The sequence below is a fragment of the Carcharodon carcharias genome, chromosome 14, assembly GCF_017639515.1.
Source record: "Carcharodon carcharias isolate sCarCar2 chromosome 14, sCarCar2.pri, whole genome shotgun sequence".
NCBI lineage: Eukaryota > Metazoa > Chordata > Chondrichthyes > Lamniformes > Lamnidae > Carcharodon > Carcharodon carcharias.
Window position 1 is genome coordinate 66,055,767 of NC_054480.1, and position 72,089 is coordinate 66,127,855.

Sequence of the window (72,089 nt, forward strand, 5' to 3'; positions counted from 1 at the left end):
TGACTTAGTGATGTTAATGTATTAAAGATCTTCACTCGCCAGGCTACTGTGATACTTAAATATTCTATAAAATAACAAATTCATTTCATATTAGTGCATTGATGGTCATAGTTTAGCTGTGGTTCAAGGGTTCTTTCAATAAAGAATTAATAAATTATTAAATCTAGAGTATGAATTTTAAAGTTCATAGTAACTAAATTATTTCAGCAGCATGTATTTAGTATAGTTGTACATTCCAGTGTAAAGGATCCCAATGCAAGACAAAATATATTTTCAAAAATAAATTATATTTGTATTAAAATAATGCCTTTGGTTGTGGCTTTATTGTATTTTTTTTGTAAATAGTCACCAAAGTGCAGTGTCAGATCTAGTGTAGACCTGTTTCTGCTCTGGGCAGTTTCTGTTAAATCAACTTAGCACAGAACAATTCTTGTTTTCCACACCAACCCTCTTTGTGCAAATGATGTGCAAGAGATATAAAAATTGGATTAATTTCACCTATGTTTTATGGCATGAAGTACATTGCTGTTTTAGCACAAGATGTTTTGTAATTATAGCTCAAAGCTATTCAATCCATTTTTTATATGCTGCTGCTAGCTCTAACTATTTTATAATGATTGGGGGTGAGGGGGTGACTTTCTTTTTGTGATAATCCTCAATGTCGTCTTGTTACTATTTGCCAACCAATACAATGCAATCCAATTTTTACCATTCAAGTTTTCAGGATTCTGAAAGATTTTATTAAACTTCCCCCTCTTTAATCTTCTGTGTTCTGCACAGGAGTAGGGGTGGGGTGGAGAAATCATTTATTTTTTGCTTTCTTAACTGTAACCTCATTAATTTCTTTCCATGCCCCTAATGTTTTTGTGTATCTTTTAGGTGTATGAAGTGTTTGAGTATTTTCTATTAAATTCTTGCCTCCTAACCTGTGTTCCTGGGGCTGGATGGGTTATGAACATCATCCTCAGCTCCATTATCATACAAAGCAGGAAGGGGCCATTTGGCCCTTTGTGCCTGTGTCAGCTCTTTGAAAGAGCTGACTAATTAGTTACAGTCCTCTACTCTTTCCTCATAGCACTGCAAACTTTTTCTTTATATAACCAATACTGTTTTGAAAGTACTAATCTGTCTCCGTCACATTTTTGTTCAGAGTGGATTAGTGCTGAACGTGGATCTTTTTTGGTTATATTACAGCTCTGGCACAACCTTTGGCTCATCAGTTGCTGTTGATAAATCTGCTTCCCTAACATTGTTTTCCTTTGGAGTAAGAAGGTAGAATTTCTGCACTGCATTATTTGCTATATCTCTACTCTAACCCAAAATATCAACATTTACATTTGTGTGTCTCATTCGATCAGAGATTACAAATTGATTGAATAGAAATGTTTTAAAATTGAGCATGGGACAAGATTTAATAATTGTGATGCCAGGGAAACCAAATTCAGCATAACAGCTGGAACAAAATTCTCTGATTTTACCTTGACTTTTCTGCATTGTTGAGTCAATCAGCCAAATTTAAATTAAATATTCATGTATCAAATAACTACTTGGAACTTTTTTCATCTATTTTTGCCACCTTTTATACATCAAAGCACCATACAGGCGTTGAATAGTATATAAATCTATTTGTACAAAATATAGAGACAATGATTTGTGGAAACGGAAAACTCCAAGTAGACTGACAACTGCTAAGTAGACATACAGAAAATACTGGATACAGGGTATTTAGTCACAGAAAAGACCAAACAAAAAAGTTAACACATAGGAGCAGATCAGCACACTGCTATGAGGCATTTTCAATGTGTACCTTAGTTCAACTCTGTTTCCACTTACCTTTTCTAAAGTGTTTTAATAAGCTCGCAGACAAACTTAATTCCTTATATTTAATAAAAAGAATTGAAAATGTTAATGACCAAGTTATTCAATGTCTAATGTAATTTGCAAAGTATTTAATTGAGACCTTTTGTATAAATCATTAAAGTCTACTACATTTGAGACTTAATAAAACTCATTAACATGCCTGTTAAACATAGTTTCCAATATTATCGTTTTTCCTTAAAATACATAAATTGACGTGACAAGACCTAGCTTGACTTTGGTTTAAAAAGTTTGGGAAAAGCTAAAGGCAGGTAGAAGAACATCTATGTGTTTAAAAGTCAATTGCTAGGGAAACCCAAAATATGTCTGAGTATAGAAAGAAATAAATTGTCCACTCAGGATGTCCCAAACTTTTGAAAGTTTTAGGGAAACACAACAGTGAATTTGCCAACAGTGAGGTCCCACAAACAATGACATAAATGACCATCATCTATTGTTGGTTGAGGGACAAAAGTTAGCCAGGAGAATTCCCCTGGTGTTCAGTGCAGCTGTTAATTGCAATTTTGCTGAATGTTTGCATTTTTGTTTGATGCAGCAGTGAATTTCCAGAAACAAAAAGATCATAGCTGCTGTTAATGTCACATTCCGTGCTGACACTAGAAGCGGGCATTGTATATGGAGTCTGATCTTAAACAGAAAAATGCATCCAGGTGGCAAGAAACTAGCAGCACAGAAAATGTAGTTAGCACATAAAGTGGAATAATAGGGGGAAAAAAATATTTGGGAGAGCAAATCTGTCAATATTCTTTAAAGGAACAGTAAGTTTGGGAAGATAAAATTAAAAATAAAAATGAATCAAATAATTTAAACAATGAACAGGAAAGTAGAACGCAGCTCTACCCTCCTGTGACTTGCACTTTTAAATTTAAATGGTCATTAAAATAACAGCAGCAACACATTACTGTGTATTACATCAAATGCAACCATGTATGAAAATTTGATCTTATTTCCAATTAGGATGGTGGCTATTTGAATGGCCTGTATACTGAGTGTAGTTATACAACTAGTTTTGCATTTATGAAAAGTGTGGGTGCACTTCAAACCAAAAGTGACTTATGAAAGCAGGAAAGACAAAATTTGTGTGACCCTCTCTAGGAAGCTAACTCAGTACTTTGAATTCACATCAGTTAGAGCATAATTGCAACTCAGTGCAAAGCAATGTTTAAAAAACACGCAGGTGGTTTGTTTTTCCTTGTGGGAAGTTTGAAAAGCACATTGGTAATCATTTTGAACTTTGTGCACTTCTGGAATGAAAAGTTAGCCACTTGGTATATGAAACACCACACATTCATTTAAACATGTATAGGAGATACATTGTAATTGATCTGAAATGGCCAGTTAACTATTCCTCTTGTCTGCTGCCTGAGTAATACACTCTACAAACACTGTCAGAGAAAAGTAGTTGTACTATAACTTAGTTTTAACATATTTTGAAGCAAATGACTACTGGCCATGGATGGTTTAAAAAGTGCTGTGTTTTTTTAAATAGTTTACATAATTGCAATGTGTCACTTCTAAGGACTGGGTTAAAAGTGAGATACCTGCCTCTGATACATTTACTGAATCTAGTCTAACTCAAATACAAGAAAGGAGGCATTGTAAAAGGGCCAAAGAAACAAATTGGGTGCAATTCTGCAGTTAATCCAAATGCAATTCACTAGACCCTATATCAAGGCATTGATTCACAGTCTTGATATATTTCAAAACTCATCCCACTGACCCTCCTTAATAAATTTCACTAATTGATCAATCAGGCTATTGGAACAATGGTGACAAGGGATTAAAAATCGAAGATCACTTTTTAAATCTACAACTCATTAGAAACTTGATTGGAATAGATATCTGGGACTGTGTTACAAGAGGGTAAGACAGCCAAGGATTTAATGTTGGTATAAACTGCATGATACTATCCAACTTTACTGTTAAGTTTTTATGATTGCAGACAGTACATTGTTACTGCCATTAAGGGAGAATTTTCTTTTGTGGCTTTGTGCAAGCTTAAATGAAATGCAAGATTAGAATTACAAACTAATGGGATTTTATTAGAAGATGTATAGTGTTTCACTAGGAAGTAACAAACCCTGGCTTGTGACAGATTTTTTAGTTCAGTGCAGTGGCAGCTAGATCTCTAGCAACTCAACTACACTGACTTCAGGGTGCATTTGGACCACTTGCGCGAGTTAGTCTGATAATACAGTACAGTAGAAAAACACTAACTTTTAAATTTATTATTGTACAGCCTTCTTTCAGGATACATTTAATTAGCTTTTACTGCAAAATCATGGCTAATCTAGGGCTTTGTAGTATCAGGTCCTGAATGATCTTGGCAAGCTGAGTGAGTCCAGAACTTGGGGTCACTGTTTTAAAATTAGGGAGTTGCCCTTATAACACAGATGAGGAGAAATTTTTCTCTCAGGGTTGAGCAACTTTGGAACTGTCTGCCTCAGAAGGTGTATATTTTTAAGGCAGAGGTAGATAGATTCTTGCTAGGCAAGGGATCAAAGGCTATCGGGGGCAGATGGGAATGTGGAACCTGAAACACAAACAGATCAGCCATGATCTCATTAAATGTCAGAGTGGTTCGAAGGGCTGCATGGCCTCCTGCTGCTCCTACTTCGTATGTTTATAATGATAGAGTTGGCTGAAAATATTCTCCCGGAAGTTTAACAGCGATTTATTAAGCAGAGGCCCAAGTTTTGAATATATTCAGTAAAGGAAGTCAATTTCAGAACCACACAATCTATTGCTTATTGATTAGCAATCTTCCACACAATGGAGCTCTATATCCAAGGTTCCCAATGCAGTGACCTCCAGGTTGCTGATTTATCAAGGATAGGTACTGCTCAGGGGGGGTCAAGCACTTCTGTTCCAGAAAAAGTAAGTAACTTCCCAAATTGCTGCATGCAAATGAATGACCCAATTCACTACTAAAACATACGGACCAATTGCTGGTCTGCATTGATTTAACTGCTTTCAGTCAGTGCAGCAGGTTGGAAACTACAAGTTAGTCACAGTGTCATGGGATGGGGAGCAGTTAAAAATAAGCCAGCTCTTCTCTCTACTTCTGATTACTACCTCATGGATTCTGTTAAAAAGGATCATCTGTGGAGGATGGAATCAGGCTTGGTTCTGATGCCATCTATTATTAAATAGCTTTGTGACAGTCACTGAATTATAACTGTTTAGCTGAGTAAGTCACCAACATAATTGAATTTTACAGAAGCACTGGACACATGTCCACCACCACACCCCCCCACCCCCAGCTGCTGAAAGATCAGGGGATGAGCCTATGTCTGTGGGGCTGGGAACTCCAGAGCTGACTCTTCAGCCATTGGGCCATTAATTGGCTCAGGACAAAACTTCCATCCCCATCGGGCGGGGGGGATGTCCCACCTCCTGGAGCTAGCAGCCAATCAAAACAGCCAGCAGCCCTGAGTTTCAGCAATGCTACCGGGAACAGTGGCCACCAATTGGATTGCAATCAGTCCACAACAAATAGCATCACTGGAACAAGGTGAGTGGGGGGCTTGCCACCACAGCCATTAATTGGCTACATAAGGGCCTCAATTGGTCCAAGTGTGAGAGCTGTCCAATACCTTCCCTGCCACTCATAAAATTCCAGCAGAAGTGGCTAGGTGACAGGCCTGCACCGCCTCACCCGCCATGCCACCCAACTTTATACCCCACTTAACAGCCTGTTCTCAGGATGGAGGGGCCAGGTGCTAAAATTCTGGCTAGTATCTTTCAGACATGCAGGGTGAACATCAAATGGGAGAAAAAAAAGTGCAGAGAATGATTAGGATCATGCACTTCTTACACCGCAAGCAACACTGGCACAGGACTGAGAGCAGCTTGCCTGTCCCCCACTTAATTCCTGACAAACAGGAAGGGCTGAAGAAAGTCCAGTTATACCAGTCCTGAATCCTATCTGTCAAGAATAATTTTAATTCTTAACTGTCTTGAGCCCTACTTGTACATTAAAAATTGCAAAAAAATGGGCACCACTGCAGTTTAATGATACATCAGCAATAAAAGGAAACTAGAATACAGATAGAAATAGTTAACATAGAAATATTTACAAGTTATTTTTCATCATTCAATTGACTGGCCTCTCACTATAAACACTGGTATATTGTAATATCTCCAATATAAAAATGCCATATGTTGCATGATGCAAAGAAAACATCCTCTTCCTTATACTCTGTTGATAGAAAGTTCAGGTTCAGCAGTCAAATACGTGGTGTCCAAGTGAAGCAGGTCTTTTTTACAGTTACTGTTAGCCCTTCCATTGTGAAGGTTTTCCACTTTCTTTCTGCCTCGACAGCTGCAAATATTTAAACATGCATGAGGCTGTCTTCACTTAGCAGGTTGTAACTTATATTTGTCAGGGTCAACTGAAACAAGCTCCAAAAGCACATGTCTACCTTCCACTCAATTTCTCTTGAAGGCCAACATCTCATTTTGGGATATAGCTCCACAGGCCAGCAGGTTTTCATTACTTCGCTCAAGGGGCAACTTTACATGTGAGCCTAACTACTGAGTGTTGACAGGCTATTCAGCAATGACGGTAATAACAGAGTCCAACCCTATCCTTATCCAATGTCTAAAGCTGACACTATGGCCTATTATGGCCCCAGCTGTGATTAGCTACTTCCATGCAGATGGAAGATGAAACCTGGTGCCATCTGGTCAATATAGCTCAGTACCAGTACTTGTCTTTACTTCCTTCCTCTGGAAATAACAGTCTCAAATGTAGCAGTATCCTAACATATTGCACTCTCTGTCCCCACTGCCCAACCAGCCAAATTACACTCTACAAAAGTTATACTCAAGTAGTTTTGCTCACTGTGAAGAGCAAAGAATGTACAGCAACTACTGAGAATTAGAAGCAAAGTTTAGACAGTAGGCACATCAATAAATTGACTGTGACCTCCAAATCATTGAAAGAGATTGAATACATGTTACTGAACAGCTCCTAAGACTAATATTTCTATCAGGAATTTACCCAGTATTGCAACCTTAATCTGTTTGGTTTTGAAAGAACATAGAAATCATGCTACACCTACAACAGCCTGGCGTGCACTGCCAAATGTGTTCTTTGAATCAACCGAGATTAAGATTAGAACCACATTATAGGGTGAATCACCAGTAAATCTTCCTGTTAGGGTGCACTGCGCACTGTTTTACATCACCTACATTATGTCATAACTCTCCTGAAACCAGGAAAGGTGCAACTATTTTCTGTAACACTATTCAGAGATGCTGCATACAATACACAGGAAAGTTGAGTTTGTTTGACTAAAATTTGGTTCCTTTTAAAGTTCTCGCAGATATGAAACTATACGTTTTAATAAAAACTGAAATTTGCCCAGAGAAGCCCCCTCCATCCCTCATGTAGCATCAAGTTGTGTCTAATTCACTCTAAAAAATCTTTAATAAGATGTTCTTTAAGACTAGGTTGATTTAAAACATCTATCCCTGCTTCTTGGACTTGCTGGAGTTTGGCTTCGGACTGACGTTTGTCTTTAGCTATTTTCCAGGAGAGTCTGATGTTGGAATGAAGTAAAGGCACTAATAGTGGATGATTTTCCTGGTTGTCTATTGTTTGTAAGGCCTGTTCACAGTAGGCCTGGGCCTCTTCCAAGCGATCCAGTTCTTGGTAACAAAGAGAAATAGAAGCTTGAGTGAAAAGTAAGTGCTCAGTATCCCAGGAGCACAGCTTCTGCTGCAAATGAAGAGCATTGACCAGCATCTCCATAGCATCCTCACACATACCCCCACGCAATAATCCCTGACCTGCTTTTAAATCTCGGAGATAAAAGAACTCCAGGAATACTTTGGACCTGCGAATGTCCATGATTGAGTGGATGTGCTGGAGATACTGTTCAAAAGCCCGGCTGCGTTTGGCTATGGTTTCGTGTGTGAAGTTTTTCCGGATTATCTTCTTTGGAAACACCACATTGCCCATCTCCTCTTTGAAATACTTGTGGAGTTTTTCATTCAATTTTGCAAAATCTGTGTAACGCCGAACAATAAGTGCCTTGTTATCATCGAAGCTGCCCGACTTTATTACATGTATGGTGTAGGCCTGTGGGAAAGGGAGGAAAGCTGTTAACTGTATTCTTAAAAGGCACTTGCTGCAATCTTTAACAATATATAAACTATGTTTGCAATACATGAGGTAGTTTTGCAATGCATAAGATACGTTTGCAATGTGTAAGGTACATTTGCAATACCTGTCCTCAGCACACAGGCACTATGATCACTCCTCAACCCTATTGGTAGCACTCTTGCCTCTGAGTTTAAAGTTGTGAGTTCAAGTCCACTCCACAGACTTGCACACAAAATCTATGCTGATATTGCAATGCAGTACTGAGTATCATGTGTGTATAGTTTTGCAGGTGAGGCGTAAAGCCAAGACCTCTTAGAACCATAGAAATGCTACAGCACAGAAAGAGGCCATTCAGCCCATTGTGTCTGCACTGGTCAAAAAAGAAAAAATGAAAGAACTAGCTGCCCATTTTAATCCCACCTTCCAGCACATGGGGCAGAATTTTCTGCCTGACGTGCGGAGGGTAGGCCCTGCACATCAGCGCGTAAAATGACGCGCTGTGACGTCAGGCAGGTGTCCCATCACTGCGCCCCATCACGATATTTCACTGGGCGGGCACGCAATGAAGTTTGACGTGTGCCCGCCATTAATTGACGGGCTAGTTAAGGCCCTTAAATTGTCAATCGACAGTGATTTTCAGCCGCCTATGCGATCTTTGGGCCGGCACATGGGTACAACAGGCAGACGGGTAAGAGACTTTTTAATGAAATTCATTCACGGGTGGGATAACAGGGCTCAGTGGGGTCGTCAATCTGATCTGTGAGTCTTTATCGCAGAAAGTTTTTAAAAATTGCCTGTGTGATTTGTAGCAGTTCAGGACGAATTCCAGCAACTTTCTGCGTATTTTGAACCTTCAGGTCAGCACTCTGCAGTCAGTAATCTTTATTGGGCCTGCAGCTTTCCGGAGGCCTCCCTTTGGCTTGGGTATGGGTTCTGACATGTTCACTGGAGGCACCTCCTCTGAGGAGGAAGAGATGGCTAGAAAAAGGAGGAGGCCAGGTGTACATAATCAGCCTCCAGGGGAGCCACCTTTGGGAGTACAGGCGCATGCACAAGGGACGCAGGGCCGAGAGGTAGTCCAAGGTGGAAGGGGCCGCAGAAGATGCCGCTATCCTGCTGCCAGGGTATACAGGTGGTGAAGCAGCTATCTCAATATGACTGAGCTACAGTGCCGAAGGAAGCTCTGACTGTCAAGGGAGATAGTCAACTACACCTGTCTAATGATTGGCCCTGAGATCTCTCCTGTGTGGGCGGATAGTCCACTCCAGTGGCTCTGAAGATCACAGTTGCCCTCAACTTCTATGCCTCTGGTTCCTTCCAGGGCTCGGTGGGTGATCTTTGCGGTGTCTCCCAATCAGCTGTCCACACTTGTGTCAAGCAGGCCACTGACGCTCTGTTCAGGCGTGCACTGACCTTCATCCATTTCCGCTGGGACCAGGCAAGCCAGGCACAGTGAGCCAGAGGCTTCACTGCCATTGCTGGCTTCCCCCGTGTCCAGGGCGCAATAGACTGTACACATGTGGCCAACATGGCGCCAGCAGGTGAGCCCGGTGCCTTCGTCAGCAGGAAGGGCTTTCACTCCATGAACGTGCAGATAGTGTGTGATCACAGGATGCTGATTCTACAAGTCTGTGCCAGGCACCCAGGCAGCTCCCACGACGACCACATCCTCAGACACTCCCAGGTGCCAGGGCTCTTCAGTGTTCCGGCTCGGCTTGATGGATGGCTGCTGGGTGATAAGGGCTATCCCCTCAGAAGGTGACTCCTCTCTGCCATCCAAGATCAGAAGCTGATCAGCGGTACAATAGGAGCCACACCTCCACAAGGGCTGTTGTGGAGAGTGCCATCGGTCTTCTCAAGATGCGCTTCCGATGCCTGGACCGCTCAGGGGGCGCACTCCAGTACCCCCAGATCGTGTGTTGGTGATAATGGCTGCATGTAGCGTTCTCTACAATCTTGCACTGGAAAGGGGGGATGCATTGGATGATGAAGACGTTGATGCAATGGATGCAGCTCCACACGATGAATCCAATACTGATTCTGAGGATGAGGAAAAACAGGGGGATGCTGAGGGACTAAATGCTAACCCGGAATCCACACAAATGGATCACCAAGATCAGCCTTGCCTGGCGCTTCCACACTCGGCACTCAAGTGCTAAATCTGCCAGGTCATCAGCTGCAACTAAGGGTTTTGGACATAAACTTCAATGTCGACTCAAACACTCATGACATGTATCTAAAACATACAAATGCAGAACAAAGGAGCCATCCTCAGCCATGGTAACACATCTGGTTTTAATTTTCACCATCAGAAGTTCTCACAAATTCAAAGCAAAACTTTAATCAAGCAGAAATAAATAATAAGGACCTAATCTAGGGCCAAAACAAAAGCACCAGTGAGAAACCTGTGGTGTGCCTAAGGTGCCTCTTGCTTACATTTATGGGTGCTATGTTTTGGTGTTGCCCCATTACAAGGAGTGGCATCTGAGACAGCCTGCTGACTCTGCTGTCCTGTTGGCCTCGATGACCTTGGTGATTGTCCTCTGGCCCGTGGAGCCTATGCTGGGTCTGCCTGCGAGGGATCTACCAGTTCCACAGCTGGCATCACCCCAGTTATCGCAGCCTCACCCGATGAAGGGGTCACTGGGAGAGGGGAGGAGCAGCTGGTGCCCTCATCCAGAGCACCGTGAGAGGAGCCCACAGATACGACAGGCAGCTGCTGCACTAACGTGAGGTCGCCCCGGACCTCCCTCACCGTCAATGGCAGGCAACGAGCTGGGAAGCTTGAAGCCCACACCATCTCCCACATTGGCAATGACCAGCTGTGGCCACTGGTGCGGTGAGGGACTGCAGGTCCAAGCGTAATCCCAGGAGAACCTGATTGTTCTCCTGGAGGCATCTCTTCACGAGAGTCACCACTCTCTCCAGGAGGAAGCATGACACTCTGCCATTGCATTATTGATGCTCTGTGTGAATCCCTTCACCACGGATACCAAGCAAAGCATAGTCTCACGTAACACTCCCAGATGCTCCCACACACCCAGCCGCATTCCCTGCAGCTGCTGCTTTGCGGACGACTCCAGCGGCACATCATCACGCACCGACTGAGCATGTGCCTGATCCCCTGCAGTCCTCCGACTGCTGGCACCATTGGCACTCTGTCTCTGCCAGCTCCTCCAATGATTGTGAAGTGCCCTCTCCACTGTGCCCCAGGACACTAGCCAATGTAGCAATGCCCGAGGTGCTAGTATCTGTGCTGGTGCCTGCCTCGCAGAAATGGCGTGATGCAGGTGATGCTTGAGGGCCCTCAGGTGTGAGGCGGGGCATCTGCAATTCCTCCTAGTGGCCAGGCTCTGATGATGCTGAAATGAACAACAAGGACAATAGATCAGTTAGCGTGCACACAGTGACCACTTCATCCTTTTCCCCCAACTCATTATGTGCTCCCCCTTCCAGACCTATGGAGACGAATATTGGTGAGGTGGCAAATAATGAGGATGATACCCTTACATTACAGGCAGATATAGATGGGCTCGTCTGATGGCCTAAGGAATGCCAAATGAAATGATATGTGGATAAGTGTGAAGTGATGCACTTGGGCAGGACAAACAAGGCATGGGAATACACGATGAATGGTAGGACCGTGAAAACTAAGGAGGATCAGACGGACCTTGCTGTGCATGTCGACAGGCCCGTTAATGTAGCGGGACATGTACATAAAGTGTGGAAAAAGGTAAATGCCATACTTGTCTTTATTAGTTGAGGAATAGAATATAGGAACAGGGAGGTCATGTTCCAAGTGCAGAAAACGCTGCATAGTCCACAGCTATAGTTCTGCGCACAATTCTGAAATGTGCTTCATGGGAGTGATGTAATTGGAGTGGAGAGAGTGCAGAGGTCGCTGGCTGGCCTGGAGAGTTTGGCTTATCAGGAGACATAGCAAAGACTGGGGTTATTTCCCCTGGAGCAGAGGAGATTGAGGGGTGACATTATTGAGATTTATAACATTATGAGAGGCATAGATAGGGTGGACAGAAAGGAACTTTTCCCCTTGGAGAAGGGTGTAACCAGGTGGCATAGATTTAAGGTAAGGGGCATGAGGTTGACAGGTGATGTGATGAGCAACTTTTGCGCACAGAGTGTATTGGGAATGTGGAACGCACTGCCTGAAAGGATGGCGGATGCAGAAACCCTCCCAACATGTAATAAGCTTTTGGATGTGCAGTTGCGATGCCGTGGCATACAAGGCCATGGGCATAGTGCTGGGAAATGGGATAAGGTAACTTTGGAAAGTGTTTGACACGCACGTCTTCGAAGGGCCGAAGGATCTTTTTCTATGATCCACACCTCTGACTCTATCACTCTGTGACCGAGCAATGTTGCAACAATAACAAATCAAACAATCATCAGTGCTATGGATGTTGGGAGGACATAGCGGATCTCACTATTGGCCTCAAATACCTGGCTGTTCCACCCCAGCCTCACCAACGCCAGTTGACCTGGGCGCATGGCGCCTCTCAAGCTCCAGGGCCTCCTGTTGGAAGCAGCTTAACATCAGCAGCTGGGCCTAGCCACCTCCAGTACTCCAACGCTCGCACGCATTGTGAGCATTCTTCCCCTGAAAAACAGAGACCATTCATTGAGCAATTTGCACAATGGACTTTGCACACGCATGCCACACCCCAACCACAGTGGCCCATATGGAGCCTCCAGTGCCTCCTCTCCCCACTACTGCTGATTGGTCACATAAGGATAGTACGCCTGCTCCCAACCCTCCTAAACAGCCACCTTGGACACATTCTGCGTACATCACTTTAGGAGACACATGGTCTTTGCTCCCATAGGAAGGAGGCGCAACTATGTGCAACGTCGAGGGCAGCAGATGGCTCTTGGCCACGAGACCTTGAGGCTCCCCTCCCATAATCTCATCACCATGAACAGGACATGTGTTGGAGTTCTAAGTATGTGCCTAGCTGCATCTCCTGCAGGTTGCCCCCAGACTTGTCATGTGCGACTAAGAGCAACACATGGTGTGAGGGAGAACTCACCTCTTCATGAACCACTCAGGGTGATGTTAAGCATGGGCACTATCTGCTTGCCCACCCGGCGTACGAGAAATGCCCAACATAATTCAATAATGCAGTCACGATAGTAAGACTTGTGGGGGGTGGGGGCCTCAAAGGCTAAGGCTACCTGGGCTACCTGCTGAGTTAAATGCCCAATGCCAACATGGTACTCACCCCTCCAGAGTGCAACGAATTGTTGAAGCGCTTACGGCACTGGATCCAGGCGCACCGCACCACATCGCGGGAGCTCACCACCTCCGCCACCTCCTCCCAAGCATCTTTTGTCATGTGGGGGGGCCTCCTCCTCCCATCATGGGGGATCAACACCTCCCGCCATGCTGCCACCTCCTCAAGGAGGGCAGCAAGGCAGTCATCAGAAAAGTGAGGGACATATTGGCTCTCCACTGGCCTCTCTGCTCCTGTGGCAGACCCTGCAGCCTGTCTTCCTCCTCTGCCCTTCCTTCCAGCATGCCCTGCTCAGCCGACCCCCTGTGGTATGACCTGGAAGTGCCCATTGTGAGCAGCCTACAGGAGGCTGCCAGGCCTTCTTTTAAACAGACTGCCAGGTCACCATTGGACTCAGCAGTCTGTGCACACCCGCTGCAGCCCGCACACTACCGGTCTTCACAGGAGTTGGGAAATGAGGTGGGCGGGTGCAAAATGGTGGTGCGGACCCGATCGCGGGCATCGATCGGGTCTGCGCCCACCCGCGCCCTTGCCTGCTCTGCCCGCCCGACGAAAAATTCTGCCCCAGTCCGTAGCCTTGAAGGTTACAGCACTTTAGGTATAGATTGCCCCTTCAGGTAAATGGAAGAGATTCCAAAGTACTACTTTGAAGAGGAATTCTCCCTGGTGTCTTGTCCATTATTGATCCCTCAACCAATAGCTCAAACAGATTATTTGGTCCATATTGTACTGCTGTATATAGGGCCTTGCTGTGTGAAAAATGGCTACATTTCACACCAAACAACACACTATAAAAATACTTCATTAGTTGTTAGCATTTTGGAACGTTATGAGGTCAAGAAAGTACTTCATAAACACAAGCCTTTCTTCCTTTTCATCAATGCAGCTGGACTCCAATTAGTTCCCTCAAGTATTTGATACTATCAAGTGTAACCAGATACTTAAAGCACAGAAAAAGGCCCTTTGGCCCATCGAGTCTGCGTTGGTCAAACAGGTACCTTGTTTGGTACCTAATCCCATTTTCCAGCACTAGGCTCATAGCCTTGTATGCCATGGTATCACAAGTGCATATCCAAATACTTCTTAAATGTTATGAGGATTTCTGACTCTACCACCCTTTCATGCAGTGAGTTCCAGATTTCCACCACCATCTGGGTGAAAAAATTCTTCCTCACATCCCCTCTAAACATCCTGCCCCTTACCTTAAATCTATGCCCCCTGGTTATTGATCCCTGCACCAAGGGGAAAAGTTCCTTCCTATCTACCCTATCTATGCCCCTCATAATTTTATACACCTCAATCATGACCCCCCTCAATCTCCTCTGCTCCAGGGAAAAATACCCCAGTCTATCCAATCTCTCCTCATAACTAAAACTCTCCAGCCCAGGCAAATCTCCTCTGCACTCTCTCTAGTGCAATCACATCCTTCCTATAATGCAGATTCCAGAACTGCATGCAATACTCTAGCTGTGGCCTAACCAGCATTACCTCCCTACTTTTATATTCTATGCCTCGACTAATAAAGGCAAGTATCCCATATGCCTTCTTAAGCACCTTATCTATCTGTCCTGCTACCTTAAGGGACTGGTGGACATGCACACTAAGGTCCCTCTGATCCTTGGTACTTCCCAGGGTCCTACTATTCATCATGCATTCCCGTGCCTTGTTTGTCCTGCCCAAGTGCATCATCTCACACTTATCCTGATTAAATTCCATTTGCCACTGATCAGCCCATCTATATCCTCCTGTAATCGAAGGCTATCCTCTTCACTATTTACCACCCCAACAATTTTCGTGTCATCCGCAAACTTACTGATCAACCCTCCTACATTCAAGTTGAAATCGTTTACATATACCACAAACAGCAAGGGACCCAACAGCGATCCCTGTGGAACCCCATTGGACACAGGCATTCAGTGACAAAAACACCCCTCGACCATCACCCTCTGCTTCCTGCCACTCAGCCAATTCTGGGTCCAATTTGCCAAACTGCCTTGGATCTCATGGGCTCTTACCTTCATTATCAGTCTCCCATGCGGGACCTTATCAAAAGCCTTGCTTAAGTCCAACTAGACTACGTCAAATGCATTGCCCTCATCTACACACCAGGTCACCTCTTCGAAAAATTCAATCAAATTGGTCAGACGTGACCTCCCCTTAACAAAACCATGCTGACTGTCCTTGATTAATCCCTGCCTCTCCAAGTGTAGGTTAATTTTGTCCCTCAGAATTGCTTCCAATAGTTTTCCCACCACAGATGTTAGACTGACTGGCCTGTAGTTCCCTGGCTTATCTCTTCCTCCCCTTATGAATAATGATTCCACATTGGCTGTCCTCCAGTCCTCTAGCCCTCTCCAGTGGCCAGAGAGGTATTGAAAATTATTTCCAGCACCACTGCTAACTCCTCCCTTGCCTCACTCAACAGCCTGGGATACCTTTCAGGGTCTTCTTTCCCCGCTGATTCTGCCAAGCCTGTTCCCTTGGCTGTGGTTTCACTAGATAGTAGGTAGGGACAGAGGGAAACTTGTTTATCCATTCATGCGGGTCACTAATTAGATGACGAGGCATTTGTAGCCATAACCTAATATATTTTAAATGTACTTCAGTGTGTGGACCACCATTGGTTCAGGAAAAAGCAGTTTATGCTGTTTACAATCAAAATTTCCAATTTCAGACAAAAAGGAAAAAGGTTTGATTGTTACATAGTAGTTGGTAAACACTGGGAGGTACCAGTAGACTGTATACAGACTACAGTATAATGCCCATTTTCAAAAGGGGAAAAAAGGTGTGAGGAACACAGGTCCATTAGTTTTACTTTCATCCCATGTAAAATAATGGAACTGATCATCAGGAATGAACAATAGTGAGCATTGGATTCTGAAAGGAAGGATTCTGCCTGAACAACTTCTAATTCCATTGAGAAAGTGATAACCCAAGTCAACTGTACTAAATTCTACAAAACTGTGGACTCAGCCTTCCAGAAGACATTTCATCAACTTCCATGAGAAAGGTTACCAGTTCAGCAGAAAAGAAAATTTACTGAAGAATGGAAAACAACAGGTACTGTTTAGAAGACTAATGTCAGATCAGGAGTGTCAGTGGGAGCAGTACTAAGTGGGATGCCCCAAAGATTGGTGTTTGAGCTAATACTGCTTTCGAGCTATATCAATAACTTAGTCAGTATAGCTTTATATAGCTTTATATAACTGCACCCCCCCACCCCCAACCAAACCGCTCGGCATGTTTTCAGTAAGGGGCATGTGAAATAGGGAATATGGGTAGCCTACTACCTCCCCGCCTTCCCGTCTTTCCCTGACCCAGTCTCCCACAATATCGAGTGGGGAGGGGAGGAGGAGTGGGTAAGGTATCCACTAGGCTGCCCACCCTTAGGCCAGTCAGGCCCTTAACTGCCCAATTAAGGACCTCAATTCACCTCCACTGCCATAATATTCTGGGCAGTGAAAGTCACTTTTTTCACCGAAGTTGGTGAAAGAGCAAGAAGTGGGTGGTACCAACTTAATGAGTGCTCTGTGCGCATCGGGGGCATTCCCCCTAAGACTGTAACTATCTCACCCCCTTTGTGTCTCCCCTCCCGTCCCCCATCCAAGAAACTCCAGACTCACATAGTGCGGTGTCTGTTGGATCCTGGTCACCAGTCTGTTGGGACTTATTGATCCAGGCTGCAGGTTTGTTTTGGGATGGCTGAGTTGGTACAATAGAGAGAGTTGATCAGCAGACAGTTCTTAGGCGGAGCACATTCTGTTTATTTATGAAGGTCCTCAACAGCTACACTTGTGCACGTTCAACTCAAACCCTGTCTCCATACTACTCCTTACTAACTCAGAATACTGACTACAGGGGTAGTCCACGCTATTCCTCAATTGGTTACACAAGATCATGTGATCTTCCTTTATCACATCTTTCTTAAAGGTATACTACACATTACATAAAACCATAATTACCAGTGTCCATGACACTTCTGCATGGGCCTCCTTGCAGTCCCAGCATCACTCACTATTCTGCCCTGGCACTGCAGAGACTGCAAGAGCTGCCGGCCAATCAAATTGACTGGCAACACTTGAGGGCGGGACTTCCTTCTACTAAGGGGCAGAGGTCTCATTCTCTGCTTGTTAAGACCATCGCAACTTGTCATCGCTGTGGGATGGCCTATTTTAAAGTCAGCCAGTCTGCACCTGACTTTTCTTCTGGAAGGGAGGTGGTGAGCAGTACCCTCCCCCAAAAAATATTCGAGTGGTAACCCCGACACCAGGGTAAAAAGTGGGAACCAAGCCCCGCAAGGGCTGGCGGCGGGACGCATTCAGCAATCTTACCGCAGGCAGCCTCCTAATTGGTTGCCCAGTCATGAGGTAGTCAGCTTTGAAGCCTCAGCAGCGCCACCGAGAAATATGGTCGCTGCTGAGAAATGCAGGAGACCTTGGAATCACAGACAGGTAAGATATAAAAAAATTAAACTCACGGGGCCAAGGGTTAGAAGGGAAACCCCTCCAGGGAAATCACTGGAGCCACGCAGACTGCCTTCCCTTCTTTGGACCCGGCCTGGTGCTGGAAGTCTGCCTCCTTTTAGCTGGAAATCACCCTGCCATCGGCAAAATGCTGACAGCATGGTAAAATATCCTTTAGAAGGGCCTTTGATTATGGAAATTGGCTACCAATCTTCTTGGGATAGGACCGCGTCGGGGAGCCAATACGACCTGGCACCTCCGTGATTTTACCGGCCTCGCGGGGGCTGGTAGAATTCAATGAAGATCAGTCCAATTAGCAGAAGACACCAACCTAAGTGAAAAAGTGAAATATGAGGATACAATTGGTCAAAACATGGGCAGAACATAAGGAAAAAATGTTGAAAAATGGGGAATGGGTTGGAATAGCTGAGGACGAGATTGAAAAAGACCCAGGAGTCTTAGTGGGCTCAATACTTTGCAGAGTGGCAATCAATAAAGGCAATAGAATGTTGAATTGCATAGTCAAAAATGTAGAATATAAGTGACAGGAAGTCTAAATCAAAATGTACACTGCTTTAGTTAGATCAGACCAAGCACTATGCTTAATTCTGAGAAAAAGGGAAGCAAATGCTGATAGAGAGCAGAGCCATAGGGAGAGCTCATTAGCATACCTACCACCACTCTGTCCCAGCCTGTTTCTCCTTATGAATTTAACCCCTTTATGAGCTAAATTTTAACTTAACAATAGCACATTAGGAATATTCCTATCAAGATACTTTTGTGGTGTATTTGTGAGAAATCCTGAAGCATGACAGAGTTCTGAATGTTCCATGTCCTAATAGTGCTGGCAAAGTATGCACTGTGTAGAAAGTATTAATGAAAGGAATATCTTTTTGAAGTGGTACTCCAGCTGTATTAGAGATGTACACTTTGTACGTGTGCTATTTATGAGGCTGATCCACTTGTCTGAGAAAAATAACTGCAAGCTCTGCTGTCACCAGCACAGTCTGTACTCCTGTCGAATAACAGCCTTTCTACTTAAGACAGAGTCATTATGTGCCAGATATTGGTGATATGTGCTTTCCCTTTGTTCAGATCTCTTATAATCTCAAGGCAGATTGCAATCAAGAGTACATGAATAGATCTGCTCTCTAGTGAGCATGCAAGATGAAGCACCTACTATTGTTTCTCTTTAACTCAGTGAAGTACTGTCAGGTTTCCACTCAGCATCTTCTCTGATACCACAGCCATGATCATGAAGAAGAGGAAGCAAAGGACCAAAGTACATATCCTGCCATTCCTGTAATATGTTGAAGCTGGATGAACCAACCTTCTTCTCGTGCACCAAATCCTTACTTTTAGTTTTTCTCCCTAAAGGTTGAAGGTTATCACATGATTTCTATCCCCTTGCATTCTAGTCTTCTAGCGATGAAAGCCAACATTTCAGTAGCTTTCTTGATTATTTTTTTAAACTGTCTATGATATTTTAATGATCTATTACATGAACCCATAAGCTTCTGTGGACTAGCACTGATGTTAGCCTTTCACCATTAAGAAAGTACTCTGGTCTCAAGTGGATAACCTCACACTTACTTACATTGAAATCCATCCATTGCAATTTTGCTCATTCCATTAAAATCTCGAATTTTACACTTCCATCTACACAGCTTACCATGCCTACCTATCTTTGTGTCATTTGCAAAGTTGGAAATATGGATCTCTATTCCATCATCCATTAATAAATACAGTGAATAGTTTGGGGCCCATCAAACATACCACATCACATCTTGCCACTCAGCCAATTTCCTAACCAGGTCAATAATCTGCCTAAATTTCAATGGTTTCAACTTTAACTCTCTCTTATGAGGGCTTCAGGTAATTCATAGAATAACATCCATAGATATTCCCATGCCCACTACTTTAGTCACCTCTTCAAAAAGCTCAATCAGGTTCATCAGACATGACCTACCAGCTACAAATCTATGTTGGCTGTCTCTGGACAGCTGAAAATTTCACTTACTCCATTTTTACAAGCATTCTTGCGAGTGTCCTGATGAGTACAAGACGAAAAGCTTAGACATGTCTCTTTTATCAGTAATACTCAAGTCTTCTATTGTTAATTATAGACACGAGTAATTTCCCAACAGATGATAGGCTAACTGTCCAATAATTCCCTGGTTTCCCTCTCTAACCTTTAAGTAGCAGAGTGGCATGTGCAATTTTCTAATCTAAAGGAATGGTTCATGCACAGAAAGAATTTTAGAAGATTATAAATAGGACATCTGCAATGTCTTCAATTACTTCCTTTAATGCCTTAGGTTAGAAACTCAATCCTGGGGCTTTCTCATTTTCTAGTACCATTACATCATTACAACATCACTATTGTCAGTTTTTAACAAGTGTAAATTGCTCTTGACCATCCTCTTTTTCCTAATAGAATTAAAAATCATTGTATTAATTTTGATATCCCTTGCAAGTTTCTATTCATGTTGCTCTTAGTTTGTTTTGTCACATTTTGCTGTTCTTTGCACACACCCTTTCACCAAGTTTTGTAATATTTTGTGCATTTTTTCTGCTTTTTCTGAAATTTATTGTTGTCCCTTACCTCTTCAGTTGTCAGTGATTGCTTTTTCCTTCACAAGTAGAGCTCTTGCCCCTTAGGGGTATAAACTGGTCCCGTATCACTTCAAAAACTTTTTTGAACACTTCCTACTGATTTGTCCTCTTATCTATTAATAGATTTGTTCAGTTTACTATAAATAGCCGCTGTGTCATACTGTAGAAGTCAGTCTTACTATACTGGAATCTTGGAAGTCCTAATGACTGGTATCAGTCATCCTTCTTTAAGCTGCTCTTGACTCGGTACTGCAGATTGACAGTGAATCATCAGTAATACTGTATAGCCACTCCCTGGGGTTTTTCTTTCTGCCTTAATGAACAACTCCAGCACTGTTAGAAACTGCTGGAAGCCCATTTGTAAAGGGGAGGCTAAATTGATACAGCATAATGTAATGAGTCATTTGTGAGCCAACCAACAACTAATACTGTTGCCTAGACCTCTAGAGAACATGACAAAAATTTTGGCACAGGAAACTGCTTAGAGAATGACAGGTGCTCCATATATAATTACCAGATACTAATAATCAGATGTGTTTGAGTATGTGTGTGAGAATTACCATTATAATGAGCAGCAGCAGCAAAGTGAACACACACATGTAAATGGGTTCCATTCCAATGTAAATGAATGCCCAACCGTTCATTCATTTAGATTCAGACCAAACCCCAAATGAGTTTGCAAAAACACATTTCAGATTTTATCCATTCAGGTCAAGAAATTAAGCCACAATGATTCAAGTGGACAGAACAGCAAACTATCCCTAGCTGCTGATTCCTAGTTCCAAGATACCTGAGATGGGATGTCTTGGTCTGTTTGCCACTTAACAAGTTAAAAAATGATTCAGATGCTCTGCATTCTTAGGGCTTTCATTGGTGGGTTCTGGACTGAACATTGAAGGATTTGTAGTGATGTCAAATTTAAGGTTTTGGGGGAGGATTAAGGAGAAAATAAAACTACATTTTATTATACAGAACAGGAACAGGCCATTCGGCCCAACTGCTCTATGCTGGTGTTAAGTCTCTATATGAGCCTCAACCCACCTTACTTCAACTCAACCTTTTAACAACTCCTTCTATTCCTTTGTCTCCCATGTTTTCCTAGTTTTCCTTTAAATGTATTTGTTATTCACCTCAACTACTAGAATATAATAATAAGTGCAATTTTTGAGACACAAGTGCTTCCCACCCAAGAAAACAATAAGATATATCTCTTCAAAATAGACAGACCTCCACAATGATAAACACTCACCACGTATTTGGAGGATGAGTCATGGACCACGTTGGCACTAGTGACCTCAAAAATCAGCTTCTCAACGATGAGGTTCCCTCTGGATTTCTTCCAATTTTCCTGGAGCTGTTTAGTGAGCATGTTGCATGGTTTCAACTCACCCAAGAGATTCTCTATAAAACAGATAAGGTGAATGGTATAGTGCAATCCCTACAAAATCATTACAGTTGATGATGCAGTTATAGTCAGTAATGGCTCTGGGCACAGGTGCACAACATGGCCGTCGCCTGTTTCTATCTGTATTGTGGCCTCAATGCAGAAATGTCTTTCTTCACTAATACATGGATGGGTGGGAAACTGCACAACTGAGTGCCTCCTAGTGGTTACTAAAGAGCTCCGTTGACCTGGATACAGGTTGCCTGTTCTGCCTTCTTGAACTTTGAAGTATAAGGCTTGGAGAGGGATCAAAAGGTGATTCAGGGAGTGAGGAGATGAAGATAAGGAATTCTATACTCGAGAACAGATATACCAAATAAACAAAAAAGATCAGTAATAACCTCAAAACAAACATTTTTAAAGAACCTTTATTGCTCTAACTAAAGCCTTTTTTAAATTAAATGGCAGAGCATTCAGAGATTAGTACTCAGTGCTCCCACACCAAAATCAGAATGTTCCTTTGTTTCTGTTTTATTCTGTTTATATATTTAATAATCAAGGATGGAAATAATGAATCATAAGATCATAAGAAATAGAAACAGGAGTAGGCAATTCGAGCCTGCTTCACATTCAATGAGATCATGGCTGATCTGATTGTGGCTTTAGTTCCACTTTTCTGCCTGCCCCCATAACAAATCAAAAATCTGTTTAACTCACTTTTGAATATATTCAAGAACCAAGCCTCCATTGCTCCCTGTGGAAGAGAATTCCAAAGACTAATGACCCTCAGAGAAGAGATTTCACCTCATCTCCATCTTAAATGGGAGACTCATTATTTTTAAACTGTGCTCCCTAGTTCTAGATTCCCCACCAGGGAAAACATCCTCTCAGCATCTACCTTTAATGTGGCGACTGCAAATCTAAATACACTACATTTATTCATACCCTTTTATCTACCCTGCTTGTTACATCCTTGAAGAACTCCACTAAATTTGTCTAAAACAATTTCCCTTTAACAAAACCATGTTGACTCTGCCTGACTGCTTTATGATTTTCTAAATGCACTGTTACTATCTCCTTAAAAATTAATTAATGCATTTTTCCAATGACAGATGTTAAGCTAACCAGCCTATAGTTTCCTGCTTTCTGACTGGCTCCTTTCTTGAATAGAGGTGCTATATTTGTGGTTTTCCAATCCACTGGATCCTTTCCAGAACCTAGGGAATTTTGGAAGATTACAACCAATGCATCCACCATCTCTGCAGCCACTTCTCTTAAGACCCTAGGATGCAGGCCATCAGTCCAGGGGACTTGTCCATTAGTGTTCTTAGAATATTTTCTCCAGTAATAATGATTGTTTTAACTTCCTCCCTCCCTTTTGCCTCTTGATTTTCTACTATTCTTGGGATGCTTTTTGTGTCTTCTAGTGTGAAGGCAGATACAAAATATTGCTGAAAAAGACAAATGTTGTCAAACCTGAAATATAAATTGTTCCCTTAACATTTGGTATTCTTGCAAATTGTCCTGATGAGTGCAAGATGAAAAGCTTTGACAACGTGTTTTTTTTTAGCAATTATCAAGTTCTGTAATACCAACCAACTATCTGTATACCTGAGACAGAGGTACAACAAAGATACAAAATACTTGTTCAAAGTCCCTGCCATTTCTGTTTCTCATTATTAACTCCCCAGTCTCACCCTCTCAGGATCCAACACACACTTTAGCTACTCTTCTGCTTTTTATATACTTGTAGCAGCTTTTATGTCTGTTTTTAATTTTCTTACCCGTTTTCTCTCATACTCCAATTCCTCCATCATTATTATTCTTTTAGTCATCCTTTGCTGGTTTCTAAAATGTTCCCAATCTTCTGCTTTACCACTAATTGTAATTAGTTTCTAAGCATTCAGCAGAATATCTCATCTGTTATATGTGTCCCAAACATTTCCTAATAGTCAGACCTCTGTCCCACTTTGGCCTCTTTCTTAAGATGAAAGGGCCTAGTTTATGCTGTGAAAGAGAGTTGGGATCCACCCTTTTTCCTTCACAAAACAGGAAATTCCAGCAGAAATTTTGTATGTACAGCATCGTCCACTGAAATCTTTAATGGGACGAGTCCCAAATTATGGCTAGTCCCTCAATGGCCACTTATCAAATGTGAACCTAACAGTGAAAATCTGAATGTCCTCACTGGATGTCTGCACCCAAGCACTTCCAGCAGAGGTTGTTGGTTAGTGATCAGGAGCTGAACTCTGTGCAATATACCTGTACCTAAATCAGGATTCTGAAGCCAATTGTCAATCCAATCTTGCCACCCTAACTGAGATCTGGTAATTCAACATGGACCAAAGAGATTCAATCTGGGGCCGCCTTGGACTTTTTTTTGCACAGCAAGACAGTGCAATGCAAGTGTAAGAATTACTATCAGTAATGTTAGCAGATGAACAGTTAACATGTTTATGCAACAGTTACCTGTCTACCACTTAACTGGATTTGTTACCTCAGTTAACATGGAAAGTTAATGCTACCTTTAAAACAATGGACAAAGGAAGGTCACGAATGCACTGAAGTATATGCTACCTAGTCTTATCCATGTGTTGTTCACTGAGCCTTCTTGGGAGAGAGAGAGAGCCATAGCAAGACAAAAAGCTGGAAATGGACTGAGCAAGAAGCACCATCATCCCTTTCCTCATTTAATCACTCTAGCCCTTCATTCTATCATAGACCTTCATATTTGTTTTCTTTTCAACTCTGTTCACTCCTCCTACTCTCTCCTCCCCTCCCAAACGCACTTGTCCCAGCCACCTCATTTTCCCTGGCTTTATATTTGCTTAAAAGTTGTAAAATCTGTAACATTTTTAGTTCTGTTGAAATATCACCATCCTGAAATGTTAACTTGGTTTCTCCCTCAACACATATTACCTGCTGAATGTTTTCCATTCAGATTACAACATCTCCAGTATTTTGCTTTTGTTTCAAAAGTATTTCATTGGCTGTGAAGCGCTTTTGGGACATCCTTAGGTCATGTAAATGAAAGTCTTTCTTTTAATGAATACTTAATTTTCACCACAGTACATACAATTACAAAATATGGACTAAAAGTAATTGCCAAATCTATATAATTTCACAGAATCACAGAATCGTTACAGAACAGGAGACCATACAGTCCATCATGTCTGCACTGGCTCTCTGAATAAATAATTCGGCTAGTGCCATTCCCTTGCCTTGTTTCCATAATTCTGAAGATTCTTCCTTTTCAGGCAACAATCTACTTCCCTTTTGAGTGCTTCAATAGAATCTGCCTCCGTCACACACACAGTCAGTGCATTCCAGACCCCAAACACTGGCTGCGTGAACAAGTTTTTCCACATCACTTTTGCTTCTATTGCCAATTACTTTAAATCTGTGCTGTGTCATTCTTGACCCTTCATGAGTGGGACAGTTTCTCCCTTTCTACCCTGTTCAGACTCCTCTTCATTTTGAATACCTCTATCAAACCTCCTCTTAGCCTTTTCTCCTCCAAGTAGTTGATGCACTGGTTTTAATTTTCCAAAATTCCTAGATTCAGGGAAGGTTCCAATAGATTGGAAAATAGCAAATATAACTACCTTATTCAGAAAGGGAGGGAGACAGAAAACTGAAAAATATAGGCCAGCTAGCCTAACATCTGTCATAGGGAAAATGTTAGAGGCGATTATTAAATATGTTATAGCATGGCACTTAGAAAAATTCAAGGCAATCAGCCAGAGTCAACATGGTTTTATAAATGGGAAATCATGTTTAACCAATTTACTGGAGTTATTTGAAGGAGTCATATGTGCTGTGGATAAAGGGAAACTGGTGGATGTACTGGACTTAGATTTCCAGAACACATTTGATAAAATGCCACATCAAAGGTTATTGCAGAAAATAAAAGCTCATGGTGTAGGGGGTAACATATTGGCATGGATAGAAGATTGGCTAGCTAACAGGAAGCAAAGAGTTGGCATAAATGGTTCTTTTTCTGGTTGGCAGGATGTGATGAGTGGTGTGCCACTGGGATCAGTGCTGGAGCCTCAAACTTTTACAATTTATATAATGACTTGGGTGAAGGGAAAGGTTGTCAAATTTGCTGATGACACAAAGATAGATAGGAAAATAAATTGTGAAGAGGATGTAAGGAGGCTACAAAGTGACATAAATAGGTTAAACAAGTGGGAAAAGATTTGACAAATGGAGTATAATGTGGGCAAATATGAAATTGTTCATTTTGGCAGGAAGAATAAAACAGAAGTTTATCATCTAAATGGTAAGATCGCAGAGCTCTTTGATTCAGAGGGATCTGTGTGTTCTGGTGCATGAATCACAAAAGGTTAGTATGCAGGTACAGCAGATAATTGGGAAAGCTAATAGAATGTTATCATTTATTGTGAGGGGAATTGATTACAAAAGTAGGGAGGTTATTCAGTTGTACAGGGCATTGGTGAGACCACATCTGGAGTATTATGCATAGTACTGGTCTCCATATTTAAAGATGTAAATGCATTAGGAGCAGTTCAAAGAAGGTGTACTAGACTAATACCAGGAATAGGCTGGACAGGTTGTGCTTGTAGCCACTTGAATTTAGAAGAATAAGAGGTGACTTAATTGAAACTTTTAAGATCCTGAGAAGTCTTGACAGCGTGGATGTGGAGAGGCTGTTTCCTCTTGTGGGAAAATCTAGAACTAGGGGTCACTGTTTAAAAATAAGGAGTCGCTCATTTAATTCAGAGATGAGGAGAAACTTTTTCTCTCAGATGGTTGAGAGTCTTTGGAACGCTCTTCCTCAAAAGGCCGTGGAAGCAGAGTCTTTGAATATTTTTAAGGCAGAACTAGATAGATTCTTAATTAGTAAGGGGGTGAAAGGTTATCGGGGCTAGGCAGGAATGTGGGATTGAGGCGACATTCAGATCAGCCATGATCTTATTGAATGGCAGAGCAGGTTCGAGGGACCAAGTGACCTACACCTTCTAATTCTTATTTCTGTAAGGAAAACAGTCCCAATTCTCCAATCCATCTTCAAAACCGAAGTTCCTGGAGCCGCTCTCATGAATCTTTTCTGCAGGCTTTCCAATACCTTCACATTTTTTCTAAAGTGCAGTGCCCCAGAACTGGACACAATACCCCAACGGAGTCCGAATCAGTGTCTTATACGAGTTCAACATAACCTCCTTGCTCTTACGTTGTATGCCCCTATTAATTAAGCGCAGGATACTTTATGTTTTATTAACTGCTCTCTCAACTTGTCTTGCCATCTTCCATGACTTATGCACATATACAAGGTGCCTCTGCTCCTGCACTCCCTTTAGAATTGTCCCCTTTGTTTTAGATTGTCTCTCTATGCTCTTCCTACAAAATGAATCACTTCACATTTCTCTGCATTGTACTTCATCTGCCCCTGTCTGCCCATTCCACCAACTTGTCTATGTCCTTTTGACATTCTACACTACCTTCCTCACAGTTCACAATACTTCCAACTTTTGTGCCATCCACAAACTTTGAAATTGTGCCCTGTACACCAAGGTCCAGGTTATTAATATATATCAGGAAAAGAAAGGGTCCCAATACTGACCCCTGGGGAACTCCACTCCAGCCCGAATAACATCCATTAACCACTAAACTCTGTTTCCTGTTACTCAGCCAATTCTGTATCCATGTTGCTACTGTCCCTTTTATTTAATTCATAGAGGATGAGAGGGGAGAGGAAAAGTGCATCTATTAACATTTATAATGCAGCAAGAGGTAGAACTTTAGTGGAAATCATTATGTCTCAGTTAGATATTTGAATATTCATGAATTTAATGTTATTCAGAGCTCTGAGTCAATTTCTGTTTTGTTACCAAACTGAAACCACAACTCTGGGATTTTATTTTTCTTAAATTTTTGTTGCTGTATAGTGATGTAAATCAAACATGGAAAAAAACATGAATTGATTGAAAATAAAAAGAAAAAATTATACTAGAAAAGTGACTACATTGTCTAAAAAAGAGAATATTCTTTCATGTAACAGAATAAATGCTCTCTGTTTTAGTTTATTAAAAATCAAGAGAAAAGAAATGTTTCCAACTAGGATGAGGAGATAGCAGAGAATTTACTGGCCAATAGATCAGTATATCATGCCCTTTGATCAGAGCCCTGTAACACATTCTCCTTTAGCCTACGTGCAGGATTGAAAAGGATGTTGATCTGTATTCGCACAGTAAGTGATTCATCAGCCACAAATGACGACTGAGAGCGTTTTCCTCAGCTTGGAAATCAACATGACAAGCCACTGGCAGGCTTCAATTCAATCAATAAGCTTCTGCTTATCTGTAGACCAAATGTTTTCCTTTTAATAAACTACTGAAGGACCTCCTGTAGCGTTGCTGATGCGTTGTCTGCGATCTGGAAAACAGTCATCATGTTTGCTGCTTATATAGCCTGCTCCTTTCAAGGCTACTGCCTAAACATCCCTTGTAAGAATCCAGGTAATTATAGTTCCCTATAAATTCCTGAGGTTAATTAAATTAAATTAAATTTCAAGCTCCAGATCATTAGAGGTCCGGGTGAAATGGCTGGCCTTCTATTTTATTCCCAAGATAAAAAACATTGCTTATTCTTCATCATAGCCTTATCTGTATCATCTTCTAATTCCTTGAAGACTGTTTTCTCTGCAAGGTCTGTCCTTGGCATCCTGATTTTTCATTTATCCCCTTTTCTATTCCTTACCCAGCAGCCCAAATTCTTTTCCAGAAGAATACTTTTCTACACCTTTTCCACCTACTTCATGACCCCCTCCCAACTCTTTACCACCTCCCTGATTCCAGCCCAACCTACCTGAATCCTTCTTCTTCATGTAACATTACTCACTCACTCTGTCATTACACACCAAGAAGCATCCCAGATCATTGTCTCCTCTCTCAATTCCAACATTACTCACCCGTGCACACAAAGACTCTGGCCTTGCCCAATATTACAATGCACCCCTGCCCTCGGCCACAGGTAACACTTCACTCCTCAACTCTGCCTCTAAATTCATCTAGGAAACCAGAACTTTTCAATGGATGGCTTCGTTCCTTTCAACATTTCAGTCATCTTTCTTGCTGTTCCGTTTAACAGAGATATTCAGGTTAAATAATGTTAAATAAGTTAAACATATTAAAAATTAAGATCTGCATCAGACACACCCACAAACACACAACTCTACAGATCAATCTCAGACACTCTGGCAGAGAGGTTAAAATGAAAAAAACCTGGAACAGAGCCAATGCCACCTGAACCAGTACACTTCCTGTTTGTACAAAGGTGGGACGAAGGATGGAGTACTATTCTACTTGTGAGAAGAAGTGATCATTAAATATTATAATGAGGCTCTGTACCTTCATTTTAATAGCTATTCTATTATTAATCACAGGCAGCTGAGTTTCCCAGGATTTGGGGAAATGCAGCAGCTGAATCCATGAGGCAAGTGCCTTTATAACACTGCTTGTGGGCCAGGGGGAGCAGAAAAGCATTTCCTCCAGACATAACATGCTACCCAGCAATCACCACACATACAGCCCCCCTGTTCCAACCACTCCATGATTGGGACATCCCGGAACAGCATCCAAACCTCCCCCAACAATCCAGACCCCTCCCAGCGATCAGGATTGTCCCAGGCCACCAACCATCCCAGCCCTGGATTCTAAAACCGCCTTGAAATCTCTCTCACTCTCCTGCTCTCGTAGGCTTTGGGGTCCTGCGAAGCAGACTGCCCACCCAAAGAGCCTCCAACCCATTATGCAGGCTGGTTGTGGCCAGGAACCCATCGTTAAAATCTGCAGGACACTTGGGAAATCAGCTCTTCCAGATTTCCCGACCTCACAACAGTCACTAGCCAACCCCACCCCCCCACCACCCCCCCTTACGCCCCCTCTCAAATCCACACAAGATTTGTCTCCAAGCTAAAATCCAGGCCTTTGCTTTTTCTAAAAATTCCTTTCATGCAAAAGGAAAACTTCAAATAAACTTACCGAATTTGATTCAGATACAGGTTGTGTGATTTTATTTAAGTAGCCACAATCCAACAAAGTGTTAAAAAAAAACAGCATTTATGTTGCGCCTCGTCATGTCTCAAAGCGCTTTAAAATTAATAGGTTACTTTTAAGGTCTAGTCAACAACAGCTTGCATTTATGCAGCATCATTAATATAATATGATGACCCAAGGTGCTTTGCAGATTTTATTAGACAAAATTTGATATTGAGCCCCCAAAGAAAATGTTAGACCAGATGATGAAAAGCTTGATCAAAGAATCGCTGTTAGATGAGCAAATTTGTACACAGCTAGTCCCACAAACAGCTTATTGCTGAATGACTAGATCATCTATTTTGGTTGAAAGGGAATTTTTGGCCTGGGCACCTTCTTCAAGTCATGTTGTGGAATCTTTTACAACCACCTGAGCAAGCAGAAGGGACCTCATTTTAGCAGTTCACCTGAACAAGGGACCTCAGACAGAGTAGTTCTCTCAAACACTGCTCTGTCAGTACAATGTGTGCTAATGCTTGAACCCACAACCTCTTGACCCAGAGGCAAGATAGCTACTAACAGGATCAAACACCTGAAAACACCAATCATATAAAAAGTGAACAGGCTCAATGTGAAAATTAGTGAGAAATATAACGATAGTAAAACACATCTGAAAACATTTATCACAGTGAAAAACTTAAAAAGAATAATTCCTTGGGAGAAACTGTACCTTATGCTGACATATGAAAGAGAAATAGAGTTAAACAACAAAATAAACATAGTTTGATAACTGTCTGCAAGCAGCACCAAAGATAATTAATTTACTTAGTAAAGAAAAAAGTATTTCACATTGGAAACATTGAAAAACAATCCTTCCCCTCTCCTCAAGAGACTGTTTCTGTAAATACAAACAGCCATACAAAGATACAGGTGTGCTCTGTTACAAAGATACAGGTGTGCTCTGTTACAAAGATACAGGTGTGCTCTGTTATAAAGCATGTTTCATTCACTTGCATGTATTTTAATACAAATTCTCCTATCTACCCAAACTGCCATCTTATAACAACACTGGGAACAGGCTACATAATTCATTTTCACAAAGATTAGTCCACTTCCTCCTTTACTGCAAGACTTCCTCCTTGGCTGAGGAAACTGTGCATCGCACTGTCACATATTGAGTAGAATGTCAAATATCTGCATTGCTTTATAAATGAGTGATGAGCTGCAGAATACAAGACCATGTACCACTTCAACTTTTATGCACTGTTTTGTTGGCTTGCTTCCCCTTTCTGCTACAACCCAGTTTACAAAGAACAGCACAAAAACTGAGAATTCTAGCTGACCTGCAACATTGGTGGTCTCTACAAATAAAATAAAATGACTTGCAGCATAATCAGAACAAAGAATTCAAGCATAACCAGACAAAGTTGTTGAGCATGAACCTTCAATTTAAAATTATGCAACTTTTTTAAAGCAAACTTCTGATCATCTTTCCCTCCCTTCCTGAACTTATTATTCATGCTAGGATATTGTTCCAGAGACATAACTTGTTCTCTCATGTCCGACCCAAGTTGATGACCTTCATGCATGCTTTGGCAACAAGTGTCAGTAGGTTGTTTAACCATGGAGTGGAGGAGGGGACAATCACAACTGAGCCCATGCTGTCCTCATTGATGTCCATGTACACATACCTCAACAAGGATCACTAGTGCACAATCTAAGTAAGAACTCTCCAATTTGGATGATGACACCAGCTGCAATGCTCCAGTAGATGCCCTGCCTCAGATTGTTTAATGCGGTACAGACCAGGGATCAACCAGGTAATTTGATCTGCATCACTCAACTGCCTTCTCACTGAGCCACCAGGGAGTTCCATATACTTATTTTACATGACAGCACTTATTTATAATTGGGAGCCTGCTCATATGGTAGTTTTCAATCCTAGGTCATTAGGTTGTGGTTTCAAGCCCCCACCTCCTCCTTCTGGGAAATGAGCACATAATCTTGGCCAGCAATGCAGTGCAGTTCGAACGGGGTGATGCATTGGTGGTGATGATGCCATTTTTTGAATGAGATGTTACACTAGGGTCCGAAAAGCCTATTCCTGTGGTGAATGCTAAACGTCCCATGAAGAATGGTAATTCTCCCGGTCACCTTGGCAACATTCCTTCCTTGATCAACACCACAAAAAATAGATTATTGTCTACAGGAGCTTGCTGTGGGCAAGCTAGCTCTGACATTCGCCAGTATAAAAAATAGACTACATATCTAATAAAGTGCTATGTAAATGTAGCTTCTTTATAAACTAAACTTTCCAACAAGTTGGTCAATCTTATTGTGCATCTATTTTCAAATACAGAAGAGTAGATACACAGGGCAGTATTTACTGATGACCCTGGTACATAAACTTCATCACCAATACCTTTGTGACAAATGAATTCATGTTAACAATGACCAAGATAAAAACAGGCCATATCCTGCAATATTCATGATTTGTTCTCAAATCTGAAACCAGCATACTCAATAACAGCATCAGCAACCCTCATATCATCTATATTTTTACAGGCATGTTTTTCTCTCTTCCCCACTTCTCCACCCCATGTGTGATTTCCCAGCCAGACGGTAGGTGGGTGATCTTCATCACTGCTGTTTTTTGATCCTATTATGTAGAGTGAAAAAGCTATTTGGAGTGTCTGTCTCTGATTTCCTTTGTCTCCAAAGCACTCCACTTATGAAGATTCCGTGAAACTAATCGTGGAAAAGTAGGAAAGTTCTGCAAAATCTTGGCCAATATTCATCCCTCAACCAACAGTACTAAGATAAATTTGATTTCATTGCTGTTTATGGGATCTTGCTGTGCACAAGTTGGCTGCCACCTTTCTCTACATTAAAACAGCAATTATACTTCAAAAGCATTTCACCGGCTGTGATGTCCATCACAGGAGGGATGTTGATTAAATGCAAGCTCTTTCTTGTAGTTTAGATGGTGGGAATCCACAAAGAGAGATTAACTCTCAGTATTCATCATCTCACATGAGCTTCAGTGAGATCACTCAGCATGATATTTATCAGGGGACTCTACAGCTATTTATCACCTACAGATCTCTAGCAATGCTTTACCAGCCTCAGACCTGCAGGATGAACATTGCCCACCAACATTCAGCAAGTTACAATTGGTAGCACCATTCCTTGCTGAATGGGAAAAAAATCTATGTGTCAAAAAGATTTAAGCAATGGACCGTAAATACACGGTTATATTCTGTTTATTAGTTATTTGTACATACTGTACACTCATTCTGTTGGCAACCCTACATACAGTATCTAAGCACTAATGCCATTAACCAATCTCTGGCAATGTTTGTATTAGGTGATAAGAGAATGTAAAACTGACTCACTGAATATATTAGTATTCACTCTCAAACGACAAAAAACAGGAAGCCATACAAAATTCTTTCAGTCTCTTTGGCTAAGAACTGTGCAGCTTTAAGACCCTTGTAGGCTGAGTGCAGAAAGAAGAATCCTACTTTCAGTATCAACAGATCTCGGTTGATCTTTCCTTTACTCAGATTCTGTATGGGTTAGTTGGTTTATCATGTTAAAGCTGATTTCTGTAGCCTGCCTCTGAGCCTTTTCTGGTCAGGGCCCTGACATCGGGATCAAACCTGGGTCCGATCCTGCACCGACAGAGCCAGGACTGTCACAAAAATCAAGTTTGGACACTGGATGCAAGAGCACTGGTATAAAGAAAGGAAACTTAAAGTTCAAAAGATTCTAGGGTGGCTCATGGAAAGCACCCTTAAGGCTTTACTGTTAGTGTCAAACAGGCAGTCAGCTCTTCGCTCAACCTTTCACCTACATTTGGAGGGCATCTTGAGATTCTCTCCAATAGCAAATGCACTGATGAAAGGTCATTACAATCATACAAATTAAGAGGAGTAGGCCACTCAGCCCCTCAAGCCTGCTCCACCACTCAGCAAGATCATGGTTGATCTGGTTGTAACCTCAACTCCATATTCCTGCCTATCCCCATAACCTTTCACCCCTTTGCTTATCAAGAATCTATCTACTTCTGCCTTAAAAATACTCAAATACTCTACTTAAACCGCCTTTTGAGGAAGAGAACTCCAAAGACTCACAACCCTCCAAGAGAAAATATTTCTCCTTGTCTCTGTCTGACATGGGCAACCCCTTATTTTTAAACAGTGACCCCCTTGTTCTCTCTCACATGAGGAAACATCCTTTCACCTCTACCCTGCCAAGACCCCTTAGGATCTTATATGTTTCAATCAAGTATCCTTTTACTCTTCTAAACTCCAATGGATACAAGCCTAGCCTGTCCAACTTTTCCTCATAAGACAACCTGCCCATTCCAGGTATTAGTCTAGTAAACCTTCTTTGAACTACTTCCAATGTATTTACATCCTTCCCCAAATAAGATCACCAATACTGTACACATTACTCCAGATGTGGTCTCACCAAAGCCCTGTATAAGTGAAGCATGCCCTCCCTACTTTTGTATTCAATTCCCCTCACAATAAATGATAACATTCTATTAGTTTCCTAATTACTTGCAGTACCTGCGTACTAACTTTTTGTGATTCATACACTAGGACACCCAGATCCCTCCGCATCTCAGAGCTCTGCAATCTCTCACCATTTGATAATATGCTTCTTTTTATTTTTCCTGTCAAAATGGACAATTTCACAGTTTCCCAGATTTTCACCATTTGCCAGATCTCTTCCCATTCACTTAACCTATCTATACCCCTTTGTCCTTCTCACAACCTACTTTCCTACCTATATTTGTGTCATCAGCAAATTTAGCAACCGTTCCTTTGGTCCCTTCATCCTTCATTTATTTGAATTGTAAAAAGTTGAGACCCCAGCACTGATCCCGATGGCACTCCACTTGTTACATCTTGCCAACCAGAAAATGACACATTTATGCCTACTCTGTTTCCTGTTAGCTAGCCAATCTTCCATCCATGCCAAATATGGCATGGTATCATGAGCTTTTATTTTCCCCAATAATCTTTGATGTGGCATTTTATCAAATGCTTTCTGGAATCTGAGTACAGTACATCAATCCTCTTTATCCCCAGCACATGTTACTTCTTCAAAGAACTCCAATAAATTGGTTAAACATGATTTCCCTTTCACAAAACCAAGTTGACTCAGCCTGGTTACCTTGATTTTTTCTAAGTGCCTTGCTATAACGTCTTTGACAATAGCTTCTGACATTTTCCTAAGACAGATGTTAAGCTAACTGGCCTTTAGTTTCCTGCTTTCTGTCTCCATCCCATTCTGAATAAAGGAGTTACATTTGTTATTTTCCAATCTAATGGAACCTTCCTCGAATCTAGGGAATTTTGGAAAATTAAAACCAATGCATCAGCTATCTCATGGGCCACTTCTTTCACCAGAGGATGAAGTCCATCAGGACCCGTGGACTTGTCTCCTGCAGCTCCAACAATTTGCTCAGTACTACTTCCCTGATGATAGTAATTTTCTTAAGTTCCTCCCTTCCTTCCATTTCCTGATTTACAACTATTTCTGGAATGTTTATTGAATTCTCTATAGTGAAGACTGATGCAAAGTATCTGTTCAATTCATCTGCCATCTCCTTATTTTCCATTATTAATTCCCCAGTCTCACTTTCTATAAGACCAATACTCACTTTGTTAATTCTTATATTTTTTTAAATAGCTATAGAAACTCTTACTATCTATTTTTATATTTCTAGCTAGCTTTGTCTTGTACTCTAATTTTCCCCTCCTTATTAATCTTTTAGTCATTCTTTGCTGTTTTTTTTATATTCTGTCCAATCTTCTGACCTGCCACCCATATTTGTGCAATTATATGCTTTTTCTTTAAGTTTGATACTATCTTTAATTTCTTTAGTTAACTTTTTTTGTTGATTTGAAATCTTAACTGTTTCTTCCCCCACAAATGCCAACTGTATGACTCTTTATTGTAAGCTTACTCTACTCTAAAATAGATGCTGCTGGAACTGAAGTATTAAGGTGGCATCAGGTCTGCTCTGGAGTTGGTGATCCAACCTGGCAGGAAGATCTCTGACAGCCTTGCGCTACTCAGGGATATGACTGCCCATGTATGGGACAGGGGTGTGCCCACCTGCCTCATCAGCCTGGACCAGGAGAAGGCCTTTGACAGAGTATCGCACACCTACATGATGGATGTGCTCTCTAAAATGGGGTTTGGGAAGGGAATCCACAACTGGATCCAGCTGCTTTACACAAACATCAATAGCGCAGTTTCAATAAATGGGTGGGAATCAGAAAGCTTTCCAATTAAATTTGGAATCAGACAGGGCTGCCCACTCTCCCCTGTCTTGTTTATGCGCTGCATAGAACCCTTTGCTGAGTCCATCAGGAAGGATCAGGGCATAAGAGGAGTGACGATCCCGGGCAGTGGAGGAACTCAGGTTAAAGCCCCCCTCTACTACACGATGTCACCGTCTTCTGCTCGGTCCGCTGTCACTGCGTAGACTGATCAACATCTGCAACCAGTTCGAACTGACCCCAGGAGCCAAGGTAAATTGTGGCAAGAGTGAGGCCATGTTCTTTGGGAACTGGGCTGACCGGTCCTTTATCTCCTTCACCGTCAAGTCAAATGGCCTGAGGGTGCTGGGCATATGGTTTGGAGGGACCAGGGCATGCCTTAGAAACTGGAAGGAGTGAGTGGTTATGGTGGAAAGAAAACTGGGCATGTGGGAGCAACACTCCTCTCCATTGTGGGTAAGAACCTGACCATCAGGTGTGAGGCACTCTCGGTGTTGTTGTACATGGCACAGGTCTGGCCCATTCCTCACTCCTGCACGGTGGCGGTATACAAACACCAAGGGGAGAATTTTCTCCCCGTCAGGCGGGCTGAGCAGGAGCCGGCGGGTGCACAGCCGATTGCTGCCCGTGACCAGCTGTGCGCCGCCATTTTACGTGGGTGGGCCAATTAAGGCCCGCCCAGCATGACGTGCACCCGGAAGCGCTCAGCGCTACCTGTGCAGGCAGGGGGAGGAGGGAGAATGAGGGCCTGCGATCTTTCGCATGCGCCGAAAGAGTGCAGAAATCTCCCTGAGGCAGTTTCATGCCTCAGGGAGATTAAGTGCAGCTCAAAGCATGTTTAAAATAAACAAATAAAATTATGCAGACATGTCCTCTCATGTGACATTATTTAATTTATAAACCCTTCATGAAACCTCATCCCGCCCGTGGATGAGGTTTCATGAGAAATGCGAAGGCCGCCTGGGCTCTTCGCCTGCCCACCAACCTTAAGGTTGGACGGGAAGCCCTGACATGACTTTAATTTGGTGGTTAATGGCCTTAACAGGCTTTTGGCAGTTTAACGGACGCACAGCCGACTCCAGTGCACGCCCACCGAACTGAAGATCAGAATGCCGCGCGGTGATGTCGGGACACACACCTGACGTCAGCGCGTGTCATTTTACGCATTGGCATATGGGGCCCGCCCCAGAACAGAAAATTCAGCCCCAAGCATCACCATGTGCTGAGGTTCTACCTGTCTCCACTGTTGTGAAGGATTGGTCTGGCCGCGGAACGCCCCAAATAGTTGGACTGTGCCGTACCACCTGTCCCTCATGGAAAAATTTATGCAGAGAAACACCTTTGACTACAAGTCCATCAGGCAGTGTTTGGCCTGAACTGGACACTGAACCAGTACCCCCTAAAGAGGCCAAAGTCCCATTAAAACACTCCAATCTCCTGACAATCAGCCTAACCACAGTCCTTGGGTTTGAACCGCTGATCCCACAGGTTACCAAGGTGGACAGACGGGAGCTGAGCTGGACAAGAGCAGCTCAGTCCTATGATCAGAAGGACTGACACTCACTGAGTGAAATACCCAGATTGTCCAGAGCAGCTTGACCATTACTTGTCTCCTGAGTGCTAACCACCCTGTAAAACCCCCAGACCCTTTAGAGGACACTTAATCAGGAGTTGAACAGGTAGAGTTCTGAAACTAATGGCTTTGGTTAAGTGTGATTCCCAACACAGGAAAATTCAGAACTCTAACTCTGAATAGACTTCCTCAAAAGATGGACTTTGAATATTCCCAGATCACCTAAACATTCCACATCCCTGGCAAGGACAGTACCCTTGCTGATGCACTAACTCAGATTTAAACCTCACTGGCAAAACTTTGTGCCCTGGTATTCCAGACACTGCCTCTTTAACAAAAGATATAATCAATAGAGTAAAGAGAAAGTCACCATTAGGACATTGTTAACCATTAATGAAACATGTCAGACCAAATACAAACCACATTGTCTTACATCATAGTTGTAATTCAACACCTTGATTTAGTTTGCTTTGAAGGAAACCTCTATTGCAAGTGTTTCAGTGTTGCCATATGCCCACCCTCATTACTATTGCCAATCTAACATAACCAAAAAGAGCCCAATCATCCAAAATAAACTTCTTTCTGTAATCCACAAGTGTAAAACAAGGTGAAGATGCAGAAAATTTGGATTTATTTTAAAGTGCCAGCCAGGACCAGCAGCGAGGGTACCAAAGCATACACAGACAATCACAGCCTTACATGAAAGCTAAAAACCTGTACAAAGGGCTCAGCTGTAAATTGCCAATTAGGAAATGGGAAACACACGGGCAGGGACACGGGATAACTCAATCAAGAAATGGGGAAGGCCATTTCACACCATCTTACAGCCTTGAACCACATTCAGTCAGCCCCTGTAATCTTTTTGTATCGAACAAACATACATTCTTTGCTATCTTCAAAAGGAAAATGCTTAGTCTCCGCACTACAAATACTGTACAAGAACACAATTATCAACCCACCCGGGGGCCATTGTGCTGTGGCCTTTGTCTAACTAATACCTTTAAGTTGTAACTGATAGTAAAAGATATATAAACTGTGCTCATTTGAACCTCGGTGGAGAAGCGCCTGGATTGCCCAGCATTTGCTCCCCGCATGCGTAATAAAGGAACCACTTGAATATTGCATCTAGACTCCAAGTGTTGAAATTTTGTACCAGAGTATTCCTCAGACCTTTCAAAGGCAATCACTTTTGAATGATGCACTGTTTACAGGAAAGGGTGAACAAAATGAGTGTTGGTTCTATAGAGTGTGTGTCTGGGGAACTGATAATGGAAAATAGAGAGATGGCAGATGAATTAAACAGGTATTTTGCTTCGGTCTTCACTATAGATGACACAAGTAACATCCTGGAAATAGCTATAAATCAAGAAATGGAAAGGAAGGAGGAACTTGGAAAAAATTACGATAAGCAGGGAAGTGGTACCGAGCAAATTCTTGGGGCTATGGGCTGACAAATCCCGAGGTCTGGATGGACTTCACCCTAAGGTCTTGAAAGAAATGGTTAGTGAGATAGTCGATGCGTTAGTTTTAATTTTCCAAAATTCCCTAGATTCGGGGAACGTTCCATTAGATTGGAAAATAGCAAATATAATTCGTTTATTCAAAAAGGGAGGGAGACAAAAAGCTGGAAGCTATAGGCCAGTTAGCCTAACATCTGTCATAGAGAAAATGTTAGAAGCTATTATTAAAGATGTTCTAACAGGGCAATTAGAAAAATTCAAGACAATCAGGCAGAGTCAACGTGGTTTTATAAAAGGGAAATGATGGTTAACCAATTTATTGGAGTTCTGAAGGAGTCACATGTACTGTAAGCCAGTGGATGTACTATACTTAGATTTCTAGAAGGTGTTGGATAAAATGCCACATCAAAGGTTATTGCAGAAAATAAAAGCTCATGGTATAAGGGGTAACATATTGGCATGGATAGAAGATTTGCTAGCTAACAGGAAGCAGAGAGTTGGCATAAATGAGTCTTTTTCTAGCTGGCAGGGTGTGACAAGCGGTGTGCCACTGGGACAAAAACAGAATTACCTGGAAAAACTCAGCTGGTCAGGTAGCATCGGCGGAGAAGAAAAGAGTTGGCGTTTCAAGTCCTCATGACCCTTCGACAGAACTTGTTATAAAAAATTCAGTGGTGGGGTCATGGTCCAGGGAGAGGTAGGAGGAAGTGTCTGCGAGTTGACGCTCAGCCTCCGCGAGGTAGAGGTCAGTGCGCCAGACAACAACAGCACCACCCTTGTCAGTGGGTTTGATGACAATGTCAGGGTTGGACCTGAGAGAATGGAGTGCAGTAAGTTCAGAGAGAGAGAGATTTGAATGGGTGAGAGGAGCAGAGAAATTGAGACGACTAATGTCGCGCCGACAGTTCTCAATGAAAAGATCAAGAGAAGGTAAGAATCCAGAGGGAGGGGTCCAAGTGGAGGGAGAATATTGGAGGTGGGTGAAAGGATCCGTTGAACGGGGAGAGGACTCCTGCCCAAAGAAGTGAGCCCGGAGACGAAGACGGCGGAAGAAGAGTTCAGCATCATGCCGAGCCTGAAATTCATTGAGGTGAGGGCGTAAGGGTATGAAACTAAGTCCTTTGCTGAGCACTGAACGTTCAGCATCGGAGAAGGGAAGGTCAGGGGGTATAGTGAATACACGGTTGGGGCTGGTATTGGAAGATGGGGTGGGGACAGAGGGACAGGCAGGGGTGGAGGGTCCTAGATGGGTGTTGGTGTCAATGAGTTGTTGGAGCTTGCGTTCCTTAGCACTTGAGAGAAAGAGAAAAAGTTTCTTGTTGAGGCGTCGGATGAGCCGAAGAATAAAATGAAACTGGGGGCACGCGCAGCTTTGAAAAAGGGTACGGCGGTGCTGCTGGAGGGAGAGGTCAAGTGTGTTCATATGGCGGCGCATGGCACTGAATGTGGATTTCAGAATGTGACGGGAACAGCAGTCCGAGAAACGTTTTATGTCCCGGTGTGCCACTGGGATCAGTGCTGGGGCCTCAACATTTTATAATTTATATAAATGACTTGAATGAAGGGGCCAAAGGAATGGTTGCTAAATTTCTGACGACACAAAGATAGGCAGGAAAGTAAATTGTGAAGAGGATGTAAGGATGCCACAAAGTGAAACAGATAGGTTAAGTGAGTCGGCAAAGACCTGGCAAATGGAATATAATGTAGGCAAATGTGAAATCATTCATTTTGGTAGGAAGAATAAAAAAGAAGTTTATTATCTAAATGATGAGAGATTGCAGAGCTCCGAGATTCAGAGGGATCTCGGTATTTTAGTGCATGAATCACAAAATGTTAGTATGCAGGTAGAGCAGGTAATTGGGAAAGCTAATAGAATGTTATCATTTATTGTGAGGGGAATTGATTACAAAAGTAGGGAGGTTATGCTTCAGTTGTACAGGGCATTAGTAAGACCACATCTGGAGTTTTGTGTACAGTACTGGTCTCCTTCTTTAAAGAAAGATGTAAATGCCTTAGGAGCAGTTCAGAGAAGGTTTACTAGACTAATATTAGGAATGGGCAGGTTGTCTTATGAGGAAAGGCTGAACAGATTAGGCTTGTATCCACTGGAATTTATAAGAGTAAGAGGTGACTTAACTGAAACCTTTAAGATCCTGGGGGTCTTGACAGGGTGGATCTGGAGAGGATGTTTCCTCGTGGGAGAATCTAGAGCAAGGGGGTCACTGTTTAGAAATAAAGGGTTGCTCGCTTAAGACAGAGCTGAGGAGATTTTTTTCTCTCAGATGGCTGAGAGTCTTTGGAACTCTCTTCCTCAAAAAGCAGTGGAAGCAGAGTCTTTGAATATTTTTAAGGCAGAGCTAGAATAATTCTTGATTAGCAAGGGAGTGAAAGGTTATTGGGGGCCGGCAGGAATGTGGGGTTGAGGTTACATTCGGATCAGCCATGATGTTATTCAATGACAGAACAGGCTTGAGGGGCCAAGTGGCCTACTCCTGCTCCTAATTTGTATGTTCATATGTTGTACAAGAGACTGAAATATAGAAGTGGAGGGAAAAATTAAAAAATCAAAAATTTAATTAAAAATTGCAAAGATGTAATTATTTGAAATGTAAAATTAAAATAAAATGCAGATATGTTTCTTCAACATTAAGTTGCAATGTGCTAATTACTGGCTTTGAAGTTAATATATAGTGACTGCTTGTAAGTCAAAACAAATGTCTCCCAAGAAACATTCTGAAGCAACAGTAAATCCTTTTTATGGCACACTTTTACCCCTTGAGCCCAAGATCTTCCTTAGACATAAATCCACGATAATATCTTCCTTTCCAATGCAATATGAATCTTATGTTCCTATAACTCAAATTGATATAGCATTAGGTAGAGTTAATTGGGTAAATGTTAGGTTGAATGATGCACTCTGGTCCTTTGTGTGATTCTAACTAGCCAATTGTGTGGGACAAGTTGTGAATATTTATGTTTTCATTCATCCCTTCAAACAGATTTCTTTATACTCCTTAAAATTAAAACAGAAATACCATATTTGGTGTAAATATAAAGTTAGATATATGTTTCAAGGAACTTCACATCTCAAGCAAAGACTACAATCCCTGCTCACAACTGGTGTCATATCAGAGAAGCACACATACATAGGCTTACATATCCACATAAGGACAGAGAAGCAAGAGATTAATACATCTGGGAGTGAAACACAACAAGCAATGCAATAAAACTCACCAAACACACGAGGAAAATGGGGAAACGGTTCAATGAGGGATTCATTCCACATTAATATTCCAACTGAATACTTAATTCATTTCCTAGATCTCATGTCTTAGGAACACTACCTATTATAGCAGAACTAACACACAATGCACTGCTTCATTCATAGAACCATAGAACACCATAGCACAGAAAACAGGCCATTCGGCCCTTCTAGTCTGTGCCGAAATATTATTCCACTAGTCCCATTGACCTGCACCTAGTCCATAACCCTCCAGACCTCTCCCATCCATGTATCTATCCAATTTATTCTTAAAACTTAAGAGTGAGCCCACATTTACCATGTCAGATGGTAGCTCGTTCCACACTCTCACCACTCTGAGTGAAAAAGTTCCCCCTAATGTTCCCCCTAAGCCTTTCCCCTTTCACCCTAAAGCCATGTCCTCTCGTGTTTATCTCTAATCTAAGTGGAAAGAGCCTACTCGTATTTACTCTGTCTATACCCCTCATAATTTTGTAAACTCCTATCAAATCTCCCCTCATTCTTCTATGCTCCAAGGAATAAAGTCCTAACCTATTTAATCTTTCCCCGTAACTCAACTCCTTAAGACCCAGCAACATCCTAGTAAATCTTCTCTGCACTCTCAATCTTACTGATATCCTTCCTGTAGTTAGGCGAGCAGAACTGCACACAATAATCCAAAGTTGGCCTCACCAATGCCCTATACAACCTCACCATAACATCCCAACTCCTATACTCAATACTTTGATTTATGAAGGCCAGTATGCCAAAAGCTTTCTTTACAACCTTGTCTACCTGTGACGCCACTTTCAGGGAATTATATATCTTAACTCCCAGATCCCTTTGTTCCTCCACACTCCTCAGTGCCCTACCATTTACTGTGTATGTCCTACCTTGGTTTGACCTTCCAAAATGTAACACCTCACACTTTTCCGCATTAAATTCCATCTACCATTTTCTGGCCCATTTCTCCAATTGGTCCAGATCTCTCTGCAAGCTTTGAAAGCCTTCCTCGCTGTCCACAACGCCTCCAATCTTAGTGTCATCAGCAAACTTCCTGATCCAATTCACCACATTATCATCCAAGTCATTGATATAGACAACAAATAACAATGGTCCCAGCACAGATCCCTGAGGCACACCACTGGCCACAGACCTCCAATCTGAGAAGCAATCATCCACTACCACTCTCTGTCTTCTCCCACACAGCCAATTTCGAATCCAGTTTACAACCTCTTCATGGATACCAAGTGTCTGAACCTTCTGAACTAACCTCCCATGTGGGACCTTGTCAAAGGCCTTTCTAAAGTCCATGTAAACAACATCCACAGCCTTTCCTTCATCTACTTTCTTGGTAACCTCCTTGAAAAACTCTACAAGGTTCATTAAACATGACCTACCACACACAAAGCCATGTTGACTATCCTTAATCAGCCCTTGGCTGTCCAAATAATTATATATCCGATCTCTCAGAACACCTTCCAATAATTTACCTACTACTGACATCAGGCTCACTGGCCTGTAATTACCTGGTTTACTTTTGGAGTCTTTTTTAAACAAGGGAACAACATGAGCATCCTAGTCTACCCAACAACAGAGTACTCTCTTCCCCTTCACTTCCTTCTGACCCCACCCCTTCCTCGAATCTCACCTCATGTTATGTATGTGTGATACCCCCCCAACCTTCCACTCTCTGATGCTGAATGATCTGGAGTCAGCAAAGGGCTCAGCTATATCCCCTTTCTCTCCCACCTCAATGAATTTTGAACTGGGCTTGACTTTGAGCTCCTCTTCTGTTGCCTTTGCATCTGTGTCCACTTCTTTGGCCAGGAGTCCTCTGCCCACTCAACAGTCTCTGGTGTTCTGCCTCCACTGGACCCCTCCCTCTGGCCTCTTACCCACTCTTGGTCTTTTTGTTGAGAATTGCCGGCATGACACTGGCTGTCTGAATTCTTCTACTCACGCACTAAAACCTGTCTCCCTCTGAACTTGCTGCACTCTATTCTTTCAGGTCTAACTCCAACATGATTGTCAAACCTGCTGACAAGGGAGAGGTGCTGTTGTTGTTTAGTGAACTGACCGCTACTTTGCAGAGACTGAATACCAAATCTCCGACACTTCCTCTCAATCCCCCCCCGGACCATGACCCCACCAATGAATATCAAGCCATTGTTTCCAAAACAATCACTGGCCTCATCTCCTCCAGTGATCTTCCCATCTCATGGTTCCCCAATCTCATACAGCTCACTTCTATCACCTTCCCAAGATCCATAAAACAGGACTTCCCTGGTAGGCCTATCATTTCAGCCTGTTCCTGCCCCAATGAACAGATTTCTTCCTATCTCAATTCTATTTTCCTTCCCTTGTCCACTCTAACCCTACATGACTCTTCTGATGCTTCCAGTCACTTTAACAGTTTTCAATTTCCTGGTCCTAACAGTTTCCACTTCACCATGGGTGTGCAATCACTCTACACCTCTATCCCTGCACCTGGAGAGTCTGAGGGCTCTCTAATTCTTCCCGGAATGGAGGCCCAACAGGTTTCTACTGACAACAGCCATCCTCTGATAGGCTGAACTTATTCTATCATTGAACAACTTCTCTTTAACTCATCCCATTTTCTCCAAATAAAAGGTGTTGCGATGGGTAGCTGAATGGGTCCCAGCTATACCTATCTTTTTATGGGATATGTGGAACATTCCTTGTTCCAGCACTACTCTGGTCCCTTCCCTCAAATCTCTTTCCAGTACATTTGATGACTTTATTGGTGGCATGCCCTGCTCTCACCCTGAATTAAAAAACTTCATCAACTTTGCTTCCAATTTCCACCCTTCTCTCAGTTTCACTTAGTCCATCTCCAACATTTCCTTTCACTTCCTTGATGTTTCCGTCTCCATTTCTGATGATAGGCTATCAATTCCCATACTTACCACAACTACACCTCCTCACACCCTGCAGCCTGTAAGTATTCCATTCCATTCTTCCAGTTTCGCATTCTCCGTCACATTTGTTCCGATGATACAACCTTACACAACAGCGCTTCTGATATGTCATCCTTTTCCATCAGCCCCTCTCACCCCACCATGGTTGACAAGACCCTTGACCAGGTACACCACATTTTCTGCATGCCTGCTGTCACCTTTCCCTCCCTCCCAGAACCTGGATATGGTTCCACTTACCCCCACCTTACATCCCATCAGCCTCCATATTCAACAGATCATTTCCATCATTTCTGCCACTGCCAAGCACATCTTCCCCTCCCCTCCCATTTTTAAGAAAATTTCTGATGCAAGGTCCTTGACCTGGGAGAATGTTCACCCTGTCAGGGGGGGCTGAGTAGGAACGGGCGCACAGCCGATCGCCTCCCACAATTGGCTGCGCACCGCCATTTTACGTGGGCAGGCCAATTAATGCCCACCCAGTGTGATGCGCATCTGGAAGTGTTGAGCGCTCCCTGTGCAGGCAGGGAGAGGAGGCTGAGTAGGGGCCTGTGATCTTTCGCGCATGCACATGAAAGAGCACAGAAATCTCCGAGGCACCTCTATTTAAATTTTTCAAAATGAAATTAAAGAGAAAAAAATCATTTTCAGACATGTCCCCTCATGTGACAGTGTCACATGAGCTGGGAGACATCAATAAATTTTAATTAAAAAATTAATTTGATTTATAAATCCTTCATGAAACCTCATTCCACCCATGCATGAGGTTTCATGATAAATGCAAAGGCTGCCTGGGCTCTCTGCCTGGGCTCTTTGCCTGCCTGCCAATCTTAAGGTTGGACAGGCAGCTCCGTTACTTATTTTAATTAGCTTTTAAATGGCCTTAACAGGCCTTTGACAGTTTGGCGGGCGCGCAGTCTATCCGGTATGCGCCCATCCGGAATGACGAGCGGTGACGTCGGGACATGAGCCTGACGTTATCGCACGTCATTTTACAGGGGGGCCCGCCCCCGCATGCCGACCCGAAGATTCTGGCCATTACCTCTATTTCTCTCTCCATGGATGTTGCCTGACCAGCTGAGTGTTTCCAGCATTTTTATTTCAGAATTTCACCACCGGGAGTATACTGCTTTTTGAGGAGAATACAGCTGTTCAGCCTAGACCACAAACGTGGTTGATACCCACCTCCAGGAAGTCATGAGGATTATTCCTGGAACATTGAGGCACCACAACTCCAGGGGCTTCATGTGCTAGCACACATTGAACCTCCTGATGTCCGCAGGGAAAATATCCTCCTCAAAGAACACCTTCAGCTGACAGCTAATGAAGCATTCCTACTGACACAGAGCCTCCAAAAAAAAAAACACACTACCATCTGAAATGCCACAGGCTGTACTGGAACACACTCCACACCCTACAAACTGATGACGTCTCAATGGTGCACCTCCCAGTTGACTGCAAACACCATCAATGACAACCTGGTTACTGACTCTAGTGGTTCGGTCTCGGATCTCAACCTTCCTCGGAAAACCTGGACAACCCTCCATCCCTTGAGGATGGGCCAGGGAAGATGTGGCCATTTGCTCCACAAGTGGAACGTGAGGAAATCCAGGTCAGACTGAAGTCCTGTCCTGAGACCCCCATTCCTGGTGCATCGCACAATTCACAGTGTGTCAGCTAAAGCTATTGAATGGATTGTTAACCTCAACATCAAACTATATGTGCTTCTCCAACCAATATACGAACATATATTAACTATTACAAAAGCAAGGACGTTATGTTAAACCATTAGAAATCACTGGTTAGGCCTTATCTAGAGTATTGTGTCCAATTCTGGGCATTACATTTTAGGAAAGATTATTTCTTCTTTTTCATTCAAAGGATGTGTGTGTTCAAAATAAGGCCAGAATTTATTGTCTTTTCCTAATTGCCCTAAAGAAAGTGGTGGCGAGCCACCTTCTTAAATACAACTAAATCACTTGCTAGGCTATATTAGAGCATAGTTAAGAGCAAACTACATTGCTGTAGAGCTGGAATCACAAATAGGCCAGACCATGTATGGATAGCAGAGTTCTTTTCCTAGAAAGCATCAGTGAACCAGATGGTTTTTAAAATAATCTGCTAGTTTCATGGTTACCAATACTGATACTATAATTTTTTAATTCTGGATTTTATTTAAAAAATTAAATACCCCAACAGCCTTCACAGGATTTCTGCTCAAGTCTCTGGATCATTTGGCTGGTAAAATAACCGCTATGCTTCCTTAACCTTGATCTTAGTCTTGGAAAGGGAGCAGAGGAAATTTAAGATAATGATATGAGGACTGAGAGGTTTCAGCTGAAAGAAAAGACTTGGGTTTATATAACTCTTTCCTGGCCACAGGACATTCCAAAGTGTTTAACAACCAATTGAACGCTTTTGAAATGTAGTAATTGTAATGTAGGAAATGGCATGACAAGAGAAGCTGTGATTGTTTTCCTTGGTGTAGAGAGGTTTAAGGGGAGTTTTAATAAATAAGGAGAAATGTTTTTTTCACTTGGAGGTGGACTGGTAATCAGAGGACACAGATTAAAGCTAACTGGCAAAAGAACATGAGGCAGATGAGGAGAAATATTTTTAAGCAATGAGTTATTTTCATCTGGTATGCTTCACTTGAAATGGCAGTGGAAGCAGATTCAATAGTAACTTTTTAAAAAAGGAAACGTGTAGAAAGAACAAGGTAACAGAACTAATTGGATAGCTGCTTCACGGAGCATAGACACAATAGGCCAAGTGGTTTCCTTCTGTGTTGTAAGATCCTGTGGTTATTTGTTTCAACAAATAAGGATCTGTATTGTACCATGTAAACAGTATAGAGTACTATAAATATAATGTAGGTCAACGATTTGTAGTTTTAAATGCAAATTGCTGTAAAAGTGATAAAATTCTAAAATAAAGTAACTGCGTTAGAAGTTACCAGGGTGCATAAATGAAAATCACTGTACAGAAGCACAAATCAGCTCTGTGATGGAAGAAGCAATTAGGGAAAGTTATACTTCTGACAATTATATTCGGAAAAATGTATTTTACACCTTCAAAATTTTTCTCAAATATAGCTCCATCAATGCACAATGGTGCACCATGGTGGAAATGTCTGATGAGGTCAAACAAAAAGATAGCTAAACACAAGTGCTCTTCCAGGAATTAAAGCTAACATCATGGACTAGATTTTGTGGTCATCATGGTGCTCATCACTGACCTCGAAGGAAGATGCCCACATAGATCTAAGTGATCTCTGTGGCTAGGGCTCCCCCTTTCCCAATGTCAGTTTAAATCTGGTGCCAAGTCAGGGGATCTCCAGATGCCAGCAGCAGTGATGTCAGCAAATGGGTAAGCAGCCAGATACATTGAAGTATTCTCACAGACAGCAAACTAGGAAGTTAAAAGCTTTTCAGGTAGCAAAATAAATGTTAATGATTAGATTAAGATAGAAGCTAAATTAAAGATAATCAAGCTTTTAAGAATTAATTCAAAAATACGTAGTTATTTTTTTAATATAATGGAGAAATTTGACATTTCACAAATACAAAATTAGATCTTCAGGGCCAGTGAGGTTGTCTAGCTGTAATAATGAAGCTAGTACACCATTAAATATTTAGTAACACCTCACTCAAGAAGGTCTAACATTTCAAGGATTTTTACATCGAGACTAACACAGTAAAAGTGGAAGTTTTCATCAATTTATTGATTACTTAGGGATTATTTTCTGGGCGAACCTCAGCAGCGCACCCTGCAGAGAAGCATAGAATCGCTGACAGGAACTTCTTGATTTCTGCATTATTCTAAACTTGTGTGAAATTCCAAAGTTGCTGTCAGCTTCAGTGGGTAACGACTGTGACAAACAGTTCTGTCATCATTATCATTGCAAAATCCAGGCCATTGTTTCATTTGCCATTCCATGTTTCTCCAGTTGTTCTACTTGGCTTAAATTTCCGACACTTGGGAATCATACTTGTGATTCTTCCCTATAATGCTGCTAGTACCTGAAAATCTCTTGTGTTTGGGTGACCAAAATCAAACATAGCAGTTGTTACTCAAGGTAAGGTCAAAGCACTGCACAGTTTCACAGATTTGAATGTCTCTGACTTGAGTTCTGTTGCTTTGATGATGTAGTTGAACATTCTATTTGCTGTGTTGATTACTGCCTTGCAATGTTTGGACATGTTCTGTGGCAAGACCCACAGTTCTCTTTCCGCTTCATTCATTGCTATTTTCAGCATAGGCCCAATGGGCCAAATAGACTTATACGGCACAGCAGCAGGCTATGATTTCAACATTATTTAAGCAATAAAGATATCTGCAGAGTGTGCACTTGTTCGTATTGAACTACATCTGCTACTGTTCTGCCCACTTACATATTCAATCTAACTCATTATATAATTTCTGAGCTACCACAGTTTGGTATCATCTCTAATTTGGACCACATTGCATTGAGTTTCTGAATCAATAATTTGTGCAAATTAGAAACTGTAGTGATCTCAAAACTGAATTCCGGGGCACATGACTGAGTTTTCCTGACTAATTACACTCACTAACACCTCTAATTATTTTCTACGCTTGAGCCAATATCTTATCCTTTCCAATAATCTACCCTGAATTCCTACAACTTGGAGTTTAATTGTTTCTCATATGGAACTTGTTAAATGCATTTTGCAAGTTTGGGTGTGGCATATCATAAGGTTTTCCACAGACTACTTGAATTGTCACTTCTTCAAAGAAGTCACATGGTCAGAGACCTTTTTAAAAAAAGAATGGAACCAAGATTAATTGTTCTGAGTTTCCAGGTTCTCCCTTGTTTGAATATGCTAACCTATTCCCCCATCCATAGGAAGGGCAATTAGTTGTGACAAATTACGGGAAATGTTTGTGAGAACCAGAATGTTATCGTAATGGGAAAACACAAGTGGTTTTGAGTCAGAGTTGATAAAAATAATACATGACCTAATGCATCAAGGAAGCCATAAGGTTGAGTAGTGATCTAATGGAGGTGATTAAAATGCTAAAACAATTTTATAGAGTAGACACAGAGAAGTTGTTTGCTCTTGCGGGGGAATCTAGATCAAGGAGTCATTTGAAAATGAAATTAGGAAGCATTTTTTTTCATACTAAGGGCAGTGGAAATACTTGGAGGACGCATTATATAGTATGCCAACAATCCTTCTCCTGTCCCTGAAAGAGAGTTTGGGCTAGAACAACTATATATTTCAAAAATAAGAAATTATTAAATGTACTAAATGATCTACTAAAAGCCCTAACTTGAGAGAAACCTAAATAGTAAAATACTGTCTATTGTTCATATATATTTTTATTTAAAACATAGAGGTGAGTCCAGAAGTAAGACCTTCCTATACATGATTTTATCTTTCGCTTTAAAAAAAAAATCAACTTACCCAGCCCTTCCTGCACTGCACTAATTTCGAATGAGGCAGAGCAGTATATATATGAGCTCACTAAGCCTGTCATTGTACAACAAACTGCAAAGGACATGAGGCCAGTAGTAGCAATGGTCTTCCTCCATTTTTCCTTAAACAGAAGATAATAGTGCTAATAATTCATGCTCAAGTCTGTGCAGCTCACCAATGTGTAACACATTTCCAACAAAAAATAAACTTGTAAATTATTATGAGGCTATCACAACTGTTAATCCTTGAGCATGAATGTCAGTACATCATCACCAATAATGCTCTATCGGTTCTAGCGCTCACTGACATAATAGTGTCAGAACCATCAGTAGGAAACTACTATGAGTTCACAATGACAGATAGAAATGCCAGAAAAAAATGGGACTGAATAAAATCACTGTATAGATCAGACAATAACACTCAGATAATCTGCCACAATTTCAAATCAGTAACTTGAGGAATTATAAATCATCCAAATATTGCTTTACCTTGAAGGCATATTGGCCTTGTGGTCAGCGGTGAAATTTGAGTGGGCTGTTGTGCGGCAAATTATGCCAGTTAGAGAGTCATTTTAGCACGCACTATTGACAGGGCATTTGGGACACATGTGAACAGCGCAAGTATCAATGTGTCCCTTCAACTAATCAGATTGCAGAAAGCTGACTGAGCCCCGGGGGGGAGGGGGGGAATTTAATCGTGGCGCTGTTGCTCCCAACGCTGTGTCAAGAGGGCGGCGGCAGTCTGGCATGGGTCTCCTGTGGCCCAACGAACGCGATCACGTGTCAACCAGCCAATTAACGGAAATTGGGGGGTGGGGGACGGTTGACTGTGCAGTGGGCATGGGGTTACCATTGTAAGCCCTTAGGAGTATTTCCTGGTGATGGTCGACTGATGCGTAACCTTACACATGGTTTAATGGGCTCGAACACCATCTTTCCAGTAGCAATGGCCTGAATTCTACCATAGAGCCTAAACTAGGAAGTATAAATCAGAATATTTAATGCAATGTAAAATCATATACACAAAGTGAAATGAAGAAACAAAGAAAGGATTAAGAGTCATAAAAGAACAAAGGTTAAAAAATGTTTTTCAAATCCCCAACAATAATTAAATATGAAAAGAATGAAACACCATACTAGTAAAAGTCAATTTTCAGTGCATTGAGGTTAAATGGCAATAATTCATACTTATCAGACCATTCGTAATTCATCTATACCTGAATGGGCAAACCTTAACTTTTTCTAAGGGATCATTGGGTATCTAATGGGTAAGTACTACAATTTCATGCATTTTCATGCTGACTCTCTCTGGGAGGTGCTAGAGTACTGAAGCTTGTGGAGACACAAAACAATTCGGACAGCAACTTCTGGATTTCAGCGTTTAACTGCATTTATGCCAATGCTGCAAGTTCCTGTCTGATTTACTCCATATAACAGTAAACACAGAGCCTTTGCTTTATTCCCACCCCAAAAATCAATGTTTCAACCTGTCATTCAGATCAGCTCCATCATATGAATATGTGATATCATCTATTCATTTTTTTAACTGAATAGATTCAAAATCTATTCAATTTTTCTCCCTGTAAACCCACTAAATTTATGAAATGGCTTTTTCAGTAATAACTTTGTTCAGTACTCTCATGGTTCGGTTCACAGTGCTAAGTTTAAATGCAACTGATAAAATATTCATATGCATGGTGTATGCTGTTATATTATTTAGTAGTAACCATAACAATGGCATGAAAAATTGGAATTTTAAGAACTGACATTCCAAATTTTTAAAAGGAATATTTACCTGTATATTCAAATCCATCACTCTCAAAACTGTGTAAAAAGTCAGGGTCACTGTTTGTTGCAGTTGTTTCGGCATAGTCCTCATCTGTCACATCTGCATCTCCAAAACTCAATGTTCCACTCAGACGTGCAGATAATCCCTCAGTGTCATCATCAAGTTCTGATCTTTCAGGAAAATCTTCTGCTGATTCTTCTGTTGTGTTGACTTTTCTTACCTTCTTTTGAAACCTGCGTAGGATTTTCGATGCCATGCCAAACTCTGCAAGGCACATGAGAAAAACTAAGACACTTTTCCTAGTCAATGCTTATAGAGCGTCACAGTACATCGAAGGTGAAGTCCATAACTAATTCAAACGTCATTATAAAGTGGACAGGAAAGGCAGCAAACATTGAGAAGGAATATTATAACATAAAACACAGAGTGAAAGTTACCTGTTCCATTTAAGGAGTGAATTACAATAATGCAACACGATGGGGGGAATCACAGTTACATACCGTACTACTCATGGGGAATCACAGTAACATACCATGCTACCCATGGGGGAATCACAGCAACATACCGTACTACCCAGGGGGGAAATCAGAGTAATATACCATACTACCCCAGGTAATCAGAGTAACATACCATAACATCCTGGGGAGAACAAGAGTAACATACCGTAACATCCTGGGGAGAACAAGAGTAACATACCGTAACATCCTGGGGAGAATCATAGTAACATACAGTAACATCCTGGGGAGAATCACAGTGAGATACCGTAACATCCTAGGGTGAATCACAGCAAGATACTGTAACATCCTGGGGTGAATCACAGCAAGATACCGTAACATCCTGGGGTGAATCACAGTAAGATACCGTAACATCCTGGGGAGAATCACAGTAACATACAGTACTATTGGGGGAAATCACAGTAACATACTGTACTACCCCGAGAGAATCACAGTAACATGCTGTAATACCTTGGGGGAATCACAATCACATAACATACTATCCTGGGGGGGAATCACAGTAACATGCCATACTATCCTGGGGGGAATCACAGTAACATACCATACTATCCTGGGGGGGAAATCACAGTAACATACCATACTATCCTGGGGGGGAAATCACAGTAACATACAATACTCTTCTAAGGGGAATCAAAGTAACATATTGTACTACCCTGGGGGGAAATACAGTAATATACCGTAATATCCTGGGGGAATCACAGTAACATACCATACTATCCTGGTGGGAGAGGGGGGTGGAATCACAGTTACATACCATAGTACCCTGGGAAATCACAGTAACCTATCATACTACCCTGTGCTTGGGCTGGGTATGAATCGCAGTAACAAAGCATACTTCCTTGGGGAATCACAGTAACATACCATACTACCCTGGGGATATCACAGTGACTTACTGTACTAACCTGTGGGTTGTGTGGGGGGATGGAGAATTGCAGTAACATACCTTCCAAACCCTCTACCACTTAGAAAGACAAGGGCAGCAGATGCAGGAGAACACCACCACCTGCAAGTTCCCCTCCTGATTTGGAACTATATTGCTGTTCCTTCACTGGATCAAAATCCTGGAATTCCTTTCCTAACAGCACTGTGGGTGTATGTAGACCACATGGCCTGCAGCAGTTCAAGGCGGCGGCCCACCACCACCTTCTGAAGGGCAATTAGGGATGGGCAATAAATGTTGGCCAAACTACCCTGGGTCAAATCACACTGTTCCCAGCCAGGGAACTGAGATCAGGGCAGGGCACTGAGGAAGCAGCTATTGTAAATGATTTAACTACCGCACTATGGAATGGATTTCCCCACTGAGGCATTCGGAAAACCACATTCTCAATAATGGTGCCACAAAATCTTATTAAGAAAACATTTGACTTTGAGTGGAGGACCGAGAAAAGAGCATTCAGAAAGCCTGTTTATGTTTGTCACAGGTATGCAGCAAAAATGATTCCTAATCCAAAGTGCCTCTCTGGCAGTTTGGAACAGTAAACATCCAATAGCTCCTCTGTCGAAACTCAAAACACATTCCCATGAAGACACTGCGGTACCTTTAACTTGAAGATACAAATAATCAGAAACCAGTGGCCGGGTTACATATTATGAACTCTATACATGACAGGTTGCCCAACATCCCGCAAATAGTGAGGCCCTCGAGCAGTGAGGAATTCAAGGAGCCTGAGCTTTGTGAACTGAGCCAAACTTCGACTGCTCGCACCGCGTATCTCCGGAGAAGGGGAAAAAAAAATCGCTGCTGGTTCTCGATGGCGCCACTCAGATTCCCGGCCCGTTCGTATTGCACAAAACTACAAAGCAGCCAAATGTTCAATGTCAGCTCCCTCAGGATTCGCAGTGACTTGGACTCTCAGATAGAGTGAGAAACAATCCTTTCCACTGGCCAGCGAAAAAATGTAAAAAGTTAGGAGAGGTTGCAATCGTTTGAAGTAACTTTTGACTCGTTTGCCAGCGGTGAGCAGACACGGCAGGGAGTTTCGCAGTGAACTTTCAGCTGGTAAGCTGCTGCTGGGCGGCTCCGTGACTCTGCAGCGAGTTCCCGGGATAGGGCTGTTCCTTCACGTTGCTCTCTTTTTTCTCCTGCGCTGCTGAGCACTGACACCGACTGGCCCAAGGGCGGCAGGACAGGAATGGGGCTGAACACAAGCGGGCAATAAAGGCGAGAGCGGGGAGAAAGAAGGCTAGGTGAAATTAAAGACTCAGAGGGAGAAGGGCAGGAAAACCAGACACATGAGAGAGAGCTCGGCAGAGAAGAATCAATCCAGAGCAAAAGTTGGAATCAAACAGCGAAAAAATTGAACTGAAACTTTAGTCTTGTACAGAGCAAGTTCATTATCAATAAACTCGGACTCTATAGTTCCAACATGAAGTAAAAATAGTTTAAATAAAACGCTCTTTTGCTGTTCCTTTTACCGTGTGTCTGGTGTTTGCTGGCAGATCAGCCCGGGCGTTGTGTGGACAAGTCCTACAATTTGTGTGGGCCGGTAAAATCTGGTGCCAACTCGGATTATTAATGGTGAAATGCATTTATACAAATAATGATGCTATTTAATGGACGTTCTTTGTGTCTCTTAGTTTCACCCTTTGCCCTTGACACGTATGCAGGAATTTTCTTTGACGCTTGGTGGTGGGAGAGGAAGGGAAGAGTTTGGATATGAGTTTTCCAGGCCAATTAAAACTACTAAAAAATAATGTTTTCCAAATAACTACAATAATATAACAATTCGAATAAAGGAAACAAAAAGAGACGGAGCTTAACGGACAAAAACTATGAAGCACAAATTCCAAGCCTGGATATGTGTTAGTTCATCACTAACTTTGTCACTATACATTGTCAAATGCTGGTGAATACTTAGAAGTGTAAACTCAATTAATCATTTTTCGCTGGTCAAAATGCAGCCCTGCAGAAGTATCTTTTGTTTCTATGTTCTTTAAAATGATCCAAGGAATGTTCTTTTGAAATAAAAAATGGATTTTGGTTTGGCCTGAATTAGAGTACTGTGTCCACTTTTGGTCTCACATGGTGGCTGATATAGAGGCTATAGAACGGGTGCAGAGGAGGGACACTAGAATAACGTTCAATATAAAACATCTTAGTTATCAACATAGGCTAAAAGAGTTGGAACTACACTTTACAGAAGAGTAGATTAGGGACGGTCTGATTGAGGTTGGGATTGAGATAATGGAGGGAACACTTTATTTCATAAAACCTTAATCTTTAGGCCTGAAAATCTAAACAGGTGACCTGTTCTGTTTATATTTCCACCCAGTGGTTCCCCTATACTTTCCAGGATCTTGAGGGTTTCTTCACTTTTTCTGATGCCAAACCAAGGTGTGCCACAGCTCTCAGGAATTCACTTTGATTCTCCTCAGTATTCCTGCCATTCTCCGAGGTATGAGATTTCTTGGGAAGGAAGTGACACTCCAAATCATTTTAAACACCTCATAATTGTGGATACCCTATATCAACTATGGGCTTCACTGCCTTCTACCTTTGTGGTCTACAGCTCCTGGCAGCTTTCTCTCTCTGCCTATTTCCAAGCTGTTCCCACTCCAGACATAAAATTGCCTGCTTCTGTGAGAAAACACACAGATAAAACTCAATCAAAAATAGAAATGCCTCCTGGCACTGTTACTCACCAGGGATGCCCAGGTAGAGATTCAAACTAATCACACACACTTCCCAAACCTGTCCTTTGATCTGAAAAGTATATGGATACTCGAAGACCTTCCCTTGTTTATCGGTTGCTTTTCAATCTTTCTTTGATCTGGACAAATTACATGAATAACTTATACCACTAAAGGGGACAACTGCAATCTTACCAGAATCCTTGGTTCTATTATGAAACTGAGAGAGAACCATCTATCATTTATTGTTTTCATACCTCTAACTTTAGCCCCTTTAAGTAAACATGAACTTTCCTTTGAATGGAAATTATCTTAGAGGTGTTTATCAGTTTCTCAAACCTGTGTTTTCCCCATTTATCTTATATTTAAAAATTCAAATCCCAACACATGAATCATAAAATTAGGCATATTCACAGCAACAGATACTTTTGGATAGAAATACTGAAGTGGTGAAAGCTTGTGGATTTAAAAATTAATATAAGAAAGACAAACATTATGAAGATTGGAAGAAGAATGTTGGAAAAGCAGAGGTCAAGATAAATGGTCAACATTTGGAATAGATATCACAATTCAAGTACCCGGGAAGTACCTTATCAAAGGATGATTACTGCCATAAATAAATCAGAGTTAAAATAGCAATGGCAAAGAATGCTTTCTCCAAACAAAGAATTGTTCAGCATAAGAATGAATAGAGACCTTAAGAAAAACATTGTCAAGACTGATTTGGAGTGGCTTTTTGTATTGGGCTGAAATTTGGACATTAAGAAAAGCAGATATACAAAACCCAGAAAGTTGTGAAATGTGGTCCTGGAGAAGGATGGAGCAAGTCAGTTGGAGAGAACATAAGAGCAATGAAGATGAGCAGTGTCGTAGAGGAGGAAAGATCATTAATTAAAATAGCCAAGAAAAACCAACAAGGTTGGACTGGCCATATCCTAGGACATGAGAATTTGCTGACTGAGGTGATTGAAAGAAGAGTAGAGGGACATAGATAAAAGGGAGAAAGAGAATGAAAAACAACTTGAAATTGAAAATGGGAGGTTCCTACAAGCAATTGAAGAGGAAATTGCAAGACTTGGAGCAATGAACAAAAGACCAGATCACTACTATACTGCAATGTACAAGGCATTACGGTTGTGCAGAATAGGTTGGATGGACCAGAGGCCCTTTTCCTGTTGTTGTTGTTGTATATTCTTTTAAAAAGGGATAGAAGTTTCAAGGAGTGTTTAAACCCACTGAATGCCTGTACATAATCTCTATATGCATACCTATCTTTATTACTTTTTAATCCCAGATTTTTTCCCCCCACTATCTGCTATGGTGGGATTTGAACCTGGGGTATTCCCCTGGGTCTCCTAGATTACTAATTCCAGTGATAATACAACTATGCCACCACCTCTCCATTACTGATTATGTTGAATTTCTTAAATGTAGTTTGAACCCAAAGCCTTCTAACCCAGAGGCAGGAGTGTTACCATTGAGCTAAATTTATCACTTGGAGAATAGATTGTTTTAGAGATTTTGACATTGCTGGCAATTCCCTCCACTTCCTTGTCCTGTCGTACAGCTGAAGCAATGCTATTCCTCATTGGAATTGGCAGCAATAATTTATTTCTTGCATTTTCTTCTCTGCTGTCCTGAAGGTTCGTGTTAGCATACAGTTCCCTTGACACCTACAGCCCTGCATTATTACACCCAAGTACACATTCTATATGCTTAAACAGTTTGGCCTGAAGCCTTGGTTGGGTTTTCCCAGTGCATTTCACCAGAAATCAGCAAAGATGTCAGATATGTTAGCACAAATTACTTAACAGTACAAATCAAGGTGCCATGGTCTTTTGCACTGGTTTAAAATACATCACAGATAAGCATGCTAGTGCAGCAGGCAGTAAAGAAGGCAAATGGTATGTTGGCCTTCATAGTGAGAGGATTCGAGTACAGGAATAGGCATATCTTGCTGCAATTATACAGAGCCTTGGTGAAACCACACCTGGAATATTGTGTGCAGTTTTGGTCTCCTTATCTGAGGAAGGATGCTCTTACTATAGCGGGAGTGCACTGAAGGTTTACCAGACGGATTCCTGGGATGATGGGACTGACATATGAGGAGAGATTGAGTCGGTTAGGATTATTTTCGTTGGAGTTCAGAAGAATGAGGGAGGATCTCATAGAAACCAATAAAATTCTAACAGGATTAGACAGCGTGGAAGCAGGAAGGATGTTCCTGATGGTGGGGGAGTCCAGAACCAAGGGTCACAGTCTGAGGATACTGGGTGGACCATTTAGGACTGAGATGAGGAGAAAGTTCTTCACCCAGAGAGTGGTGAGCCTGTGGAATTTGCTACCATAGAAAGTAGTTGAGGCCAAAACATTGTACGTTTTCAAGAAGGAGTTAGATATAGCTCTTGGGGTGAAAAAGATCAAAGGATATGGGGAGAAAGCGGAAGCAGGCTATTGAATTGGATGGTCAGCCATGGTCATAATGAATGGAGGAGTGGGCTCGAAGGGCCGAATGGCCTGCTCCTGTTCTTATTTTCTATGTTTCTATGTTATCACTGTAGAAGGCGGCACTGCCCTCAAAACTGGTCACGTCCTCAGATCGAAATGATCATGTCCATTTGCAGAGGTCTTAAAATATTAAACTGTCTTTTTAGGCAAAACGAGATGAATTGGCTTATTTTAAAACCATTTATTTTTTTTATTTACTAAGAAACTGACTAATTTACACCAATATAACTTGTAAATAGTGCTGTAATTTTTCAGTTGTTTAAAAATGGGTTTTTCACAATGGTGGACTAGATGCTGATTAAAAATGTTTATTTCTGCGATAAACCCAATTTTAAATTAAATGGTACTACGTTACCACTCGCTTAAAGCTATGTTCTAAAACGCTGTCTGATTGCACTCATTCGTGGCAGCTTTTAGGTTCAATGACAAACAAATGAGCTGGAATGGAAACGTCGGAAAAAATATCACATCTCAGAACTAGCACAATTTCGAGCGTAGTTTGTGCCGGATCTCCGGTCGCCTTTAAGCTTCCTAAGTATCTGTGTAAAGTAGCATGCAATTATCTCCTTAAGGTGATCTCACAACACTCAATAAAATGCAAAGTACTGCCAGCTAGTAACTGCACATTGAAGTTATGCTGCATATTTTGTATTAAAGTGAAGCCAAAATTGCCGTTAACCCGTACAAAGCCTATATAACTGGCCTAACAATTTTTCTTGGTTGTGCACATGTGGATGGAGTTAACACAATTATGTAATTGGTTACAAATATTGTTGCGTTACTCATCACACCCGACAAGGAACTTTCCCAACAGCACAAAATAAAAATGAGTTGAAATCGTAAAATGTCTTGGCTGCCATCCAGTGGTGGTTTTCACTTGCGAAGGGCAATTATTTTGTACTGTAACTTAATGTTGTCCATTGACCACCAGTCACATTTGGGTGATTGGGAACCCAGATATGGATAATTGCACTTTTGATCAGTAAATAAAAATTGAGCACTAGACACCGTCCTTGGGCGTGTGGTCTCAGTGCTTATATTCACACGGCGTATGTGAACGTTCACCTTTGGTGCATGGTGAGATGAAAAACACATAGTGTGTGTTTTTTGCTCATTGTGTATGAATTACTTCTTTGATTACTGAATGGTGCTATATGTTGATGAAGTGAGTACACGTATGAAGTACGTTTACCTGTAGTGTGTAACAGTTTGTAAGGTGTTCTGTACTAAAATTAGTGCATGCGATTAAAACACCATGAAAAGAAAGAATTACATTTATATAGCATAGCTCCTTTCATGAACTCAGGACATCCCAAAGCATTTTGCTGCCAATGAGCTACTTTTAAAGTGTATTCAGTGTTGTAATGTAGGAAAGGCCGTAGCCAATTTGAATACAGCAAGCTCACATTAACAGCAATATGACAATGACCATGTAATCTTAGCTATATTCGTTGAGGTTGAGGTATAAAATATTGGCCATGACACAGGGTAAACTGCCCTATTCTACTTCAAAATGGTGTCATAAGATATTTTACATCCACTCGAGAGAGAGAGTAGACCGGGTTTCACTTTGATGTCTCATCCAGCAACTCCTTTAGTGCTCCACTGAAGTGTCAGGGTAGATTTTGTGCTCAAGTCTTTGATGTGGTGATTTGAACGCACACCTTCTGACTCAGAGGCAAGATTGTTACCAATGAACCACAGCTGACAAAAGATCTCCAGGCAGATTTTTTAAATATATGGTCCTATGTATATACTGAATGGCTGAGCAGAAATAGGAATATTTTGGAGTCATGTATGAATCACCCTTACAGCCAAAGATATTATGTAAAAATTCCATAGTATAATAAAGCGCTTTGCAGAAATATAATTACAAAGGCACTTTACTGTTTAAACAATAACATTTAAGCTTAATATTCTTTCAGTAATTAATATACATAAATATTGAAAACAATCGCCATTTTTAGCGGCTGAAATCTTGTTACTTAAGATCTGACACTACTTTCAACATAGTCTATAGCCTTCAATTCATCTTTTCGATTTTTAAGCTAAAATAATTATTCACAATCATTTTCATCTCTGATTTATAATGTGCGCGTGATCTCACGCTGACAAATTTATGACGCAACAAATACACTGGTTTCACGTGGTGCTGTTTTCAGAAATTTATCAAAATTAATTATACAAAGTTTTTCAGTACTGTAACTGATTCAACCTTAGATAGCTCTACCCTGGTCGTACGTTGACACCAGCGCTAACACTGAAATTTACACTTAAGGGAAAGGCAGCCCGCAACAGTGGTGGTGAATTTTCTCATCATTTTCCCTTCTCTATTTCTCGAAGTGGGTGTGAAGATCAACATCGAAGCAGGATCTACCTTTGGACACGATGGGGAAAGAGTCTTGTATGATGGAATAATCATATAACAATCGACTTCAGTTCAACAACCAGCGCAGAAGTGACGATGATCGTCACAGTTTCCGGTTATCAACGTGTGACAGAAACGAACATTGACAGACCTATAACACCTGTGTGACTTAAGTCTTACGTATATTCTTGTGGTTTCCGAAACACAGATATATACTAGATCCACAGCCGTAATCAGTCTTGCCACCGGAAATTGCACTGAGATCTGCCAGGCAATAACCTGCTCAGATCCTCCTTATCGCTTCTTTTTCCTCAGCAGAGATCCTACATTTCAATAAAACACACTTCCGCAACATCTGTCATCGATTTATCTAGCCGATCATCCACCCTCTCACCCGCATGGAGTCGTACAAGTCCTCCAAGAAATGCAACTTAAGCAAACGTAAAAGAACACGCAAATCCCGTTCGAGCTCCCGCTACGCCAACACTTGCTCCACGCCAGGTACTGATGCCCAGCAAATCAACAGGGGAGTTCATTACTTCACCGCAAACGTCGTGGGGGAGATTTGCAGCCGTTCCAAAGTAACAACCTCGAAATCCACCACGGAGGCATGCTGTACCAGTGCGCCTCAGGCATCCACTCACTCTGAAAAACCTACTTCGAGGAAACGCAAGAGGACTTCGAAACCCATCACGGAACGATGCTGTGCGGTCACAACCCCTGTGCTGGAGGCAGAGTTGCCTGCTCCCAACGTCACTCGCAAAAGGCGCAACACTCGAATAACTGCTCCTGCTCAATTCAACTGTATAATGTCAGTTCCGCCGACTTTCAACACTCCCACGCCTGTCACTGGCAAAATAAAAAAAAACTCAAGACCCGCTGCTGCGACAAGTCAAATCAGAGTAAACGCTAGACAAGGCACCTGCAATATAAAGAGAAAATGCTGGAAATCCTCAGCAGGCAAGGCAACATCTATGGCGAAAGAAAAAGGGTTAACATTTCAGGTTGGTGACCTGTCGTCAGCACTCAACCCTACGAAATTGACAAGAGAAGTGTATTGTATCAGCCTGACCTCCCACACAGAGCCAGCTACGTGTTCCATGCAATCCACTTCAAGAAAACGGAAGAGAACCTCGAAAGCTGCTATTGAAACACGGTGTACCCCTGAAACATCTCGTGCATCACCATCATATACCAATGCGAAGAAGCGGAAACTAGCCACAGAACCAATTGGAAAAATTCAGTGCAATACCAAACACTCAGAGACAAACATTCACTTCGAGAAACCCGCACGAAGGCGATATAAAAAAACAAAGAAAATCCCATTGAATAAGTGCCGCAGTCGGCCAGATTCTGCTCCAGAACCATGCTCTTTCTTTCCAGATCCTACTGTGCAACTATGCTGCATTGTTCCAGATTCTTCCATGCAACTATGCTGCATTCTTCCAGATCCCACCATGCAACTGTGCTGTTTCCTTCCAGATCCTGCCCCAAAGCCATTCTGCCACTCTTCAGATCCTGTCCCGGAGCAGTGCTGCCACTCTCCAGATCCTGCCCCAGAGCAGTGCTGCCATTCTCGAGATCCTACCCCGGAGCGGTGCTGCAACTCTCCAGATCCTGCCCTAGGGCAGTGCTGCCACTCTCCAGATTCTGCCCCAGAGTGGCGTTGCCACTCTCAAGATCCTGCCCTGGAACCATGCTGCCACTCTAGAGATCCTGCCCTGGAACCGTGCTGCCACTCTCCAGATCCTGCCCTGGAGTGGTGCTGCCATTCTCGAGGTCCTTGCTCTGAGTGGTGCTGTCACTCTCGAGGTCCTTCCCCGGAACCACCCTGGCATTCTCGAGATCCCACCTCTCAGTGGTGCTGCCACTCTCGAGGTCCTTCACCGGAACCATGCTGGCATTCTCGAGATCCTGCCCCAGAATGGTGCTGGCACTTTCCAGATTCTGCACCAAAGCAGTGCTGGCACTGTCAAGATCTTGTCCCAGAGCCATGCTACCACTCTCAAGGTCCTGCCCTGGAGTGGTGCTGCCACTCTCGAGGTCCTTCCCCAGAACCATGCTGCCACTCTCAAGATCCTGTCCTGGGGCCGTGCTGGCACTCTCCAGCTTCTGTACCAAAGCCATGCAATCATTCTTCAGATTCTGCTCCAAAGCCATGCTGGCACTGTACAAATCCTGCCTCAAAGCCATGCTGCCATTCTCCAGATTCTATACTAAAGCCGTGCTGCCAAGATTCTACCCCAGACCTGTGCTGGCACTCTCCAGAACCAGGCCTGGGGCCACGCTGCCAGTCTCCAAAACCAGCTCCAGAACCATGCTACTTCCTTGCAAATCCTACCAGGCAACTGTGCAGCATCCTTCCAGACCCTGTCCCTGAGTCTTTCTGCATTCTTCCAGATCCTGCCCTGGAGCCATTCTGCATTCTTCCTGATCTTGCCCCAGAGCTGTTCAAAATCATTCCAGTTCCTGTCCCGGATCCATGCCGCATCCTTCCAGATCCTGCCCTGGATCCATGCTGCATCCTTCCAGATCCTGCCCCAGATCCATGCTGCATCCTTCCAGATCCTGCCCCAGATCCATGCTGCATCCTTCCAGATCCTGCCCCGGATCCATGCTGCATCCTTCCAGATCCTGCTCCAGAGCTATGCCACATCTCACCAGACCCTGTCCCAGAGCAGTGCTGTCTCTCTCCAAATCCTGCCCTGGAGCTGCGCTGCCCATCTCCAGAGTCTGCCTTGCATCTGTGCTGCCACTTTCCAGAGCCCGTCAAAGAGCCATGCAGCCCATCTCCAAAGCCTGTACTGAAGCCAAGCTGCCTCTTTGCAAATCCTGCCCCAGAGCCAAGCTGCTGCTCTTCTGAACATGCCTTGGAAGACACTTGCCACACTTTGAACACTGCCATCATGCCATGCTGCTTCTTTTCAAACACTGCCATGGAGCCATTCTGCATTTCCCTACAGTCTTGCCATCTGTCAGTAAATGATGCCTCAGAATTCTATTGTCTATCTATAAACTGTATTTCAGAACCATGCTACCTCTCTTTAAATACCATTCTGCAGACATGCTCCGTTTCCTCAAATACTGATCCTGAGGTCTATTGCCTCTCTCTAAGCCCTGACTTCGAGTTATGCAGCTTCCATATAAATGATGCCTTGCAGGCAATCTGCATCTCCCCAAACTCTATTCAGTACCCCAGTTGCCTGTCTGTAAACTCTGCCCTGGAGATGAGCTGCACCACCACAAAATCAATTCAGAAGAATTTTTGCACCTCTGCAACATGCAATGCAGTTCAGCAGATATGCTTCACTTCTACAAAATCCTCTTTTAGGAATCCAAACACAGCCACCAAAACCACTCCAGAGGAACAGTGCAATTCTGCAAAATCTGTCTCTGAGGAATACTGCAATCATACAATGGTCTTGACAAAGTCATGCTGCATTTGTCCAACAACTGCTTTAGTAATATGTAGCACAACTCCAAGGCTCCACCATGTAGCACCTCATATCTCTTTGAGGCCTTGCATGTTGACATACAGCACATCTTCAAATCTCAGCCAGGCAATATGCCACATTTCTTTAAGATGCTACATGGTGACATGCAACATATCTCCAAGACCTAGCACAGTAACACATAATACATCTTCAAGTCTCTGTGAGATAACTTACAATTCCTTGAATCTTGTTGCAGAAAAAGGCCTCACATCACCAAAACCCATTCCAAAAACATTTTGCCATTCTACAAAACCCATCAAAAAGACATCTTGCACGTTCAAAAAAATCATCCCCAAACCCTCCATCTCACCGAAATCTACTCCAAAAACATTCATCAGCTCACCCAACCATGTCCAAATACTCTTCCATTTACCAAAATCCACTGAAGGGACATCCAGCACTCCTCCAAAACCAGAGCCAATCTGCACCTTTCCAAATTCTACCACGGACGTTTCCGTGAATCAGACCCCTGGGAAATGCGATCTCAAACAGATAATCTTCCTAATTATACCAGACTCCCCATCAAAGTCTTGTAATGATGATGAAGATAAATGGAAAAGGAAATCCAGATCACTGTGATTACAAGTGTAATATGATTCCCAGACAGGGTTGCATTTGGACTTTAAGAGCTCAAACTAAGAACAAAGTCCAACCCAACAAAGGCAAAAGCCTCACCTTTTTTGTGACTTTGATTTGGAAATATGTCCTTGAAATGTACTCAAGCTAACAGTGTCTGAAATTTCTTATGTTTCACAGTACAGAATAAGATAACATCATTAATTTGGAGCTGAAATACAATGCAACAATGCCTATTACGACAACATAGTAAAATTGAAACTTGGAAACTGTGCAGTTATTCCAAATTTATATTTGTGCAAAGTTAACCAAATTGCTCTTTAAACAAGAATTGTTAAACATTTTCAGTTTTGGATGCATTTACAGGATGCAGACTCAACATAAAATAGTACGCAGTGGATTCCAGAAAATAAACAGTTAAATGATATTAGATTGTATAAATTGTAAATCTTTCATGCGTGATAGCATATTGGCTGCATTGTTGGGGGCTTGTTTTCCATTTGATTTTACTTATGTCAGTGTGGTGCTTTATAGCTGAATAAGCTACTTAATTTAGCATATTCCTGTTTCATCATTGCTGTGGTTTTGTAAAGTTGAAGAGTTATGCTTATAACATGTGTAACATTTCTATTTATTGAGAATATTGAGCTATTTGAAAGCTTCCTGGTGGTTAAATGAAGCAGAGGAGTCTTATCTGTATTATGTGAGGTCCTATATTCATTTGAAAAGAGTAGTGTGATGGAGAGGACACTATTTTGAAATGGTATTTCATGTTTCTGTGTTTCAATATTATCAATTGGTAGCCTGAATGGTTACACTGCAGAACATACTATTGAGAGAGAAAGAGCTGTTGAGTGGTAAGTGCCAGGAAATGAATGTGGAGAAAAGGAAATCTTTTCAGATAATTGGATAGAAGGATAAGGAGAGAGAGAAAGCATATCACAGTAAATTACTGCACAGTATTTTACTACTAAATTTATTTACTCATACTATTAGCCCGGTAGCAGCCAAGAACAAATGGAAAGCCTTTTTTTGTAATCCACTACAAACAACAGATCACTTGTATAAATTAAAATTAAAACACCTGTTTCTATATCTCTGCTGACATTGTTCATCAACTGACTTTGAAACTAAATGGAAGAAAATCTGAGGTTAACTACATTTTTGATTGTCCCTTTCTTCCTCCCTTTGTGGAAGTATGTTATTTCTGTTCCTCACTGCCAAAGCAAGATTGTGAATTCAACATATGGAAATTGTGACACAGGTTGTTGAAATATTTTTTTAATTACTGTAGTCTAATGTAGAGAATTTTGTAAGAAATGTTCACTGACATTTTAATAGACTGCATTCATAAAAAAAAAATCAACTTCAGTTGTATAGTTAGAAAAGTCAACCCAGCCATGCATTACAGAATATTGACACAATATATGCCTTCTCTCCCACTGTTATGCATCACGAGTCTGCAATGAGAGCTGGTGAGTGAGAGTTTTAAGGGTTAATTATTATCTAAAATCTAGTTTTTTTTTAAATTTAGCAATTAACTAAAAATTACTCCTATTAAGAGAAGTTACATTTTATTCCAACCTTAAAACGGGTATACAAGCTCTCTGAGGGCAGCTGCAGCTAATTTATTAAGTTGCTAGCTTAAATGATTTTCAGAAGCTTGAATCAGTTGTTTTTCAGAAAGTATGAGAATGTTTTTGTCTCATCAGTACTGTTTTGTCTGCACTGAAAGTGCTGTTTTGGGTGTACAGAGTGTAAGGTGGGAGCTTGTTGAGTGAGAGTTCAGTGAAGAGGGCAAGGAGATGCTCCTTTTTTTTCTAGCTTTTTTCAGTCTCCAATAGCTGGCTCTTACTTTATTACAGGGGAAGAAGCTGATTGATGAGTAATTGGTAAGTTATTCTAATTATTCCAATTGTAATGAATAGCTTTTAAAGTTACGGTATGGCAGGTCAGCTTGGCCAAGTGGAATGTACATCATGTGGTAAGTGGGAAGTCATGGATGCACCATGTGTTCTAGATGAACATATGTGCAGGAAGTGTCACCAGTTGCAGAAGCTTGCGCTCAGAATCTCAGAACTCGAGTGGCAGCTAGAGTCGCTGTTGTGCATCCACGAGGCAGAGAACCAAGTGCATGTTTAGAGAAGTGGTCACACCACAGGTTAGGAGCATACAGTTAGAGAAGAAATGGGTGATCACCCGGCAGTCTAAGAGAACCAGGCAGTCCCCTGAGTCTATTTTGTTTGCTAATCAATTTTCATTTTGGATACTGGTGAGGGTGATGGTTCCTCAGGGAAGTGCAGCCAGGGCTAAGTCCATGGCACCATGGGTGGCTCAGCTGCACAGGAAGGGAGGAAGAAGAGTGGAAGAGCAAAAGTGATAGAGGATTCAATAGTCAGGGGATCAGCCAAGCATTTCTGAAGCAGTAAATGTGACTTCAGGATGGTGTGTTGCCTCCTTGGTGGCAGGATCAAGGATGTCATGGAACGGCTACAGGACATCCTTCTGGGGGAGGGTGAACAGCCAGAGGTCATGATCCATATTGGTACCAATGACATAGGTGGGAAGAGGGATGAGGTCCTGAAAGAAAATTTTAGGGAGTTAGGAAGGAAATTAAAAAGCAGGACCTCAAGAGCAGTAATCTCAGGATTACTCCCAGTGCCATTTGCAAGTGAGCATAAAAATAAGAGGATTGAGTGATTGAACACGTGGCTGGAGATTTGGTGTAGGAGGGAAGGCATCAGATTTCTGAGGCATTGGGACCAGTTCTGGGGCTGGTGGGACCTGTACAAGATGAACGGGTTACACCTTAACAGGACAGGGACTAATACCCTCACAGGGAGACTTGCAGGTGGCATTGTGGAGGGTTTAAACCAGCTTGTCAAAGGGATGCGAACCTGAGAGGCAGTTCAAATTGAAAGGAAGTAAAGCTGGTAACAGGAAATAGAAATACAGCAAGTGAAACTAAAAGGCAGATGAAACAAAGGTGAGTATCAACTAAATTTAGAATGTGGAATAATTTCAAAAAGACAAAGTTAAGGGCACTCTACCTGAATGCACGCAGCATTCGCAACAAGATGGATGATTTAAAGGCACATATAGAGGTAAATGGGTATGATCTCATTGTCATTACAGAAACCTGCCTAAAGGGACTGGGAATGCAATATTGAAGGATATTCGACATTTAGAAAGGACAGACAAAAAGGAAAAGGAGGTGGTGTTGTGCTGATAATAAAGGATGAGATCAGAGGACCTTAGATCAGCCGAACAAATTTTTTTTATACATTCGTGGATGTGGGCATCACTGGCTAGGTCAGCATTTATTGCCCTTGTTCAGAGGGCATTTAAGAGTCAACCACATAGCTGTGGGTCTGGAGTCACATGTAGGCCAGACTAGGCAAGGACAGCAGATTTCATTCCCTAAAGGACATTAGTGAAGCAGATGAGTTTTTACAACAATCAGCAATGGTTTCATGGTCTTCATCAGACTTTTATTTACAGATTTTTTTATTAATTCAAATTTCACCATCTGCCATGATGAGATTCAAACCTGGGTCCCCACAGCATTACCCTGGGTCTCTGAAATACTAGTCCAGAAACAATATCACTATGCAACTGCTTCCCCGTGTGGCACTAAGAAACAGCAAGGGACAATAAACATTGGTAGGAGTTGTTTATAGACCATCAAACAGTAGTGGTAGTGTGGGACATGGCATTAATCAGGAGATTAGAGAAGCATGTAGCATGGGTAATACAGTAACCCTAAGTGACTTCAATCTGCATGTAGATGGGTAAGATTAGTGAGCACATGCTCCAGAGGACAAATGTCTGCAGTGTGTTAGGGATGGTTTTCTAGAGTGGTATGTTGAGGAACAGACTATAGACAGGCTAATTTTTATTTATTATTCATTCAAGGGATGTGGGCTTCACTGGCTAGGCCAGCATTTATTGCCCATGCTTAATTGCCCTTGAGAAGGTGGTGGTGAGCTGCCTTCTTGGACAACAACAGTCCATGTGTAAATACACCCACAGTGCTGTTAGGGAGGGAGTTCCAGAATTTTGCCCCAGCGATAGTGAAGGAACGGCGATATACTTCCAAGTCAGGATGATGAGTGGCTTGGAGGGAACTTCCAGGTGGTGTTGTTCCCATGTATCTGCTGTCCTTGTCCTTCTAGTGGTAGTGGCAGTGGCGCAAGAAGGCAGCTCACTACCAAGTTCTCATGGGCAATTAGGGATGGGCAATAAATTATGGCCTAACCAGCGAAGTCCAGATGGTGAAATTTGAATTAATAAAAAAAATCTGTAATTAAAAGACTAATGATGACCATGAAACCATTGTCGATTGTCGTAAAAACTCATCTGCTTTACTAAAGGTGTGTTTGGAAGGTGCTGTCTAAGAAGCCTTGGTGAGTTTCTGCAGTGCATCTTGTAGATGGTACACATTACAGCGATTGTGCATCGGTGGTGGAGGGAGTTAATGTTTGTGTATGGGGTACCAATCAAGTGGGCTGCTTTGTCCCGACTGATGTCAAGCTTCTTGTGTTGTTGGGGCTGCACTCATCCAGGCAAAGGGAGATAATTCCATCAGAGTCCTACGTGCTTTGTAGATTGTGGACAGGCTTTGAGGAATCATGAGATGAGTTACTTGTCGCAGGATTCCTAGCCTCTGACCTGCTCTTGTAGCCACAGTATTTATATGGCTAGTCCAGTTCCGTTTCTGGTCAATGGTAACCGCCAGAATGTTGATCGTGGGAGATTCAGCGATAGTAATGCCATTGAATACAAGAGGCGATGGTTAGATTTTCTTTTGTTGGAGATAGCTATTGCCTGGCACTTAGGTGGCGTGAATATCATTTTGCACTTGTCAGCCCAAGCCTGAATGTTGTCCAGCTCTTGCTGCATTTGGACATGAACTGCTTCACGACCTGAGGAGTTGCGAATAGTGCTTTACATTGTGCAATTATCAACGAGCATCCCCATTCTGACCTTATGATGAAGCAGCTGAAGATGGTTGGGCCTAGGACACTACCCTGAAGAATTCCTGCAGCGATGGCCTGCAGCTGAGATGACTGACCTCCAACAACCACAACCATCTTCCTTTGTGCTAAGTATGACTCCAACCAGTGGAGAACTTTCCCCCGATTCCTGTTGACTGCAGTTTTGCTCGGGCTCCTTGATACCACACACTGCCAAATGTGGCCTTGATGTCAAGGGCAGTCACTCTCACCTTATCTCTGGAGTTCAGCTCTTTTGTCCATGTTTGAATCAAGGATGAAATGAGACCAGGAGCTGAATGGCCCTGGCGGAACCCAAACTGAATGTCAGTAAGCAGCTTATTGCTAAGCAAGTGCTGCTTGATAGCATTGTTGCTGACCCCTTCCATCACTTTACTGATGATTGAGTGTAAACTGATGGGGTAGTAATTGGCCAGGTTGGATTTGTCCTGCTTTTTGTATACAGGACACAACTGGACAATTTTCCACATTGCTGCAGATCTAGTATTATATAACAAAAAAGGGCTAATTAATAACCTTGTTGCAAAAGAACCTTTAGGGATGCTCTCAAGAAGAGTCGTACAGATTTTAAACATTAACTCTGTTTCTCTCTCCATAGATGCTCCCAGAACTGCTGAGTTTTTCCAGCATTTTCTGTCTTTACTTTAGGGATGAGTGACCATAAAACAATATAATGTAACATTCTGTTTGAAAGAGAGATAGTTCAATCTGAAGCCAGGGTGTTAAGTTTGAACAAAGGAAATCATGATGGTATGAGGGAAAAATTGGCTGAAGTGGATTGGGAAAATACAAAAAAAGGCATGATAGTGCATAGGCATTGGATTGTCTTGAAAGAATTATTACAAATCTTATAGCAACTAAACATTCCTTCAAGGCACAAAAACCTAAAAACAAAAGTCAGTCAACTGTGACTAACAAAGGAAGTTGAGGGTTGTATAAGATTAAAAGAAAAGGCCTATAAAGTTTCCAGAATTGGTAGTAAATCTGAGAACTGAGAGGCATTTAGAATATAACAAAGGAGGACCAAGAAACTGATAAAGGGAAAATGGAATATGACTGTAAACTATCAAAAACCATTAAAACAGACTGCAAAAGCTTTTATAGGTAGGTAAAAAAGAAATGTTTGGCTAAGACAACTGTGGTTCCATTACAGACAGAGTCAGGAGAATTTATAATGGGAATAGAGAAATGGCAGAGAAGCTAAATGATTACTTTTCATCTGTCTTCACTGAGGAAGATACAAGAAATCTACCAGAATTAGAGATCCAATAAACTATGGAGAATTGAACGAAATTAGTATTAGTAAGAAGGTTGTATTGGAGAAAGTAATGGGACTGAAGGTTTCTAAGTCCCTGGACCTGACATTGCGCATCCCAAGTGTTGAAAGAGGTAGCCATTGAGATATGGTGATTATCTTCCAAAATTCTATAGAATCTGGAAAGCTTCCTGCAGGTTGGAAGGCAGCAAGTGTCACCCCACTATTTAAGAAGGGAGGGAGACAGAATACAGGAACCTACACATCTGTTAGCCT

The 72,089-nt window shown here is 42.1% G+C and overlaps 1 protein-coding gene across 3 annotated transcripts; it reads right to left on the reverse strand.

Moving 5' to 3' along the window:
- Nucleotides 1-5,873: 5,873 nt before the first annotated feature.
- On the reverse strand, nt 5,874-55,524 carry snx21 (sorting nexin family member 21). 3 transcript variants are annotated; one of them, XM_041204144.1, is made up of 4 exons: nt 55,383-55,524; nt 52,456-52,713; nt 21,571-21,722; nt 5,874-7,966 (listed from the first exon to the last, which is right to left on the reverse strand). In XM_041204144.1, the coding sequence occupies exons 2-4, from the start codon at nt 52,703-52,705 to the stop codon at nt 7,295-7,297; spliced, it is 1,074 nt and encodes a 357-aa protein (XP_041060078.1). In that variant the 5' UTR covers nt 52,706-52,713; nt 55,383-55,524; the 3' UTR covers nt 5,874-7,294. The 3 variants fall into 3 exon arrangements, with proteins under 3 accessions (XP_041060078.1, XP_041060077.1, XP_041060079.1); XM_041204143.1 differs by lacking the exon at nt 55,383-55,524 and adding an exon at nt 54,506-55,036; XM_041204145.1 differs by lacking the exon at nt 55,383-55,524 and adding an exon at nt 50,650-50,782 and having other exon boundaries at nt 52,456-52,593.
- Between the last annotated feature and the right edge of the window lie 16,565 nt (nt 55,525-72,089).

Coding starts and splice junctions, on each gene's coding strand:
- snx21 (XM_041204144.1), bottom strand. CDS start 52,705: ATGGCATCGAAAATCCTACGCAGGTTTCAAAAGAAGGTAAGAAAAGTC. Junction 21,723..52,455: donor TGATGGATTTGAATATACAG/GTAAATATTCCT, acceptor TCTGTTTTATAG/AGAATCTCTTGGGTGAGTTG. Junction 7,967..21,570: donor ACTCATCCTCCAAATACGTG/GTGAGTGTTTAT, acceptor CCTTTCCCACAG/GCCTACACCATACATGTAAT.